General features: G+C 45.1%; 1 protein-coding gene and 1 pseudogene across 4 annotated transcripts; one reads left to right on the forward strand and one right to left on the reverse strand.

Annotated features, from left to right (window-relative positions):
- Positions 1-25,264: 25,264 nt before the first annotated feature.
- LOC309797592 (zinc finger protein-like) lies at positions 25,265-52,784 on the reverse strand. 3 transcript variants are annotated; one of them, XM_088845586.1, is made up of 5 exons: positions 52,621-52,757; positions 52,096-52,146; positions 51,195-51,329; positions 47,941-48,067; positions 25,265-25,404 (listed from the first exon to the last, which is right to left on the reverse strand). In XM_088845586.1, the coding sequence occupies exons 3-5, from the start codon at positions 51,207-51,209 to the stop codon at positions 25,319-25,321; spliced, it is 228 nt and encodes a 75-aa protein (XP_088701712.1). In that variant the 5' UTR covers positions 51,210-51,329; positions 52,096-52,146; positions 52,621-52,757; the 3' UTR covers positions 25,265-25,318. The 3 variants fall into 3 exon arrangements, 1 of the variants encoding a protein (XP_088701712.1); XR_016039669.1 differs by lacking the exons at positions 25,265-25,404; positions 47,941-48,067 and adding an exon at positions 49,888-49,996 and having other exon boundaries at positions 52,654-52,784; XR_016039670.1 differs by lacking the exons at positions 25,265-25,404; positions 47,941-48,067 and adding an exon at positions 49,888-49,996.
- LOC309797593 (protein FAM170A-like) lies at positions 26,862-38,737 on the forward strand (annotated as a pseudogene). The gene is made up of 4 exons: positions 26,862-26,931; positions 29,236-29,376; positions 35,943-36,539; positions 38,723-38,737. The product of its transcript is annotated as a protein FAM170A-like (transcript).
- Positions 52,785-72,089: the final 19,305 nt, after the last annotated feature.

The following is a 72,089-nucleotide window of genomic DNA, read 5'->3' on the forward strand; positions in this document are numbered from 1 at the left end:
TATTATTATTTCAGAATTGCTGGCATTTCTTGCCATCTTCGGATCTACACCCATTTGAGTCAGGGGGCCATTCTGGACGGAGGAGATAATAGAGCAGAAGTGAAGTGAGAGAAAAGGAGAGAAAAGATTTTCTCTTTTCTCTTCAAAGAGGAAAGGTCTTTGGAATGGGAACAACTCACAACCAAACTTTGGGGAAAGGATGTGATGGAAAACGAGACAAACATCCTACCCCTGTGATGAGAAGGATTCCCTGGGCTGGATGGAGTGAGGTCACAGGTGGCTGGACAAGGAAACCAACTAGGGAGAAACACACACAAGTGCAGAGCAAACACCCCGAGGCCACTCAGCCTGACTCCATGCAAACATGTGTCCAGCAGCCAGCCCTTCACCTGTGGCTCCCCAGCAAGACAGGTACCTCGGGGGTGCCAACTCATTCTGAGTCCATTATGCCTGGTCATTCATAAACCGCTGTCTAACTTGTGAGGAATAAACTCTCAATGTTTATGAGGAAATTGGGGAAAGAGATTGGAAGGTTACTTAAATGGAAAAAAAAAAAGAGTTCAGGAAGGCAGGATGGTAGAGGGAAAAGAAAAGGACCTTAAAAGATGGAAAGGATTTGCCAAAGAGGAGAAAGAAAAAGAAATGATTCCGAATGGGTTAACCTGCACCTAGGAAGCTAAGGAAGATTATTGATGTGTGAAGACTATGGAATAAAGTGAATAAAATTTATCAGAAGTTGCTGAGACTATGGTAAGAAGCATGATTATCAAATTATGAATTGGCTGCAATGGCATTCTAGGGGGACACTAGGAAGGGGAAACAAATGTTCATGAGATGACAGTGGCAGGTGGAAAGTTGTTTCAGGGGAAGATCAGTCTTGCAGAGTGTGTATCAGAGGAGGGCCAGTGTGAGCAAGCAAGGAAATACTAAGTGTATACGGTTCCTTCACTGAGTGCACCCAGCCCCGTGGTCAGCCTTGAGAACAAGCAGGACTTCAGGTACTGGAGCTACATTTCAGTCATCAAGACTTGAGAAGACACCCTTAACTCAGGTCTTCTCTTCAAACTCCATCTTTCCTTCTTGACCTTCATTTGGCCTCTTCCTTTACCCTCAAGCTGTGGACTAAGGCCACAAGAGCAAGATGGGTCACTAGTGTCCTCCATCCCCTAGCGACTGTGCTTCACATCAGTGGAGTACCGAAGGCAATAACCAAGTAACAGACACAAGAGTGTATGAAGACGAAGAGATTCTGATAAGGCTTTCTGTGACAGTGTGGGCCGAGTCGGCTGTATATGCCTGCTATCACCTGAAGGATGAGCAGCCTTAGGGGAGAAGTGCTCAGAAGGCAGAGCCTGGCTCTCTAGAGGCTCTGCGTCCTCACAGCCCACTCCAAGACCTCAGTTGCAGCTTCGGCCCCCAATCTCTCTCCCTCTGCCTACTCACAGTTTTTGAAGTCTTCTTTCCTCCACATTTCTCTTGAGAGGTGGGGGAGGAAGATGAGGTTCAGGCCAGCTCAGACTCCCCTGGGATCCCAGCAGGATGCCTATCATGAACCTCCCACCTTCTAGGAAGCTCCTAAGATCTCCACACTTGGGGGAGGTTTCATTTCATCTCTGCTTCAAATTGCTGGCTGGAGATGGCCTGTTGGAAGGTGGCTAAAAGCAAGTAGGAATCTTCGGGCAGCCTGGCCCTTCTCGACTGTCAGACATCTTCAGGGATATTCTAGGAAACGTTGTTTGTTCTAGAGAAGGGAGGGAAACAATCCAATTGTCCAATAATGCTTGAATGGAAAATAAATGATGCTATACGCATGTGATGAAATAATATCAAACAGTCAAAAATCAAAGACCTAGATCTATATGGACTGATGTGGATAAATCTTGAAAAGATAATATTGATTGAAAGAAAATAAGATAAAGAATCTTAGATTATGATAACAGGTATGTAAGTATTTAAATATTTAAATCAATTCAACATATTGCTTCTATATAGAGAGATGCAAGAAAATAAACTTTATCCAAAGAACACATTATTTACATTTAATATGTTCATTTATCTAGGAAACCCAAAAGAACCCACAGATAAACTAGCAGGAACTAATAAGACGGTTCAACAAGGCACACACATACAAGATCAATACATTTAAAAAATCAATCAGGCTCCTCTACACTGGCGATAATAAATTAGAAACTGTAAAAGAAAATAAGAAAAAAAGAAGATCTAAAAAGAGTCACAAGAGCCATATAAATTATTTAGAGCTAAGCATACGTAAAAGTAAATATAACTAACAAACTGAGTACGACCACTTAAACTCCGCCCAATCCAAGGATTAAAAAACGCCTGTTCTTACTTTATGAGAACAGGCCCTCTTCTTAAGTAGCAGATCAGTAAAATAAGTGAGAGTGAATCAAAGAAACACAGCATTTGAAAAGTCAGCTAGGCCAAGCCTCTCGATCGCACAGACAGAAGCTGAAGCCCAGACAGGTTGAGTTACTTGGTAAAGGGCCCAAGGTCCTGACTCAAGGACTAGCATTTTTCACTCATTCGTAAGATACAGTCAAATTCAGTACCTTGGAAAGAGATGGGAAAAAATGAAGAAATCAATTATATAGTTACTCATCTTTAAGTACAGAAATAGCCGTGACAAAATTACAGGTATTGAGGGAAAATAGAAGCGCAGAGTTTAAAATGTCAATAACCCACAGGGAAACTGGAGACCATTTAAAATATTAATATTAAATCTCTATATAAGACATTAAAAGATCTCCAGTCAAAATGTTCATTTTATAATAGATATGGTATGATACAATTTATAATAGATGTGGTATGAACCTTTCCCTTTCATGGGAAAGGTTCGGCTGGGAAACAGGAATTGTTCTTGAAAACGGGGCCTGTGCTATTGCAGAGACTGTGCTGTACCTAGGTCAACAGAATGCTCCGATGTCATCATTGAGGTCACAGAGTCCTGCTGTGCGCCTGGCAACCTTGGAAACTTAACAGCCCTGGTGAGCACTAGGCAGCACTGCTGGTTCAATAAGTGGTACCAGTTTTTCAGCCATTTAGGAGACTTGACTATTTTTACTTGTATTGAATCATTTCAACGGATTGCCCAAGAGCCAACAAGGGCCAACCTGTAGGGAAGAGGAGGAGTTGGACATCTCTTGAGGCATCTTCTAAGGGAGACTTCTAGTTGGTACGATGAAACGGCGACAAAAGAGGAAACATCTGGAAAATGAAGAGTCCCAGGAAACTGCCGAGAAGGGAGGAGGTATGTGGGGGGCAACTTGGCTGGGGCACATGGGTTTCTGCCAAACTGAAGCTTCTCTAGGAAGAGGGGGACTGAGAACGTGTCACCTGTGAAGCAGGGAGCGAGAGACCTTGTCTCACTGATGCTACCGTATCCATCCGAAGCGTCCCTGTGGTGTGAGACGGCACAGAACGGCCGGATGCCCCTTGGGACATGGGAGGTTAGCTCCGCTGCTCTGAGGACTCTCTTCTGGGGCTGCCGGGCCTGGAGCTTTGTCGGACTCACAGCAGGCTGCATCCTGCTTGCACAGACCTAGAGGTGCAGCTTTTCTCAGTCCCCGATTTCTCTCTTATTCTCTTGGATCTTTCGCTGGGGTCATGAGGTGGGGGATGTGAAGGATGCAAGGATGCTGAGAGAGACCCATGAGTTGCTCGGCCTCTTTTACCAAAGTGGAAAGAGAAGCCCCATGAGTTGAAGACCCTGTTGAAAAATATCTTGACAAGTGGAATGCAGTTCGAAAGACGATTGTTTGCCTAGGGGTGGTGTCATATTGAAAGCAAGGAGGTTTTATTCCTTCAACAGGAACAATTTCCCAAAGGAGACCAAGGGAAGGGAAGGGCTTTCCAGAGACTGAGACCGCGTGGGCAAGGGTGAGAAATGTCCTCAGGGTCCTGCGGGGAGCTCTGAGAGCCACGGGCCACGTGGTGCCTGCGTGCATTAAATGTAGGCGAGTAGCTTGCCCTGGGAGGGGGTGGTCACCCCAGAGATCCAGCTAGAGGTCTCTGCCCCAGATTAGAGCCCAGGAGCTCCTACCAGGCCCAGGGCCCTGGAGACTGTAGGATGGGCCCTGGGAATGGAGCTCTAGACAGCAGGCAGATTTCCAGGCAGTGGCTGGGACAGGCTGGGGAAGGCAATGACTGCCCCTGACCATTCAGAATATTTTGCTCTATGTTCCTGTGTGTGTGTGGGGGGGGGGGCGGAGGGGGTAGTGCAGAGAAGAGCAGAATGAATGGGGGTAGAGTTCTTATCAGATATAAACTCTGCGTGGTACAGTTCTTGTCACCCTGCCTGGACCTGGCTGACACTCGGTGTATGTAAGAGTGTATACAGAACACTTGTTAGGGGTGTTTTATGAGACAGTAACTCATACACCCATGTACACTCTGATACAGCAAAAATATCACACACCCCACATATAACTTCCGTATTTAAACCACACACAGCACATGGAGGTATATACACGCATCCCTCCTGTACTACGTTCTCATACAACCCACCTGTATCACAATCCTCTCCTCCAACACCAAACGCTGGAGATGAGATATGTATATAGACACACACACTATATATATAGGACACACACACACACACTATATATATATATCTCCTCAACTCTCGCACAAACACACCTAACTTCAGCCATCTCTAAATACCTCTAAAAGAACCAGTCACGTGTCATACACACCACACTTGTAACACATTCTTGAGTAATGCCAGACCCGCTTTGTACAAACCACAGTAAACCACAGTCTCACTAACCCATGTCACGGTTGCCAGAGAAAATATGGGCTATCCAGTTCAATTTGAATTCCAGATAAAGAACAAGTAATTTTTCAGTATCCGTATGTCCCAAATATTGTATGGGCCATACTTACACTAAAACTAAGTCAGGCCAAATACTGCATGGGAATACTTACACTAAAAAATTATTCTGGGTTTATCTGAAACTGAAATTTAACTGGGTGCCCTGTATTTTTCTTCGCTTAGTCTGGCAACCCTTATATACTTACCACCAGCTCAGGTATTATATATTTATTGTATTTTTGTGTAGTGTGTGTCTTCCTCTACTAGAATGTGCAGCGTTACCAGAGACTACAACAATGCAAGAGTGCCGGATACACAGGAGTAGCTGCTTACTGAATCTTGGTGAATGAATGAATGAACACACACCATAAATACAAGCCACACCATGTAATGAGGAAAAGTTACATGTCCCAGAATTCCTGACTTGTGAACAGAAACCATGCACACAAAGGCCACAGACACAGATAAGACACATCTCCACCGTGCTCCCCATGCCAACCCCACACTTACCACAGACTTAACTGATACACATCACTCACTCTTCCCACATACTCACGGTCACCACCGAGGCCTACATTACCAACAAGACAGTGACAGAGTAAGTACTGGTTTGAATTAAATACTGGAGTATCCACTGGGAACCACACTCTCAACTGTGTGTATTCACTGCACCTGACACGTGCCAGACACTCGGTAAGTATTTGTGGACAGAGGACTGATGAACCCACCCTGAGCCTTTCATTCCTCCCTCAGGAATCTCGAAGTCACAAGAGGATCCCCCTCAGCTTGGATCCACTGTGGTGGCCCAAGGCTGCAGCCCAGGGGCAGGGGAGGTCTCCTCTGCCTCTACATACTTCTCCTGTGCTTCTTCTCCGTGCAAGCTCATCTACGCTGGTAAGGGCGTGGGGCTCCTCAGGTGAGGGGGTGCTTGGCTGTGAGGCAGGAGGCACACAGATCCCAGTGAGGCTGAGAGGAAACCCAGGGTCATCAGAGGTGATGAGGGCTCTGTGGAGGAGCCTGGGCAGGATGGCTGAGATGTTACGAGGGCATGGATCCCAGCTGAGTCTGGGGCGGGGGTGTGTGAATCCTGGTACTACCATGGTGGCGAAGTCAAGGAGCAGGGGCCGGAAAGGTCTGGGCTTGAGGTGGAGGGAAGAGGGACCAGATTAAGCATCTTCAGAGGAAAATGTAGGCTTTGTCTTTGCCTTTGCTTCCAGAGAAGGACAGAGTTCTACATCATAGATCTCCAGCCTGAGAGCAGGACCATCCAGCTCAGGTCCACACAGCTCACACATACATCCGCCCTCCAGGCACAGCCCTTCTCAGTGCACACAGAAACCCCAAGCACCACAGCCCCATTCCACAAGTAATGCACCACCGATATTCCCAAAATCACACTCCTCGTCGTACACGCATCCACCCGCGTCGCTCACATACCACAGCCCTCACCACCATACTCCACACCCCTGTATACAGACACCGCTCCAGTATCCCCCCACACGCACATGAAAAGCCCACAGATGACACCAGATACACCGCTCCGTCCTACGGCCAACAGACACCAAGCTCACGACATAGCTACGTCATGCAAATGTCCCTCTCTCGTCTACCACACCTGCTCCCTCAGCTTCTGGCACGGCCCATGCATGTTATTATGTTTTTAATTTCCTTTTTCAGGAATCCGGAGATCACATCGAGACACTGCCCAGCCTAAAGCACCCCTAGCCCAGGTTCAGGAAAAAGGGGAGACTGCTCCCCCATCACACTGTGTCTCCTCCTCACCCTCTTCACCCTGTAAGCACTATCTGCACCCAGACAAAGAGGAAAGGGGCATGAAAATATACTACATGCAGGTACAAGTGAACAAGGGTGTAGCTGTCTCCTGGAAGACAAAGAAACCCTTGGAGTGGCCTGAAAAGCAGCTGACGATAGAAGAAGTGACCCTTCCTGAGGATGCGTGCACAGTAGGCACTTACCCCTCTGATGTGTTCACCGAAAGCCTCCTGTCTGACAGTGAGCCCACTGGGGAGGAGAAAGAGTATGAGGAAAGGGCAGAGCCAGGCAGCCCATCAGGGTCACCTGCAGTCCAGGAGACACCCAGGGCCAAGACACCGGCCTGGATGCTGACCATGGAGACCGGCTTCAGGTGCATGGCCTGCTGCCGGGTCTTCCACACCTCGGAGATCCTCCAGCAGCACGTGAAGGGCGGCGTCCTGGAGGGCTTCGGCTGCCGTTTCTTTCATCTCAACATCGCCCAGTGGATGGCCAATGTGGAATTCGAGAGCACCCCTGAGGAGGAGGGCAGTGTGGAACCCGAGACCACCTCTGAGGACGAGGAGGACGAGGAGGACGAGGAAGAGAAGCTAGAAGGCCCCAGCCCGAAGAGACCCCGCAGGCAGGGTCTTTTCTCTCTTTTGAGTTCCACACAGCAACTGAGATTCATGGGACAGAAGATCCTGGAGACGGTGTGGCCTTGGAAGAGGTAAGGCTTGAGGCTGGCACTCTTCTGAGCCTATGTCACGAGGGCCCAGAGGAGTCTAAGGGAAGGGGCCGCACACATGTGCTGGTTTACCTAATGGCTCTGCAGTTGCATCAACTTGGGACACACCCAGCACTTCCAAAGGAATTGAGCTCTGTTGACTTCAACAAGAATGTGGAGCCTTTTCCTAGGAGTTTTCTCAGGGTCTGCACGATGGACCTCAACTCTTAGAGGACGTACCACCAGCAGCTCCTTGTCGGCAGAGAGAGCCAGGAGTGGTCTGAAGAGAGGACAGGGGCCCTTGCAGGACCGGAACTTTGAGGTCTGAGAGCCTTGGGCCTGAGCTGAGATCTCACCCGGACCACTGGACCTAGCCTTCTGTGACAAAGGGGAATATGAAAGAGAGTCACGTGGAAATGAGGTTCCCCGAGATATGGAAGTGTTCCAGAACCTTCGTTGCGTGGTAGTTGATCTGGAGCCAAGCTCACTGTGGTGTGTGTGGCTCTGAGCATTAAGGCAACGCTGGAGGGTAACCCTGACCAGCAGAGTTTGGAGTGCTTCTTGTCTCTTCCTGTTCTACCTCAGTTGTTTTATCCCTTCCAGGGAGAAGAAAGGACCCTCGGGAGAGTAGCAGACAGAATGCCATGGTCTGAAGGAGGATGAAGGGACCGGCACTCAGTCTAACATCATATGACAATAGGAACGTCCTATGCAATAAAGGGCATTTTCCAAACCTTTCCTGGATGTTTTAGTTAATTACATTTTTCTATCTATGCATCTATCTATCAGTCATCTACATCTGTATCTTTCAAGGTTTGTGAACAAGCTTTCACATAAGCTCTAGAGACGTCCGCCAGCATTTTCCAGAAGGAGGCCTGGAAATTGCTGGGGACTTCTCACAAATAGGGAATGGCCACAACCCCTGCCACACAGACTATGCGCGTGGCCCTCCTGACTTACTCCCACTCTCTCTCTGAATTTCCCAAGGTCTGAGATGAGGGTGCTGGCTGGAGGCAATGATCGCGGGCAGGCTGAATCTTCTCCAGATTCTGATTCTCTTCCTGGGCCTATCGTCCTCAAGCACAGTCTCCATGTCCCTGGTCACACTGATCTCTCTCCTTCAGTCCTTCCCTCCCTCCCTCTCCTGCCTCCCAGTGCAAAGAATACTTTTTTACATTTGAGACGAGATTTATTGTTTGTGCACAGAATTCTCACCTGTTCTACTGTGGCCTCTCTTTTGAACATTCCAAAGCTGAGAATTCTCTTTTTTTCTCCCTCATTTCTGCTGAGTCTTTACCTTCCTACTGCAGTGAACTCACAGTGCCTAGCTGACTGGACGGGGAAAAAAATCCAGGCAGCAAAGAGAAATAATAAAAAAAGTATCAGTTAATTTTTCATAGTGTTATCCAACTATATATTTTTAAAATTTTGGATTAATATTAGGAATATACTCTTTATAAAAAACTGAATTATTGGGCTTCCCTGGTGGAGCAGTCGTTAAGAATATGCCTGCGAATGCAGGGGACATGGGTTCGAGCCCTGTTCTGGGAAGATCCCACGTGCCACGGAGTAACTAAGCCCGCGTGCCACAACTACTGAGCCTGTGCTCTAGAGCCCGTGTGTCACAACTACTGAGCCCACGTGCCACAACTACGGAAGCCTGCGTGCCTAGAGCCCGTGCTCCGCAACAAGAGAAGCCACTGCAATGAGAAGCCCGTGCACCACAGCCAAGAGGAGCCCCCGCTCACTGCAACTAGAGAACACCCGCTAGCAGCAACAAAGACCCAATGCAGCCCCAAATAAATTAATTAATTTTTAAAAATTGAATTATTTTCAAGGGGACAATGTATAAAAGTACAATAAAAGTCCCCCTTCATAACCCCCCAACCCCACTCTCAAGATGGAATAGATATGCTGTGATACAATTTATAGTCGTAGTACTATTACTCCTCCCACCGCAGCCAAAATCCTCTGAGCCCGGTGCAGCAGCTTCCTTTCACAATGCTAGGACCGGCCACAAAACAGATGATAATCCCTTTGGACATTTCAAGGAGCAGCACCAAGGGAACAGTACCTGGGAAATGCCACTGACAGCTCAGAATATCCATGGCATTTCTAGGGCCTCGGCACTGCTCTTGCTCTGGGAATGAAGGTCCAAAAAGCACGTCAGAGAATGTTCGTAATTGTAAACAAGCTCCACCTTTGAAACACAATCTAGATAGAACCAAATATACAAGCCTGCACAATGGATGAAGCCAACGTCTTCTCCATGATTGCCCTTCTGACAACTTTGTTGTCTCCTCAACCATAAAAGGTGAACTTCAAACTCACGACCTTGCCTTGTCACCAGAAACATCCAAGCTTGGATCACTCTTTCTAAGACCAGATATTTGCTCTGTGAACTATTAGAGACTTGTCACATACACAGAAGTAGAACAGGATTATTTCTATCTACCTGGGGACCTGGAGTCTTTCACATTGCTCCTGTTAAAACTCTCAGAACACCAAAACTTTACCTACAAAGGGTTCAAGCTATGACACTCCCAATTTTCACAAACCTCCTCATCTCTTGTGAGTCACATGCAGCCAATTCCAGGAATTGGAAACATCGTTGTGAGGATGAAACTGACTTTGGGGCTCCCCTTGGATATGGTCTTCCAGACTTACCAAAAGGCCATTAAGAGGACGGTTTACCCCACCTCAGGGAAACCCGAGGCAGTACTTGCAGTCAAGGGCTGGCCATGGCTTCTGAGCTACATCCAGAAAGAATTTCATACTGTACCTGGATCTGCTGAAGCCATTTCTGACTGTCCGAGAGCCAGCATGTACCGCTCCTCAACTGCCTCCATTGTGGATCATCAGTAGGGCTGTCAGATTTACTAAATAAAAATACAGGATACCCAGTTAAACTTGAACTTCACATGAATAGTAAGTCATCACTTTTAGTATAAGTAGATCCTATGTACTATTTGGGGCATACTTATCTTCAAAATATACTCGTTGTTTTTCTGACATTCATAGTTAACGGAACAGCCTATATTTTATCTGTCAACCCTACTCATCAGAAATGATGGAGTCTTATAGAGATCCAAGAGATGCCTCAGAGCATCCTCAGCTTTTATTTCTATGTCCTGGACAGTGAGCACGAGCTTCCCACTCACATTAATTGGCTATAATGGAGTATATTCTCCATTTTAGAGCCTTTTGTACTTGTCATTGTTATCATCTTCCTTATTTTAAAGAGAGGTTTATTTTTTTCCAAACTTAATAGCTCATCCAAAAGTATTTGGAAGTTCATTTGACAAGGGAAAAACAACATGATTCTGAAAAGTGAAGGAAACCACCTGGTGTTTAGTCAAGAAGTAGTAGGGAGATTGAAAAAGCCAAACTTAATAAGCAAATCTCTCCAAGGGTATTTTCCGAGCTTGATACCCTCCCACACTCTGAAAATATTATTACATCAAGAAGGTAGAACCCGCTAACCAAATGTAAGGCTCCCATATGATTCTATCAAACTGAGGATGCTTCTTTACTAAGCAGTGAGCACACTTGCTGCCCCAGGGACCTTGGCAGTTGCAATACAGAGCTCTTCCCTTTGGGATGGAAACAGCAAGTTTTCCTGTGGTCTACACGCTGGCCCCAAAAATACTACACTCCCAATACTTGTCAACTTTAAGTATTTTTCTACATATCTCCATTTTTCTGTTACTATTTGGACTACATCCTAGCCTGGACATTACATAAATTGCATTCAAGAAGCTATTTTTAAAAGTTGGTAGGAAATCTTAAACATATAGCTTACAGTCCCTGGCTTACTTTCATCCAGGTGCATAAGGGTTTTCAAAAGTAGTTAGTTACCCCATATCACAGCCCCACGCTTTTGTCAGAGATACAAAAATGTAACATGGTATTTAAGGTTTTAGTGGCCAAATCATCAAGCCTCCCAGACAGAGGCAATAGAGCAAAATGATTACAGAGGCATGGATTTTGATTTGCTCCAGTGTCTTGGGCAAGTCACTTGGCCTCTGTATTTATTTGTACTTATCTGCCCTTTTCTGTCCCTTGGGAGTTATAATTGTACCTGGTCCATGGGTATGTTGTACAAATTATCTGTAAAGTAGTTAGAAGAAACCGACACAGAGTAAGCACTCCACAGACATTGGCTATTAGCTACTGGAAATATTTCTCCATGAAACAGATTACTTTATCAGTGGATGACTCGGTGGGAGAGAGTGAATCACAGAATCACAGCATGTTGAAAGTGACCTAGTTCACACTCTTATGTGAAAAAAAGAAAAGTGTGCATGCGTAGAAAATGTCTGAAAGTTTACATAACGAGTAGTTCATCATGTTAACTTTGAGGATTAGAATAAATCAGGAAAGGAGGAAAGAAAAACTTGAGTGTCATTCAATTTCTACATCATTTGTGTTTCTATACTGAGACTCTGAATACACGGGAAGTGCAATTTTTTTTAACGTGGCGGGATAAAGGTTTTCAAGTTCTCCTGATACATCCGTATTATTATTTCAGAATTGCTGGCATTTCTTGCCATCTTCGGATCTACACCCATTTGAGTCAGGGGGCCATTCTGGACGGAGGAGATAATAGAGCAGAAGTGAAGTGAGAGAAAAGGAGAGAAAAGATTTTCTCTTTTCTCTTCAAAGAGGAAAGGTCTTTGGAATGGGAACAACTCACAACCAAACTTTGGGGAAAGGATGTGATGGAAAACGAGACAAACATCCTACCCCTGTGATGAGAAGGATTCCCTGGGCTGGATGGAGTGAGGTCACAGGTGGCTGGACAAGGAAACCAACTAGGGAGAAACACACACAAGTGCAGAGCAAACACCCCGAGGCCACTCAGCCTGACTCCATGCAAACATGTGTCCAGCAGCCAGCCCTTCACCTGTGGCTCCCCAGCAAGACAGGTACCTCGGGGGTGCCAACTCATTCTGAGTCCATTATGCCTGGTCATTCATAAACCGCTGTCTAACTTGTGAGGAATAAACTCTCAATGTTTATGAGGAAATTGGGGAAAGAGATTGGAAGGTTACTTAAATGGAAAAAAAAAAAAGAGTTCAGGAAGGCAGGATGGTAGAGGGAAAAGAAAAGGACCTTAAAAGATGGAAAGGATTTGCCAAAGAGGAGAAAGAAAAAGAAATGATTCCGAATGGGTTAACCTGCACCTAGGAAGCTAAGGAAGATTATTGATGTGTGAAGACTATGGAATAAAGCGAATAAAATTTATCAGAAGTTGCTGAGACTATGGTAAGAAGCATGATTATCAAATTATGAATTGGCTGCAATGGCATTCTAGGGGGACACTAGCAAGGGGAAACAAATGTTCATGAGATGACAGTGGCAGGTGGAAAGTTGTTTCAGGGGAAGATCAGTCTTGCAGAGTGTGTATCAGAGGAGGGCCAGTGTGAGCAAGCAAGGAAATACTAAGTGTATACGGTTCCTTCACTGAGTGCACCCAGCCCCGTGGTCAGCCTTGAGAACAAGCAGGACTTCAGGTACTGGAGCTACATTTCAGTCATCAAGACTTGAGAAGACACCCTTAACTCAGGTCTTCTCTTCAAACTCCCTCTTTCCTTCTTGACCTTCATTTGGCCTCTTCCTTTACCCTCAAGCTGTGGACTAAGGCCACAAGAGCAAGATGGGTCACTAGTGTCCTCCATCCCCTAGCGACTGTGCTTCACATCAGTGGAGTACCGAAGGCAATAACCAAGTAACAGACACAAGAGTGTATGAAGACGAAGAGATTCTGATAAGGCTTTCTGTGACAGTGTGGGCCGAGTCGGCTGTATATGCCTGCTATCACCTGAAGGATGAGCAGCCTTAGGGGAGAAGTGCTCAGAAGGCAGAGCCTGGCTCTCTAGAGGCTCTGCATCCTCACAGCCCACTCCAAGACCTCAGTTGCAGCTTCGGCCCCCAATCTCTCTCCCTCTGCCTACTCACAGTTTTTGAAGTCTTCTTTCCTCCACATTTCTCTTGAGAGGTGGGGGAGGAAGATGAGGTTCAGGCCAGCTCAGACTCCCCTGGGATCCCAGCAGGATGCCTATCATGAACCTCCCACCTTCTAGGAAGCTCCTAAGATCTCCACACTTGGGGGAGGTTTCATTTCATCTGTGCTTCAAATTGCTGGCTGGAGATGGCCTGTTGGAAGGTGGCTAAAAGCAAGTAGGAATCTTCGGGCAGCCTGGCCCTTCTCGACTGTCAGACATCTTCAGGGATATTCTAGGAAACGTTGTTTGTTCTAGAGAAGGGAGGGAAACAATCCAATTGTCCAATAATGCTTGAATGGAAAATAAATGATGCTATACGCATGTGATGAAATAATATCAAACAGTCAAAAATCAAAGACCTAGATCTATATGGACTGATGTGGATAAATCTTGAAAAGATAATATTGATTGAAAGAAAATAAGATAAAGAATCTTAGATTATGATAACAGGTATGTAAGTATTTAAATATTTAAATCAATTCAACATATTGCTTCTATATAGAGAGATGCAAGAAAATAAACTTTATCCAAAGAACACATTATTTACATTTAATATGTTCATTTATCTAGGAAACCCAAAAGAACCCACAGATAAACTAGCAGGAACTAATAAGACGGTTCAACAAGGCACACACATACAAGATCAATACATTTTAAAAATCAATCAGGCTCCTCTACACTGGCGATAATAAATTAGAAACTGTAAAAGAAAATAAGAAAAAAAGAAGATCAAAAAAGAGTCACAAGAGCCATATAAATTATTTAGAGCTAAGCATACGTAAAAGTAAATATAACTAACAAACTGAGTACGACCACTTAAACTCCGCCCAACCCAAGGATTAAAAAACGCCTGTTCTTACTTTATGAGAACAGGCCCTCTTCTTAAGTAGCAGATCAGTAAAATAAGTGAGAGTGAATCAAAGAAACACAGCATTTGAAAAGTCAGCTAGGCCAAGCCTCTCGATCGCACAGACAGAAGCTGAAGCCCAGACAGGTTGAGTTACTTGGTAAAGGGCCCAAGGTCCTGACTCAAGGACTAGCATTTTTCACTCATTCGTAAGATACAGTCAAATTCAGTACCTTGGAAAGAGATGGGAAAAAATGAAGAAATCAATTATATAGTTACTCATCTTTAAGTACAGAAATAGCCGTGACAAAATTACAGGTATTGAGGGAAAATAGAAGCGCAGAGTTTAAAATGTCAATAACCCACAGGGAAACTGGAGACCATTTAAAATATTAATATTAAATCTCTATATAAGACATTAAAAGATCTCCAGTCAAAATGTTCATTTTATAATAGATATGGTATGATACAATTTATAATAGATGTGGTACGAACCTTTCCCTTTCATGGGAAAGGTTCGGCTGGGAAACAGGAATTGTTCTTGAAAACGGGGCCTGTGCTATTGCAGAGACTGTGCTGTACCTAGGTCAACAGAATGCTCCGATGTCATCATTGAGGTCACAGAGTCCTGCTGTGCACCTGGCAACCTTGGAAACTTAACAGCCCTGGTGAGCACTAGGCAGCACTGCTGGTTCAATAAGTGGTACCAGTTTTTCAGCCATTTAGGAGACTTGACTATTTTTATTTGTATTGAATCATTTCAACGGATTGCCCAAGAGCCAACAAGGGCCAACCTGTAGGGAAGAGGAGGAGTTGGACATCTCTTGAGGCATCTTCTAAGGGAGACTTCTAGTTGGTACGATGAAACGGCGACAAAAGAGGAAACATCTGGAAAATGAAGAGTCCCAGGAAACTGCCGAGAAGGGAGGAGGTATGTGGGGGGCAACTTGGCTGGGGCACATGGGTTTCTGCCAAACTGGACCTTCTCTACGAAGAGGGGGACTGAGAACGTGTCACCTGTGAAGCAGGGAGCGAGAGACCTTGTCTCACTGATGCTGCCGTATCCATCCGGAGCGTCCCTGTGGTGTGAGACGGCACAGAACGGCCGGATGGCCCCTGGGAGATGGGAGGTCAGCTCCGCTGCTCTGAGGATTCTCTCCTGGGGCTGCCGGGCCTGGAGCTTTGTCGGACTCACAGCAGGCTGCATCCTGCTTGCACAGACCTAGAGGTGCAGCTTTTCTCAGTCCCCGATTTCTCTCTTATGCTCTTGGATCTTTCGCTGGGGTCATGAGGTGGGGGATGTGAAGGATGCAAGGATGCTGAGAGAGACCCATGAGTTGCTCGGCCTCTTTTACCAAAGTGGAAAGAGAAGCCCCATGAGTTGAAGACCCTGTTGAAAAATATCTTGACAAGTGGAATGCAGTTCGAAAGACGATTGTTTGCCTAGGGATGGTGTCATATTGAAAGCAAGGAGGTTTTATTCCTTCAACAGGAACAATTTCCCAAAGGAGACCAAGGGAAGGGAAGGGCTTTCCAGAGACTGAGACCGCGTGGGCAAGGGTGAGAAATGTCCTCAGGGTCCTGTGGGGAGCTCTGAGAGCCACGGGCCACGTGGTGCCTGCGTGCATTAAATGTAGGCGAGTAGCTTGCCCTGGGAGGGGGTGGTCACCCCAGAGATCCAGCTAGAGGTCTCTGCCCCAGATTAGAGCCCAGTAGCTCCTACCAGGCCCAGGGCCCTGGAGACTGTAGGATGGGCCCTGGGAATGGAGGTCTAGAGAGCAGGCAGATTTTCAGGCAGTGGCTGGGACAGGCTGGGAAAGGCAATGACGTCCCCTGACCATTCAGAATATTTTGCTCTATGTTCCTGTGTGTGTGTGGGGGGGGGGGCGGAGGGGGTAGTGCAGAGAAGAGCAGAATGAATGGGGGTAGAGTTCTTATCAGATATAAACTCTGCGTGGTACAGTTCTTGTCACCCTGCCTGGACCTGGCTGACACTCGGTGTATGTAAGAGTGTATACAGAACTCTTGTTAGGGGTGTTTTATGAGACAGTAACTCATACACCCATGTACACTCTGATACAGCAAAAATATCACACACCCCACATATAACTTCCGTATTTAAACCACACACAGCACATGGAGGTATATACACGCATCCCTCCTGTACTACGTTCTCATACAACCCACCTGTATCACAATCCTCTCCTCCAACACCAAACGCTGGAGATGAGATATGTATATAGACACACACACTATATATATAGGAAACACACACACACACACTATATATATATATCTCCTCAAATCTCGCACAAACACACCTAACTTCAGCCATCTCTAAATACCTCTAAAAGAACCAGTCACGTGTCATACACACCACACTTGTAACACATTCTTGAGTAATGCCAGACCCGCTTTGTACAAACCACAGTAAACCACAGTCTCACTAACCCATGTCACGGTTGCCAAAGAAAATATGGGCTATCCAGTTCAATTTGAATTCCAGATAAACAACAAGTAATTTTTCAGTATCAGTATGTCCCAAATATTGTATGGGCCATACTTACACTAAAACTAAGTCAGGCCAAATACTGCATGGGAATACTTACACTAAAAAATTATTCTGGGTTTATCTGAAACTGAAATTTAACTGGGTGCCCTGTATTTTTCTTCGCTTAGTCTGGCAACCCTTATATACTTACCACCAGCTCAGGTATTATATATTTATTGTATTTTTGTGTAGTGTGTGTCTTCCTCTACTAGAATGTGCAGCGTTACCAGAGACTACAACAATGCAAGAGTGCCGGATACACAGGAGTAGCTGCTTACTGAATCTTGGTGAATGAATGAATGAACACACACCATAAATACAAGCCACACCATGTAATGAGGAAAAGTTACATGTCCCAGAATTCCTGACTTGTGAACAGAAACCATGCACACAAAGGCCACAGACACAGATAAGACACATCTCCACCGTGCTCCCCATGCCAACCCCACACTTACCACAGACTTAACTGATACACATCACTCACTCTGCCCACATACTCACGGTCACCACCGAGGCCTACATTACCAACAAGACAGTGACAGAGTAAGTACTGATTTGAATTAAATACTGGAGTATCCACTGGGAACCACACTCTCAACTGTGTGTATTCACTGCACCTGACATGTGCCAGACACTCGGTAAGTATTTGTGGACAGAGGACTGATGAACCCACCCTGAGCCTTTCATTCCTCCCTCAGGAATCTCGAAGTCACAAGAGGATCCCCCTCAGCTTGGATCCACTGTGGTGGCCCAAGGCTGCAGCCCAGGGGCAGGGGAGGTCTCCTCTGCCTCTACATACTTCTCCTGTGCTTCTTCTCCGCGCAAGCTCATCTACGCTGGTAAGGGCGCGGGGCTCCTCAGGTGAGGGGGTGCTTGGCTGTGAGGCAGGAGGCACACAGATCCCAGTGAGGCTGAGAGGAAACCCAGGGTCATCAGAGGTGATGAGGGCTCTGTGGAGGAGCCTGGGCAGGATGGCTGAGCTGTTACGAGGGCGTGGATTCCAGCTGAGTCTGGGGCGGGGGTGTGTGAATCCTGGTACTACCATGGTGGCGAAGTCAAGGAGCAGGGGCCGGAAAGGTCTGGGCTTGAGGTGGAGGGAAGAGGGACCAGATTAAGCATCTTCAGAGGAAAATGTAGGCTTTGTCTTTGCCTTTGCTTCCAGAGAAGGACAGAGTTCTACATCATAGATCTCCAGCCTGAGAGCAGGACCATCCAGCTCAGGTCCACACAGCTCACACATACATCCGCCCTCCAGGCACAGCCCTTCTCAGTGCACACAGAAACCCCAAGCACCACAGCCCCATTCCACAAGTAATGCACCACCGATATTCCCAAAATCACACTCCTCGTCGTACACGCATCCACCCGCGTCGCTCACATACCACAGCCCTCACCACCATACTCCACACCCCTGTATACAGACACCGCTCCAGTATCCCCCCACACGCACATGAAAAGCCCACAGATGACACCAGATACACCGCTCCGTCCTACGGCCAACAGACACCAAGCTCACGACATAGCTACGTCATGCAAATGTCCCTCTCTCGTCTACCACACCTGCTCCCTCAGCTTCTGGCACGGCCCATGCATGTTATTATGTTTTTAATTTCCTTTTTCAGGAATCCGGAGATCACATCGAGACACTGCCCAGCCTAAAGCACCCCTAGCCCAGGTTCAGGAAAAAGGGGAGACTGCTCCCCCATCACACTGTGTCTCCTCCTCACCCTCTTCGCCCTGTAAGCACTATCTGCACCCAGACAAAGAGGAAAGGGGCATGAAAATATACTACATGCAGGTACAAGTGAACAAGGGTGTAGCTGTCTCCTGGAAGACAAAGAAACCCTTGGAGTGGCCTGAAAAGCAGCTGACGATAGAAGAAGTGACCCTTCCTGAGGATGCGTGCACAGTAGGCACTTACCCCTCTGATGTGTTCACCGAAAGCCTCCTGTCTGACAGTGAGCCCACTGGGGAGGAGAAAGAGTATGAGGAAAGGGCAGAGCCAGGCAGCCCATCAGGGTCACCTGCAGTCCAGGAGACACCCAGGGCCAAGACACCGGCCTGGATGGTGACCATGGAGACCGGCTTCAGGTGCATGGCCTGCTGCCGGGTCTTCCACACCTCGGAGATCCTCCAGCAGCACGTGAAGGGCGGCGTCCTGGAGGGCTTCGGCTGCCGTTTCTTTCATCTCAACATCGCCCAGTGGATGGCCAATGTGGAATTCGAGAGCACCTCTGAGGAGGAGGGCAGTGTGGAACCCGAGACCACCTCTGAGGACGAGGAGGACGAGGAGGACGAGGAAGAGAAGCTAGAAGGCCCCAGCCCGAAGAGACCCCGCAGGCAGGGTCTTTTCTCTCTTTTGAGTTCCACACAGCAACTGAGATTCATGGGACAGAAGATCCTGGAGACGGTGTGGCCTTGGAAGAGGTAAGGCTTGAGGCTGGCACTCTTCTGAGCCTATGTCACGAGGGCCCAGAGGAGTCTAAGGGAAGGGGCCGCACACATGTGCTGGTTTACCTAATGGCTCTGCAGTTGCATCAACTTGGGACACACCCAGCACTTCCAAAGGAATTGAGCTCTGTTGACTTCAACAAGAATGTGGAGCCTTTTCCTAGGAGTTTTCTCAGGGTCTGCACGATGGACCTCAACTCTTAGAGGACGTACCACCAGCAGCTCCTTGTCGGCAGAGAGAGCCAGGAGTGGTCTGAAGAGAGGACAGGGGCCCTTGCAGGACCGGAACTTTGAGGTCTGAGAGCCTTGGGCCTGAGCTGAGATCTCACCCGGACCACTGGACCTAGCCTTCTGTGACAAAGGGGAATATGAAAGAGAGTCACGTGGAAATGAGGTTCCCCGAGATATGGAAGTGTTCCAGAACCTTCGTTGCGTGGTAGTTGATCTGGAGCCAAGCTCACTGTGGTGTGTGTGGCTCTGAGCATTAAGGCAACGCTGGAGGGTAACCCTGACCAGCAGAGTTTGGAGTGCTTCTTGTCTCTTCCTGTTCTACCTCAGTTGTTTTATCCCTTCCAGGGAGAAGAAAGGACCCTCGGGAGAGTAGCAGACAGAATGCCATGGTCTGAAGGAGGATGAAGGGACCGGCACTCAGTCTAACATCATATGACAATAGGAACGTCCTATGCAATAAAGGGCATTTTCCAAACCTTTCCTGGATGTTTTAGTTAATTACATTTTTCTATCTATGCATCTATCTATCAGTCATCTACATCTGTATCTTTCAAGGTTTGTGAACAAGCTTTCACATAAGCACTAGAGACGTCCGCCAGCATTTTCCAGAAGGAGGCCAGGAAATTGCTGGGGACTTCTCACAAATAGGGAATGGCCACAACCCCTGCCACACAGACTATGCGCGTGGCCCTCCTGACTTACTCCCACTCTCTCTCTGAATTTCCCAAGGTCTGAGATGAGGGTGCTGGCTGGAGGCAATGATCGCGGGCAGGCTGAATCTTCTCCAGATTCTGATTCTCTTCCTGGGCCTATCGTCCTCAAGCACAGTCTCCATGTCCCTGGTCACACTGATCTCTCTCCTTCAGTCCTTCCCTCCCTCCCTCTCCTGCCTCCCAGTGCAAAGAATACTTTTTTACATTTGAGACGAGATTTATTGTTTGTGCACAGAATTCTCACCTGTTCTACTGTGGCCTCTCTTTTGAACATTCCAAAGCTGAGAATTCTCTTTTTTTCTCCCTCATTTCTGCTGAGTCTTTACCTTCCTAATGCAGTGAACTCAGAGTGCCTAGCTGACTGGATGGGGAAAAAAATCCAGGGAGCAAAGAGAAATAATAAAAAAAGTATCAGTTAATTTTTCATAGTGTTATCCAACTATATATTTTTAAAATTTTGGATTAATATTAGGAATATACTCTTTATAAAAAACTGAATTATTGGGCTTCCCTGGTGGAGCAGTCGTTAAGAATATGCCTGCGAATGCAGGGGACATGGGTTCGAGCCCTGTTCTGGGAAGATCCCACGTGCCACGGAGTAACTAAGCCCGCGCGCCACAACTACTGAGCCTGTGCTCTAGAGCCCGTGTGTCACAACTACTGAGCCCACGTGCCACAACTACGGAAGCCTGCGTGCCTAGAGCCCGTACTCCGCAACAAGAGAAGCCACTGCAATGAGAAGCCCGTGCACCACAGCCAAGAGGAGCCCCCGCTCACTGCAACTAGAGAACACCCGCTAGCAGCAACAAAGACCCAATGCAGCCCCAAATAAATTAATTAATTTTTAAAAATTGAATTATTTTCAAGGGGACAATGTATAAAAGTACAATAAAAGTCCCCCTTCATAACCCCCCAACCCCACTCTCAAGATGGAATAGATATGCTGTGATACAATTTATAGTCGTAGTACTATTACTCCTCCCACCGCAGCCAAAATCCTCTGAGCCCGGTGCAGCAGCTTCCTTTCACAATGCTAGGACCGGCCACAAAACAGATGATAATCCCTTTGGACATTTCAAGGAGCAGCACCAAGGGAACAGTACCTGGGAAATGCCACTGACAGCTCAGAATATCCATGGCATTTCTAGGGCCTCGGCACTGCTCTTGCTCTGGGAATGAAGGTCCAAAAAGCACGTCAGAGAATGTTCGTAATTGTAAACAAGCTCCACCTTTGAAACACAATCTAGATAGAACCAAATATACAAGCCTGCACAATGGATGAAGCCAACGTCTTCTCCATGATTGCCCTTCTGACAACTTTGTTGTCTCCTCAACCATAAAAGGTGAACTTCAAACTCACGACCTTGCCTTGTCACCAGAAACATCCAAGCTTGGATCACTCTTTCTAAGACCAGATATTTGCTCTGTGAACTATTAGAGACTTGTCACATACACAGAAGTAGAACAGGATTATTTCTATCTACCTGGGGACCTGGAGTCTTTCACATTGCTCCTGTTAAAACTCTCAGAACACCAAAACTGTACCTACAAAGGGTTCAAGCTATGACACTCCCAATTTTCACAAACCTCCTCATCTCTTGTGAGTCACATGCAGCCAATTCCAGGAATTGGAAACATGGTTGTGAGGATGAAACTGACTTTGGGGCTCCCCTTGGATATGGTCTTCCAGACTTACCAAAAGGCCATTAAGAGGAAGGTTTACCCCACCTCAGGGAAACCCGAGGCAGTACTTGCAGTCAAGGGCTGGCCATGGCTTCTGAGCTACATCCAGAAAGAATTTCATACTGTACCTGGATCTGCTGAAGCCATTTCTGACTGTCCGAGAGCCAGCATGTACCGCTCCTCAACTGCCTCCATTGTGGATCATCAGTAGGGCTGTCAGATTTACTAAATAAAAATACAGGATACCCAGTTAAACTTGAACTTCACATGAATAGTAAGTCATCACTTTTAGTATAAGTAGATCCTATGTACTATTTGGGGCATACTTATCTTCAAAATATACTCGTTGTTTTTCTGACATTCATAGTTAACGGAACAGCCTATATTTTCTCTGTCAACCCTACTCATCAGAAATGATGGAGTCTTATAGAGATCCAAGAGATGCCACAGAGCATCCTCAGCTTTTATTTCTATGTCCTGGACAGTGAGCACGAGCTTCCCACTCACATTAATTGGCTATAATGGAGTATATTCTCCATTTTAGAGCCTTTTGTACTTGTCATTGTTATCATCTTCCTTATTTTAAAGAGAGGTTTATTTTTTTCCAAACTTAATAGCTCATCCAAAAGTATTTGGAAGTTCATTCGACAAGCGAAAAACAACATGATTCTGAAAAGTGAAGGAAACCGCCTGGTGTTTAGTCAAGAAGTAGTAGGGAGATTGAAAAAGCCAAACTTAATAAGCAAATCTCTCCAAGGGTATTTTCCGAGCTTGATACCCTCCCACACCCTGAAAATATTATTACATCAAGAAGGTAGAACCTGCTAACCAAATGTAAGGCTCCCATATGATTCTATCAAACTGAGGATGCTTCTTTACTAAGCAGTGAGCACACTTGCTGCCCCAGGGACCTTGGCAGTTGCAATACAGAGCTCTTCCCTTTGGGATGGAAACAGCAAGTTTTCCTGTGGTCTACACGCTGGCCCCAAAAATACTACACTCCCAATACTTGTCAACTTTAAGTATTTTTCTACATATCTCCATTTTTCTGTTACTATTTGGACTACATCCTAGCCTGGACATTACATAAATTGCATTCAAGAAGCTATTTTTAAAAGTTGGTAGGAAATCTTAAACATATAGCTTACAGTCCCTGGCTTACTTTCATCCAGGTGCATAAGGGTTTTCAAAAGTAGTCAGGTTAGGTACCCCGTATCACAGCCCCACGCTTTTGTCAGAGATACAAAAATGTAACATGGTATTTAAGGTTTTAGTGGCCAAATCATCAAGCCTCCCAGACAGAGGCAACAGAGCAAAATGATTACAGAGGCATGGATTTTGATTTGCTCCAGTGTCTTGGGCAAGTCACTTGGCCTCTGTATTTATTTGTACTTATCTGCCCTTTTCTGTCCCTTGGGAGTTATAATTGTACCTGGTCCATGGGTATGTTGTACAAATTATCTGTAAAGTAGTTAGAAGAAACCGACACAGAGTAAGCACTCCACAGACATTGGCTATTAGCTACTGGAAATATTTCTCCATGAAACAGATTACTTTATCAGTGGATGACTCGGTGGGAGAGAGTGAATCACAGAATCACAGCATGTTGAAAGTGACCTAGTTCACACTCTTATGTGAAAAAAAGAAAAGTGTGCATGCGTAGAAAATGTCTGAAAGTTTACATAACGAGTAGTTCATCATGTTAACTTTGAGGATTAGAATAAATCAGGAAAGGAGGAAAGAAAAACTTGAGTGTCATTCAATTTCTACATCATTTGTGTTTCTATACTGAGACTCTGAATACACGGGAAGTGCAATTTTTTTTAACGTGGCGGGATAAAGGTTTTCAAGTTCTCCTGATACATCCGTATTATTATTTCAGAATTGCTGGCATTTCTTGCCATCTTCGGATCTACACCCATTTGAGTCAGGGGGCCATTCTGGACGGAGGAGATAATAGAGCAGAAGTGAAGTGAGAGAAAAGGAGAGAAAAGATTTTCTCTTTTCTCCTCAAAGAGGAAAGGTCTTTGGAATGGGAACAACTCACAACCAAACTTTGGGGAAAGGATGTGATGGAAAACGAGACAAACATCCTACCCCTGTGATGAGAAGGATTCCCTGGGCTGGATGGAGTGAGGTCACAGGTGGCTGGACAAGGAAACCAACTAGGGAGAAACACACACAAGTGCAGAGCAAACACCCCGAGGCCACTCAGCCTGACTCCATGCAAACATGTGTCCAGCAGCCAGCCCTTCACCTGTGGCTCCCCAGCAAGACAGGTACCTCGGGGGTGCCGACTCATTCTGAGTCCATTATGCCTGGTCATTCATAAACCGCTGTCTAACTTGTGAGGAATAAACTCTCAATGTTTATGAGGAAATTGGGGAAAGAGATTGGAAGGTTACTTAAATGGAAAAAAAAAAAAGAGTTCAGGAAGGCAGGATGGTAGAGGGAAAAGAAAAGGACCTTAAAAGATGGAAAGGATTTGCCAAAGAGGAGAAAGAAAAAGAAATGATTCCGAATGGGTTAACCTGCACCTAGGAAGCTAAGGAAGATTATTGATGTGTGAAGACTATGGAATAAAGTGAATAAAATTTATCAGAAGTTGCTGAGACTATGGTAAGAAGCATGATTATCAAATTATGAATTGGCTGCAATGGCATTCTAGGGGGACACTAGGAAGGGGAAACAAATGTTCATGAGATGACAGTGGCAGGTGGAAAGTTGTTTCAGGGGAAGATCAGTCTTGCAGAGTGTGTATCAGAGGAGGGCCAGTGTGAGCAAGCAAGGAAATACTAAGTGTATACGGTTCCTTCACTGAGTGCACCCAGCCCCGTGGTCAGCCTTGAGAACAAGCAGGACTTCAGGTACTGGAGCTACATTTCAGTCATCAAGACTTGAGAAGACACCCTTAACTCAGGTCTTCTCTTCAAACTCCCTCTTTCCTTCTTGACCTTCATTTGGCCTCTTCCTTTACCCTCAAGCTGTGGACTAAGGCCACAAGAGCAAGATGGGTCACTAGTGTCCTCCATCCCCTAGCGACTGTGCTTCACATCAGTGGAGTACCGAAGGCAATAACCAAGTAACAGACACAAGAGTGTATGAAGACGAAGAGATTCTGATAAGGCTTTCTGTGACAGTGTGGGCCGAGTCGGCTGTATATGCCTGCTATCACCTGAAGGATGAGCAGCCTTAGGGGAGAAGTGCTCAGAAGGCAGAGCCTGGCTCTCTAGAGGCTCTGCATCCTCACAGCCCACTCCAAGACCTCAGTTGCAGCTTCGGCCCCCAATCTCTCTCCCTCTGCCTACTCACAGTTTTTGAAGTCTTCTTTCCTCCACATTTCTCTTGAGAGGTGGGGGAGGAAGATGAGGTTCAGGCCAGCTCAGACTCCCCTGGGATCCCAGCAGGATGCCTATCATGAACCTCCCACCTTCTAGGAAGCTCCTAAGATCTCCACACTTGGGGGAGGTTTCATTTCATCTGTGCTTCAAATTGCTGGCTGGAGATGGCCTGTTGGAAGGTGGCTAAAAGCAAGTAGGAATCTTCGGGCAGCCTGGCCCTTCTCGACTGTCAGACATCTTCAGGGATATTCTAGGAAACGTTGTTTGTTCTAGAGAAGGGAGGGAAACAATCCAATTGTCCAATAATGCTTGAATGGAAAATAAATGATGCTATACGCATGTGATGAAATAATATCAAACAGTCAAAAATCAAAGACCTAGATCTATATGGACTGATGTGGATAAATCTTGAAAAGATAATATTGATTGAAAGAAAATAAGATAAAGAATCTTAGATTATGATAACAGGTATGTAAGTATTTAAATATTTAAATCAATTCAACATATTGCTTCTATATAGAGAGATGCAAGAAAATAAACTTTATCCAAAAAACACATTATTTACATTTAATATGTTCATTTATCTAGGAAACCCAAAAGAACCCACAGATAAACTAGCAGGAACTAATAAGACGGTTCAACAAGGCACACACATACAAGATCAATACATTTTAAAAATCAATCAGGCTCCTCTACACTGGCGATAATAAATTAGAAACTGTAAAAGAAAATAAGAAAAAAAGAAGATCTAAAAAGAGTCACAAGAGCCATATAAATTATTTAGAGCTAAGCATACGTAAAAGTAAATATAACTAACAAACTGAGTACGACCACTTAAACTCCGCCCAACCCAAGGATTAAAAAACGCCTGTTCTTACTTTATGAGAACAGGCCCTCTTCTTAAGTAGCAGATCAGTAAAATAAGTGAGAGTGAATCAAAGAAACACAGCATTTGAAAAGTCAGCTAGGCCAAGCCTCTCGATCGCACAGACAGAAGCTGAAGCCCAGACAGGTTGAGTTACTTGGTAAAGGGCCCAAGGTCCTGACTCAAGGACTAGCATTTTTCACTCATTCGTAAGATACAGTCAAATTCAGTACCTTGGAAAGAGATGGGAAAAAATGAAGAAATCAATTATATAGTTACTCATCTTTAAGTACAGAAATAGCCGTGACAAAATTACAGGTATTGAGGGAAAATAGAAGCGCAGAGTTTAAAATGTCAATAACCCACAGGGAAACTGGAGACCATTTAAAATATTAACATTAAATCTCTATATAAGACATTAAAAGATCTCCAGTCAAAATGTTCATTTTATAATAGATATGGTATGATACAATTTATAATAGATGTGGTACGAACCTTTCCCTTTCATGGGAAAGGTTCGGCTGGGAAACAGGAATTGTTCTTGAAAACGGGGCCTGTGCTATTGCAGAGACTGTGCTGTACCTAGGTCAACAGAATGCTCCGATGTCATCATTGAGGTCACAGAGTCCTGCTGTGCGCCTGGCAACCTTGGAAACTTAACAGCCCTGGTGAGCACTAGGCAGCACTGCTGGTTCAATAAGTGGTACCAGTTTTTCAGCCATTTAGGAGACTTGACTATTTTTATTTGTATTGAATCATTTCAACGGATTGCCCAAGAGCCAACAAGGGCCAACCTGTAGGGAAGAGGAGGAGTTGGACATCTCTTGAGGCATCTTCTAAGGGAGACTTCTAGTTGGTACGATGAAACGGCGACAAAAGAGGAAACATCTGGAAAATGAAGAGTCCCAGGAAACTGCCGAGAAGGGAGGAGGTATGTGGGGGGCAACTTGGCTGGGGCACATGGGTTTCTGCCAAACTGGACCTTCTCTACGAAGAGGGGGACTGAGAACGTGTCACCTGTGAAGCAGGGAGCGAGAGACCTTGTCTCACTGATGCTGCCGTATCCATCCGGAGCGTCCCTGTGGTGTGAGACGGCACAGAACGGCCGGATGGCCCCTGGGAGATGGGAGGTCAGCTCCGCTGCTCTGAGGATTCTCTCCTGGGGCTGCCGGGCCTGGAGCTTTGTCGGACTCATAGCAGGCTGCATCCTGCTTGCACAGACCTGGAGGTGCAGCTTTTCTCAGTCCCCGATTTCTCTCTTATTCTCTTGGATCGTTCCCTGGGGTCATGAGGTGGGGGATGTGAAGGATGCAAGGATGCTGAGAGAGACCCATGAGTTGCTTGGCCTCTTTTACCAAAGTGGAAAGAGAAGCCCCATGAGTTGAAGGCCCTGTTGAAAAGTATCTTGACAAGTGGAATGCAGTTCGAAAGAAGATTGTTTGTCTAGGGATGGTGTCATATTGAAAGCAAGGAGGATTTATTCCTTCAACAGGAAGATTTGCCCAAAGGAGACCAAGGGAAGGGAAAGGTTTTCCAGAGACTAAGACCACGTGGGCGGGGGTGAGAAATGTCCTCAGGGTCCTGTGGGGAGCTCTGAGAGCCACGGGCCACGTGGTGCCTGCGTGCATTAAATGTAGGCGAGTAGCTTGCCCTGGGCGGGGTTGGTCACCCCAGAGATCCAGCTAGACGTCTCTGCCCCAGATTAGAGCCCAGTAGCTCCTACCAGGCGCAGGGCCCTGGAGACTGTAGGATGGGCCCTGGGAATGGAGGTCTAGACAGCAGGCAGATTTTCAGGCAGTGGCTGGGACAGGCTGGGAAAGGCAATGACGGCCCCTGACCATTCAGAATATTTTTCTGTATGTTCCTGTGTGTGTGTGTGTGACTGTGTCTGTGTGTGTGTGTTTGTGTCGTAGTGCAGAGAAGAGCAGAATGAATGGGGGTAGAGTTCTTATCAGATATAAACTCTGCGTGGTACAGTTCTTGTCACCCTGCCTGGACCTGGCTGACACTCGGTGTATGTAAGAGTGTATACAGAACTCTTGTTAGGGGTGTTTTATGAGACAGTAACTCATACACCCATGTACACTCTGATACAGCAAAAATATCACACACCCCACATATAACTTCCGTATTTAAACCACACACAGCACATGGAGGTATATACACGCATCCCTCCTGTACTACGTTCTCATACAACCCACCTGTATCACAATCCTCTCCTCCAACACCAAACGCTGGAGATGAGATATGTATATAGACACACACACACTATATATATATATCTCCTCAAATCTCGCACAAACACACCTAACTTCAGCCATCTCTAAATACCTCTAAAAGAACCAGTCACGTGTCATACACACCACACTTGTAACACATTCTTGAGTAATGCCAGACCCGCTTTGTACAAACCACAGTAAACCACAGTCTCACTAACCCATGTCACGGTTGCCAGAGAAAATATGGGCTATCCAGTTCAATTTGAATTCCAGATAAACAACAAGTAATTTTTCAGTATCAGTATGTCCCAAATATTGTATGGGCCATACTTACACTAAAACTAAGTCAGGCCAAATACTGCATGGGAATACTTACACTAAAAAATTATTCTGGGTTTATCTGAAACTGAAATTTAACTGGGTGCCCTGTATTTTTCTTCGCTTAGTCTGGCAACCCTTATATACTTACCACCAGCTCAGGTATTATATATTTATTGAATTTTTGTTTAGTGTGTGTCTTCCTCTACTAGAATGTGCAGCCTTACCAGAGACTACAACAATGCAAGAGTGCCAGATACACAGGAGTAGCTGCTTACTGAATCTTGGTGAATGAATGAATGAACACACACCATAAATACAAGCCACACCATGTAATGAGGAAAAGTTACATGTCCCAGAATTCCTGACTTGTGAACAGAAACCATGCACACAAAGGCCACAGTCACAGATAAGACACATCTCCACCGTGCTCCCCATGCCAACCCCACACTTACCACAGACTTAACTGATACACATCACTCACTCTGCCCACATACTCACGGTCACCACCGAGGCCTACATTACCAACAAGACAGTGACAGAGTAAGTACTGATTTGAATTAAATACTGGAGTATCCACTGGGAACCACACTCTCAACTGTGTGTATTCACTGCACCTGACATGTGCCAGACACTCGGTAAGTATTTGTGGACAGAGGACTGATGAACCCACCCTGAGCCTTTCATTCCTCCCTCAGGAATCTCGAAGTCACAAGAGGATCCCCCTCAGCTTGGATCCACTGTGGTGGCCCAAGGCTGCAGCCCAGGGGCAGGGGAGGTCTCCTCTGCCTCTACATACTTCTCCTGTGCTTCTTCTCCGCGCAAGCTCATCTACGCTGGTAAGGGCGCGGGGCTCCTCAGGTGAGGGGGTGCTTGGCTGTGAGGCAGGAGGCACACAGATCCCAGTGAGGCTGAGAGGAAACCCAGGGTCATCAGAGGTGATGAGGGCTCTGTGGAGGAGCCTGGGCAGGATGGCTGAGCTGTTACGAGGGCGTGGATCCCAGCTGAGTCTGGGGCGGGGGTGTGTGAATCCTGGTACTACCATGGTGGCGAAGTCAAGGAGCAGGGGCCGGAAAGGTCTGGGCTTGAGGTGGAGGGAAGAGGGACCAGATTAAGCATCTTCAGAGGAAAATGTAGGCTTTGTCTTTGCCTTTGCTTCCAGAGAAGGACAGTGTTCTACATCACAGATCTCCAGCCTGAGAGCAGGACCATCCAGCTCAGGTCCACAGAGCTCACACATACATCCGCCCTCCAGGCACAGCCCTTCTCAGTGCACACAGAAACCCCAAGCTCCACAGCCCCATTCCACAAGTAATGCACCACCGATATTCCCCAAATCACACTCCTCGTCGTACACGCATCCACCCGCGTCGCTCACATACCACAGCCCTCACCACCATACTCCACACCCCTGTATACAGACACCGCTCCAGTATCCCCCCCCACGCACATGAAAAGCCCACAGATGACACCAGATACACCGCTCCGTCCTACGGCCAACAGACACCAAGCTCACGACATAGCTACGTCATGCAAATGTCCCTCTCTCGTCTACCACACCTGCTCCCTCAGCTTCTGGCACGGCCCATGCATGTTATTATGTTTTTAATTTCCTTTTTCAGGAATCCGGAGATCACATCGAGACACTGCCCAGCCTAAAGCACCCCTAGCCCAGGTTCAGGAAAAAGGGGAGACTGCTCCCCCATCACACTGTGTCTCCTCCTCACCCTCTTCACCCTGTAAGCACTATCTGCACCCAGACAAAGAGGAAAGGGGCATGAAAATATACTACATGCAGGTACAAGTGAACAAGGGTGTAGCTGTCTCCTGGAAGACAAAGAAACCCTTGGAGTGGCCTGAAAAGCAGCTGACGATAGAAGAAGTGACCCTTCCTGAGGATGCGTGCACAGTAGGCACTTACCCCTCTGACGTGTTCACCGAAAGCCTCCTGTCTGACAGTGAGCCCACTGGGGAGGAGAAAGAGTATGAGGAAAGGGCAGAGCCAGGCAGCCCATCAGGGTCACCTGCAGTCCAGGAGACACCCAGGGCCAAGACACCGGCCTGGATGGTGACCATGGAGACCGGCTTCAGGTGCATGGCCTGCTGCCGGGTCTTCCACACCTCGGAGATCCTCCAGCAGCACGTGAAGGGCGGCGTCCTGGAGGGCTTCGGCTGCCGTTTCTTTCATCTCAACATCGCCCAGTGGATGGCCAATGTGGAATTCGAGAGCACCCCTGAGGAGGAGGGCAGTGTGGAACCCGAGACCACCTCTGAGGACGAGGAGGACGAGGAGGACGAGGAAGAGAAGCTTGAAGGCCCCAGCCCGAAGAGACCCCGCAGGCAGGGTCTTTTCTCTCTTTTGAGTTCCACACAGCAACTGAGATTCATGGGACAGAAGATCCTGGAGACGGTGTGGCCTTGGAAGAGGTAAGGCTCGAGGCTGGCAGTCTTCTGAGCCTATGTCACGAGGGCCCAGAGGAGTCTAAGGGAAGGGGCCGCACACATGTGCTGGTTTACCTAATGGCTCTGCAGTTGCATCAAGTTGGGACACACCCAGCACTTCCAAAGGAATTGAGCTCTCTTGACGTAAACAAGAAGGTGGAGCCTTTTCCTAGGAGTTTTCTCAGGGTCTGCACGATGGACCTCAACTCTTAGAGGACGTACCAGCAGCAACTCCTTGTCGGCAGAGAGAGCCAGGAGTGGTCTCAAGAGAGGACAGGGGCCCTTGCAGGACCAGAACTTTGAGGTCTGAGAGCCTTGGGCCTGAGCTGAGATATCACCCGGACCACTGGACCTAGCCTTCTGTGACAAAGGGGAATATGAAAGAGAGTCACGTGGAAATGAGGTTCCCAGAGACATGGAAGTGTTCCAGAACCTTCGTTGCGTGTTAGCTGATCTGGAGCCAAGCTCACTGTGGTGTGTGTGGCTCTGAGCATTAAGGCAATGCTGGAGGGTAACCCTGACCAGCAGAGCTTGGAGTGCTTCTTGTCTCTTCCTGTTATACCTCATTTTTTTTATCCCTTCCAGGGAGAAGAAAGGACCCTCGGGAGAGTAGCAGACAGAATGCCATGGTCTGAAGGAGGATGAAGGGACCGGCACTCAGTCTAACATCATATGACAATAGGAACGTCCTATGCAATAAAGGGCATTTTCCAAACCTTTCCTGGATGTTTTAGTTAATTACATTTTTCTATCTATGCATCTATCTATCAGTCATCTATATCTGTATCTTTCAAGGTTTGTGAACAAGCTTTCACATAAGCACCAGAGACGTCCTCCAGCATTTTCCAGAAGGAGGCCTGGAAATTGTTGGGTACTTCTCACAAATAGGGAATGGCCACAACCCCTGCCACACAGACTATGCGCGTGGCCCTCCTGACTTACTCCCACTCTCTCTCTGAATTTCCCAAGGTCTGAGATGAGGGTGCTGGCTGGAGGCAATGATCGCGGGCAGGCTGAATTTTCTCCACATTCTGATTCTCTTCCTGGGCCTATCGTCCTCAAGCACAGTCTCCATGTCCCTGGTCACACTGATCTCTCTCCTTCAGTCCTTCCCTCCCTCCCTCTCCTGCCTCCCAGTGCAAAGAATACTTTTTTACATTTGAGACGAGATTTATTGTTTGTGCACAGAATTCTCACCTGTTCTACTGTGGCCTCTGTTTTGAACATTCCAAAGCTGACAATTTTCTTTTTTTCTCCCTCATTTCCGCTGAGTCTTTACCTTCCTACTGCAGTGAACTCACAGTGCCTAGCTGACTGGAGGGGGAAAAAAATCCAGGGAGCAAAGAGAAATAATAAAAAAAGTATCAGTTAATATTTCATAGTGTTATCCAACTATATATTTTTAAAATTTTGGATTAATATTAGGAATATACTCTTTATAAAAAACTGAATTATTGGGCTTCCCTGGTGGAGCAGTCGTTAAGAATATGCCTGCGAATGCAGGGGACATGGGTTCGAGCCCTGTTCTGGGAAGATCCCACGTGCCATGGAGTAACTAAGCCCGCGCGCCACAACTACTGAGCCTGCGCTCTAGAGCCCGTGTGTCACAACTACTGAGCCCACGTGCCACAACTACGCAAGCCTGCGTGCCTAGAGCCCATGCTCCGCAACAAGAGAAGCCACTGCAATGAGAAGCCCGTGCACCACAGCCAAGAGGAGCCCCCGCTCACTGCAACTAGAGAACGCCCTCTAGCAGCAACAAAGACCCAATGAAGCCCCAAATAAATTAATTAATTTTTAAAAATTGAATTATTTTCAAGGGGACAATGTATAAAAGTACAATAAAAGTCCCCCTTCATAACCCCACAACCCCACTCTCAAGATGGAATAGATATGCTGTGATACAATTTATAGTCGTAGTACTACTACTCCTCCCACCGCAGCCAAAATCCTCTGAGCCCGGTGCAGCAGCTTCCTTTCACAATGCTAGGACCCGCCACAAAACAGATGATAATCCCTTTGGACATTTCAAGGAGCAGCACCAAGGGAACAGTACCTGGGAAATGCCACTGACAACTCAGAATATCCATGGCATTTCTAGGGCCTCGGCACTGCTCTTGCTCTGGGAATGAAGGTCCAAAAAGCACGTCAGAGAATGTTCGTAATTGTAAACAAGCTCCACCTTTGAAACACAATCCAGATAGAACCAAATATACAAGCCTGCACAATGGATGAAGCCAACGTCTTCTCCATGATTGCCCTTCTGACAACTTTGTTGTCTCCTCAACCATAAAAGGTGAACTTCAAACTCACGACCTTGCCTTGTCACCAGAAACATCCAAGCTTGGATCACTCTTTCTAAGACCAGATATTTGCTCTGTGAACTATTAGAGACTTGTCACATACACAGAAGTAGAACAGGATTATTTCTATCTACCTGGGGACCTGGAGTCTTTCACATTGCTCCTGTTAAAACTCTCAGAACACCAAAACTTTACCTACAAAGGGTTCAAGCTATGACACTCCCAATTTTCACAAACCTCCTCATCTCTTGTGAGTCCCATGCAGCCAATTCCAGGAATTGGAAACATCGTTGTGAGGATGAAACTGACTTTGGGGCTCCCCTTGGATATGGTCTTCCAGACTTACCAAAAGGCCATTAAGAGGACGGTTTACCCCACCTCAGGGAAACCCGAGGCAGTACTTGCAGTCAAGGGCTGGCCATGGCTTCTGAGCTACATCCAGAAAGAATTTCATACTGTACCTGGATCTGCTGAAGCCATTTCTGACTGTCCGAGAGCCAGCATGTACCGCTCCTCAACTGCCTCCATTGTGGATCATCAGTAGGGCTGTCAGATTTACTAAATAAAAATACAGGATACCCAGTTAAACTTGAACTTCACATGAATAGTAAGTCATCACTTTTAGTATAAGTAGATCCTATGTACTATTTGGGGCATACTTATCTTCAAAATATACTCGTTGTTTTTCTGACATTCATATTTAACGGAACAGCCTATATTTTATCTGTCAACCCTACTCATCAGAAATGATGGAGTCTTATAGAGATCCAAGAGATGCCTCAGAGCATCCTCAGCTTTTATTTCTATGTCCTGGACAGTGAGCACGAGCTTCCCACTCACATTAATTGGCTATAATGGAGTATATTCTCCATTTTAGAGCCTTTTGTACTTGTCATTGTTATCATCTTCCTTATTTTAAAGAGAGGTTTATTTTTTTCCAAACTTAATAGCTCATCCAAAAGTATTTGGAAGTTCATTCGACAAGGGAAAAACAACATGATTCTGAAAAGTGAAGGAAACCGCCTGGTGTTTAGTCAAGAAGTAGTAGGGAGATCGAAAAAGCCAAACTTAATAAGCAAATCTGTCCAAGGGTATTTTCCGAGCTTGATACCCTCCCACACCCTGAAAATATTATTACATCAAGAAGGTAGAACCTGCTAACCAAATGTAAGACTACCATATGATTCTATCAAACTGAGGATGCTTCTTTACTAAGCAGTGAGCACACTTGCTGCCCCAGGGACCTTGGCAGTTGCAATACAGAGCTCTTCCCTTTGGGATGGAAACAGCAAGTTTTCCTGTGGTCTACACGCTGGCCCCCAAAATACTACACTCCCAATACTTGTCAACTTTAAGTATTTTTCTACATATCTCCATTTTTCTGTTACTATTTGGACTACATCCTAGCCTTGACACTACATAAATTGCATTCAAGAAGCTATTTTTAAAGTTGGTAGGAAATCTTAAATATATAGCTTACAGTCCCTGGCCTACTTTCATCCAGGTGCATAAGGGTTTTCAAAAGTAGTCAGGTTAGTTACCCCGTATCACAGCCCCACGCTTTTGTCAGAGATACAAAAATGTAACATGGTATTTAAGGTTTTAGTGGCCAAATCATCAAGCCTCCCAGACAGAGGCAATAGAGCAAAATGATTACAGAGGCATGGATTTTGATTTGCTCCAGTGTCTTGGGCAAGTCACTTGGCCTCTGTATTTATTTGTACTTATCTGCCCTTTTCTGTCCGTTGGGAGTTATAATTGTACCTGGTCCATGGGTATGTTGTACAAATTATCTGTAAAGTAGTTAGAAGAACCCGAAACAGAGTAAGCACTCCACAGACATTGGCTTTTAGCTATTGGAAATATTTCTCCTTAAAACAGTTGACTTTATCCGTGGATGACTCGGTGGGAGACAGGGAATCACAGAATCACAGCATGTTGAAAGTGACCTAGTTCAGACACTTATGTGAAAAGAAGAAAGGTGTGCACGGGTAGAAAATGTCTGAAACTTTACACAACAAAAAGTTCATCATTTAACCTGGAGGATTAGAATAAATCAGGAAAGGAGGAAAGAAAAACTTGAGTGTAATTCAATTTCTCTATCATTTGTGTTTCTACACTGAGACTCTGAATACACTGGAAGTGCAATTTTTATTAATGTGGCGGGATAAAGGTTTTCAAGTTTTCCTGATCCATCCGTATTATTATCTCAGAATTGCTGGCATCCAGCTCAGGTCCACACAGCTCACACACACATGCGCCCTCCAGGCACAGCCCTTCTCAGTGCACACATGAACCCCAAGCACGTGATCCACAGTACTCTCCTCCTGCACCACCGCCCCATTCCACAAGGAATGCACCACCAATATTCCCAAACTCACACTCCTCGTCATACACGCATCCATCCGCATCCCTCACATACCACAGTCCTCACCACTGTACTCCACACCCGTGTATACAGACACCGCTCCAGTATCCCCCAACACGCAGAAAAAGCCCACAGATGACACCAGATAAACCACTGCCTCCTACGGCCAACAGACACCAAGCTCACGACATAGCTACGTCATGCAAATGTCCCTCTCTCGTCTACCACACCTGCTCCCTCAGCTTCTGGCATGGCCCATGCATGTTATTATGTTTTTAATTTCCTTTTTCAGGAATCCGGAGATCACATCGAGACACTGCCCAGCCTACCTACCGCACCCCTAGCCCAGGTTCAGGAAAAAGGGGAGACCGCTCCCCCATCACACTGTGTCTCCTCCTCACCCTCTTCACCCTGTAAGAACAATCTGCACACAGACAAAGAGGAAAGGGGCATGAAAATATACTACATGCAGGTACAAGTGAACAAGGGTGTCGCTGTCTCCTGGAAGACAATCAAACCCTTGGAGTTGCCTGAAAAGCAGCTGACGATAGAAGAAGTGACCCTTCCTGAGGATGCGTGCACAGTAGGCACTTACCCCTCTGATGTGTCCACCGAAAACCTCCTGTCTGACAGTGAGCCCACTGGGGAGGAGAAAGAGTATGAGGAAAGGGCAGAGCCAGGCAGCCCATCAGGGTCACCTGCCGTCGAGGAGAGACCCAGGGCCAAGACACCGGCCTGGATGGTGACCATGGAGACCGGCTTCAGGTGCATGGCCGGCTGCCGGGTCTTCCCCACCTTGGAGGTCCTCCAGCAGCACGTGAAGGGCGGCATCCTGGAGGGCTTCAGCTGCCGTATCTTTCATCTCAACATGGCCCAGTGGATGAGCAATGTGGAATCCGAAATCACCCCGAGGAGGAGGACAAGGAGGACGAGCAGGACGAGGAGGAGGAGGAAGAGAAGCAAGAAGGCCCCAGCCCAAAGAGACCCCATAGGCACGCTCTTTCCTCTCTTTTGATTTCCACACAGCAACTGAGATTCATGGGACAGAAGATCCTGGAGACGGTGTGGTCTTGGAAGAGGTAAGGCTTCAGGCTGGCAGTCTTCTGAGCCTATGTCACGAGGGCCCAGAGGAGTCTAAGGGAAGGAGCCGCACACATGTGCTGGTTGACCTAATGGCTCTGAAGTTGCATCAACTTGGGACACACCCAGGACTTCCAAAGGCATTGACCTCTGTTGACGTAAACAAGAAGGTGGAGCCTTTTCCTAGGAGTTTTCTCAGGGTCTGCACGATGGACCTCAACTCTTAGAGGACGTACTGCCAGCAGCTCCTTCTCGGCAGAGAGAGCCAGGAGTGGTCTCAAGAGAGGACAGGGGCCCTTGCAGGACCAGAACTTTGAGGTCTGAGAGCCTTGGGCCTGAGCTGAGATCTCACCCGGACCACTGGACCTAGCCTTCTGTGACAAAGGGGAATATGAAAGAGAGTCACGTGGAAATGAGGTCCCCTGAGATATGGAAATGTTCCAGAACCTTCGTTGCGTGGTAGTTGATCTGGAGCCAAGCTCACTGTGGTGTGTGTGGCTCTGAGCATTAAGGCAACGCTGGAGGGTAACCCTGACCAGCAGAGCTTGGAGTGCTTCTTGTCTCTTCCTGTTCTACCTCAGTTGTTTTATCCCTTCCAGGGAGAAGAAAGCACCCTCGGGATAGTTGCTAGTAAACCAGGGTATATCCTCCCTCAAGGGGACCCGGCCTGCCCTTCATTCAAGATGCTCTGGAAATGGGAACTGACTCATGTTATCGAATTGGCTGAGGGAGCACAACTCCCATGTTGATTCCGGTCAGACATGTTCATCAGACCTAGAGCTTTTCTCCTGATTCAAATCAAGTAGGGTATTAGTAGACTTCCCATTTATTTCAGCCCTAGAGATAGCACATGAGCAAATATAAAAAATCTCTGTGTATCAAAGCATTCTAATGAGCCCTTTCATTTTGCTGTTCGTTGTGAAAAACACGCTCACTTTATCTCTGCCAATGAAGTGTTTCCACTTGACCCATGATGCCCCACGATCCCATTAGCCTCACCGAATTTAGGGAGCCCATTATGATGACATAATTTCCCTCTCATTCCTGGCCTGCAGAGAAGAGCAGCTACAGAGCATTCCAAGACTGCTAACGCTCCCCTCACCAATACGTTTCTTAAACCTCTGGCAAAGGAAGTGTCCTCTGAGCCCTCCCAGGGCACATAGGGGGTTTGGGTGAGCAGATCTTATGTGATAAATCCACTCCAGTGGTCTGGCATTCCTATGCCTTTGTAAACCTTCTACAGTGGTGGTTCTCAGCTGGGGACACTTTTGGTCCCCCCTCCCAGGAAATATGTGGCAGTGTCTTGAGACTTTTTTTTTTTTTTTTTTGTGGTACGCGGGCCTCTCACTGTTGTGGAGCACAAGCTCCGGACGCACAGGCTCAGTGGCCGTGGCTCACGGGCCTAGCTGCTCCACGGCATGTGGGATCTTCCCGGGCCCTGGCACGGACCCATGTCCCCTGCATCGGCAGGCGGACTCTCAACCACTGCGCCACCAGGGATGCCCCTTGAGACTTTTTTCTTTAAGGAGTTGTATTATGAATGAGCCCCACGTGGCTGGTGCACACGGATGTATCAAGGCACTTTTTTTTTTTTTTTTTGGTACACGGGCCTCTCACTGTTGTGGTCTCTCCCGTTGCGGAGCACAGGCTCCGGACGCGCAGGCTCAGCAGCCATGGCTCACGGGCCCAGCTGCCCCGCGGCATGTGGGATCTTCCCGGACCGGGGCACAAAGCCGTGTCCCCTGCATCGGCAGGCGGACTCTCCATCACTGCGCCACCAGGGAAGCCTTCAAGGCACTTTTTATTGTTACAACTAGGGTGGCAGGGAAGAGTATGTGCCACTGGCCCATCTTACATTGCACAGGACAGCTCCCAACAACAAAGAGCTATCCAGTTCAAAATGTCAGTCATGCCAACGTCAAGAAATTTTGCTACAACATACTTAGAAAGTCCTGGCATTTTGACTTTAGCATACGCTAACTTTGGGGACAGGTGTCAGTCATTTGAGCAAACTGTTGAAGGCATTCCCAGGTAGCCAAGCTAACACGCTGAGTCTGGAATGGGTGTTGAATGCACTCGTATCAACAAATCCAGCCTAACCCAATATTACATTACTCCCACCTGCTTCAATACCTACAAAATCCACACACATTATTTCTCAGGTTTCTATTGATATAAATTATAAAATTCCTTATTTTAGCAGATAGTGTCTCCTCATGGTCATCCTTTATACCCGGTGGGTACCCACCCCTTCCCTGCTCCCGTCCCCATTTCAAGGACTCTAGTCTGATTACTAGGTCTGGAAAAACGAGAGGTAGTGGAGGCAAGTCTTGAGGATCCACAGACCCCTGCAAGGAAACTATCTCAGAGTAGAGGCAGACTTCCTTCTAATAGCACAGCAGGCTCAACTAAGAGGTCACAGGTCAGAGGTCACAGGCCTCAGCTTTGTTGGAATCTGCCCATGTATTTCCACCTCAAATTTCCAGGATTCTACTCCTTCCCACTGATGCCCTAGGACATAAGAGAATCTACAAGGTTGTGAATCAATGTGTTGTCATTCAGCCACTGACTGAATCTGACTTTGGAGCCCCTTAAAAAAATAAATAAATAAAAAGGAAGGAAAGAAAGATAGAAATGCTGATTATAACAAGTCCCCCAAAGTGTTGCTATGTAGCCAAGCTCAAAGCTAAGACAGAAAATCCCCAACGGTATAAACAGATTTCGAGCTCAAGCTATCAACTGGGAGTTGAAACTGAAGGCCCTACAAAGGCCAATGGAACTGGATACAAAGCTAAAGATTTAGTCTTTAGCATAGGTGGGAGTCAAGGTTAGAGGAAGCCATGCACTGAGAGTGAGTTGTGAACTACTCAACACTAAGAATGGAAGAGCAGCTCTTTCATTGAATGTGAAGAAAGAAACAGGTAGTCCCTAGTTGCTACCACTGTCTTTGAACCAAACTAAAGAACAAGGTCAACCAGAAGGGCAGATATGAGAATCAAAAAGGAATCCTCTCTGGAATCCTCACTGAACCAAGTCTAAGTTCTGCTCTACTTGTGGTCTTTCACTTACAGAGACAAACCTTTTGGGCTTACCACAGGGATCAACAGACTTTTTCTCTCAAGGGCCAGAAAGTAAATATTTTAGGTTTTGTGGGCCATCAGTGCTCGTCACAACCACTGAACACTGTCAGCACAATGGGAAACACTCAAAGATGGTAAATAAATGGATGGGCCAATAAAGAGCTTTTATGTTCCAATAAAGCCTTAAAGGCAATGAGCCAGGTTGGACTCACAGGAGGTAGTTTTCCAGCCCTTGACGTAACTCACTAAACTACAAATTACCTTGAGAGTTGGTGGTTTGATATCTACCAAACCAAACCAAACAAGAAAGCCCTAGGATTTCTGACATCTAATGCAATGCAATTTGAGGTAGCATGGACTTTACATACACATGTGAAGGTGTGGTCTAGGAAACCAATCTTGGAAACCTGCCTCTCACATTAAATACATCTTTTGCTGAGTAAAGCCCTTTAACCAAGTAAGTGTTAAACATCAGTGAAATGACTAAGAAGTAGGAAATGGTATGCAAGCCTCCTCCTTAACAACTTGTTCCCATCATTCTAGGTTTCTTCCCTATGCACATTTTTCCTTAGGGAATCGTTGATAAATTTTACCTCTAAAACTTACCTATTTCCACTCTCTATCTTCAGGATTTGCCCAATCACTGTTACTTTGTAAACAATTTAAAAAAGTTTTTTGGGGGGTAAATTCCTTTTTTCCCACAGCTAATGGTTCTCTGTGTCATAGTGTCTGGAACGACCCAGCTACTTCTCCAGTCAGACCAAGCACTTGAAAGGACAAGCCGGTACCCCGAGCTATCCATCCATTCACCCAGTAAGGAAGCCTGATGAGGAGAACTAGGATGTGTAAATTTCTACTGTTGGAATTAAAACAGAATATTCTGGGCTGCATGGATTTATCCTAAACTTCAAATGCATTAATTATAAATATACCGTTACACTGACTACTATTCTGTATCTTTGAATAACCATATACATTTTTTCTTTTTATAACTGATTTCTAGAGGTCTATTCCTTAATTTGGGCCATATATATGTATACCTCATGATGATAGGATTTCTTACTGTGAGGGATTAATATGTTCTTAGTAATTTTTAATATTATATTTTACATTATTTTACTACCTATGTTACTATAAAAGTAACAGTATTTTACTGGAAAATTGATGCTCAATGAAAAATTTAAAATATGGAAGTTACATGTGGAAAAAATCCCTGAAAATCTTGCCACTGTTTACATAAGGGTGAATATCCCTTTACAGATGATAGGATGCATTAACACACGCACATACATGTTTGATTAAGGTATGTGATGTACCTACCTAAAATACATTAAACTGTTACATGCTTCTGTCATTAAGTTTAAGCCATCATTTTACCAGACCTGTTATTACATAACTATCTTAAAATATAAAGACATTCCTATTGAATATTTCACTTTTACAAAATTTAGTAACATTGACATGCTACTCACCTTTTCTATTTGAATTTCCTAATTATAAGGTCCTATTCTGTGATTTCTATATCAAAGGGACGCACGTTCTATGTTTTGATATGTACTCAGCAACTTCACTTTGAAAATCAATTTTTCAATCCACCGCTAGGAAAAAGTGTGCAAGTCAGTCGTTGAATAAATATGTTTGATGAAATTACCAAATTTCAACAAGTAATTTTTTTCTTTTTATCTCAGGCCAGAGAGGAGTAAGGAGATAGAGAACTTGACAAAAGTAATCTACTTCAAACAGCCTCTTTTCTCTACTTAAGAAGTCTTGATGAAAGTAATGCTAAAACCCTTGGGAAACAATCACATCAAAACCTAGACGGAAATGTGGTGAATAAGAAACCAACGATCAGTTCATTTACTAAGAAATGTTTGTCCTCTGTCACTGTCATTAGTAACTCTTTCTGACACTTAAACCTCTGCCTTGACATTCTTGAAAAAAGGGTCAACAGTATGCTTTCTGTATTGCAAGATGAACAATCCATTTTCAGTAAGTCTATACTGTCACAAAAGATAACTAAATTTGTACTGTATAAGATTCACAGAATATTAGATAGACAAAGTCCAAGATAAGATCCAACTTGAAGCGAGGCTGGGGGGAGATAAATGGAGCTCATCGTAACAGGACGATGCCACATTAATATTACAAATTGCAATACTGAGTGCTTTTCTAACACTTCAAATTTTTGTCTCCCTGAATTACTTTTAAGGCCAGATTTAGGTTAACTGCTCTGAATACAAATTTTTATGAAATTTTGGAGGGGATTGCAACATAATTTTCAAAAAGTTTTTCCTCATTCATTAACTGAACAAATATCGAGCACCTACAAAGTAGCTGACAATGTTCAGACTGTAGATTCAGAACAAACGTCGCTGCATTCGTGGAATTTACGTTGTAATGGGCATACATTTTGGCATGTTCATCATACTTTTGTACAAGGCCTGCTAAAACTCACACTAAGGCTTCTCCCCTAATATTTAATAGACGTCAAGGTTCAAACTTACTACACCATTTACCAGAGTTCTCTGCCGTGTGGCCTCCTGACTACTGGGACATGTTGAGCTATGGCTGAAACACCGACTTTAATGAAACAAATGATTTCTTTTTCTTTTGAACTTGATGACTGGAAGAATTCACATGACACCTGAGTTGTTTCTGTTTTTGTTTTAATCATTTTATGGAACTTTTCTCGTGTGTGGGCTCTCTGATGGTCTTACCACTCCTATCACTTTTATAGGATTTATCAGCAGCATGGATTCTGTGATGAACTGTTAGACTGGAGCACCAACTGAAGCTCTTACCACAGGTCTCACACTTGTAAGGCTTCTCCCCTGTGTGCACTCTTTGATGAGACTGTAGCTGTGAAGGCCGACTGAAGACCTTACTGCATCTGTCACATCTGTACGGCTTCTCTCCAGTGTGGACGCTTTGATGAAGCTGAAGACTTGAGGCCTGAATGAAGTGCTTCCCACACTCCCCACACTTATATGGCTTCTCTCCTGTGTGGACCCTCTGATGCATGTCGAGGTTCAGGCTCCACTTGAAGCCCTTCCCACACTCCTCACATTTGTATGGCTTTTCTCCAGTGTGGACTTTTTGATGGGCTTGAAGGTGTGAACTCCGACCAAAGCTCTTCCCACACTCTTCACATTTGAATGGTTTTTCTCTGCTGTGGACTCTCTCATGGGCCAGAAGATTTGAGGCCTGCCTGAAGACTTTCCCACACTCCTCACAATTATACGGTTTCTCTCCGGTGTGGATTCTGCAATGAATTTTAAGATCTGCTCTACGACTGAATCCCTTCCCACACTCTTCACATTTGTATGGCTTCTCACCGGTATGGATCAGCTGGTGGATCTGAAGTCGTGAACTCTGATTGAAGCCCTGCCCACACTCCTCACACTTGTAAGGTTTCTCTACACTGGGGGCCTTCTGATGGATTTGAAGATATGAACTCTGATGGAAGCCCTTCCCACATACCTCACATTTATAGGGCTTCTCCCCTGTGTGGACAACCAGATGAACTTGATAATGGGAGTTCCTCCTGAAGCTCTTCCCACACTCATTACATTTGTATGGTTTCTCTCCTGTATGGACTCTTTGATGTGCCTGAAGGTTTGAACTCAGAGTAAAGCCTTTACCACACACATTACGTATGTATGATTTCTCTCCAGTGTGGACTCCCTGATGGGCCTGAAGACTTGAAGGCCGACTAAAGCCTTTCCCACATTCCTCACATTTGTAGGGTTTTTCTCCTGTGTGGACCCTCTGATGAATGTATAGATTTGAGCTACAAATGAAGCCCTTCCCACACTCCTCACATTTGTACGGTTTCTCTCCCGTATGGACTCTCTGATGGGACTGAAGGTGTGAATTCCGACTGAAGCTCTTATCACATGTGTCACATTTGAATGGTTTCTCCCCAGTGTGGACTCTCTGATGGTCCTGAAGGTGAGAGGCCTGACTGAAGGCCCTCCCACACTCCTCACAATTATAAGGTTTCTCTCCCGTGTGGACTTTACAATGAATAGTTAAGTGCTGACCTACGGCTGAAGCCTTTCCCACATTCCCCACATTTGAATGGTTGCTCTACAGTGTGGACTTTCTGAGGAGTCTGCAGCTGTGAGCTCTGACTGAACTCCTTGCCACACTCATCACACTCACTCTGTTTTCCTCCCACGTGAACTCTCTGATGAATATGAAGAACCGAGCTGTAACGGAAGCCTTTTCCACACTCACTGCACGTATGAGACTTCTCTTTTGAGTGCAATTGCTGGTGAAGATCAAAGGTGGAGAGATCGGTGAAGGTTTCTTTACATTCATTACACTGGTAAGGTTTTTGTCCTGTGTGAATCATAGTATTCTGATCCAGTGTTGAAACCCTCGTGCTATCTTTTCTATAATCACTGTAGCCGTAAGATTTTTGACCCTTGTGTACTCCATGAGCATCAAGGTGATGTGAAATCCAACTGATGGTGTCAACATCCTCTTTACACTGACACAGTTTATTTTTCATGGAAATTTGCTGGTGTCTATTCTGATAATTCTGTGACTCAGCCAATGAAGTTTTCCTCCAAGAATCCTGGGCTCTCAAAGTTGCAAACCTTGCATTTCCAGTACTACTGGGATCACCTGCTTTATCATTTAATATACGGTTCTCATCTTCAGAAATTTGAATAGAGTCCTGCCCCAATCTGGCAGGGGGAATCACCTTGTTTGTGGAACTGACACCTAGTTATCATGGAGTCTTGGCATCTGGTTAAGTCATGTGCAATTTGTTGCCAGATTTGCCAGCAGGAAAGCTCTTCACGTGATCCTCTGTCTTGAACGGCCCTCAACTCACTTTGATTGTTTTCTTCTAGAAGGACAGAGAATTCAGAGATGTGGACACGTGAAAGCTTTGTTCAAAGATTCAAGGTTTTACACTTAAGACACAGTATGAGACTTTAATGAGCCTCAGGATGGTTCAGCTTATCTTTCGCACGACAAATGAAGTTCTCTGGTTTATATACTAACAGAAACCAAGAGATGGTCTGTTAAACTCCCAAATACTTAGCATTAATGAAACCCATTTAAAACCAAATGACTACTCTGACATACTATTTAAATCATCTTTCAAAAATTACATGTCATTCCTACCATAACACAGTATCAATAAAGACAAGCATTTTGCTGTGCTCACAGCTTTAACAGTGCCTAGCAGTTAGTCAGGGCTCAAGAAATGCATGCACAGGTGAACTCAGTTTGATTTCTAGGATTCTCTACAATTCTGAATCCCAGGTTAAGTTTGAACCAAGTCAGAGAAGCGAAACAGCTTTTACAAGTCAGGTATCAGATACAGGAAAAGGACTGGAAAGTACAGTTTTGCTTAAGTTGAAAGGCTGCACCCGAGGCGGCAGCACACCAAGGGGGTTAGTGCTGAGGAGGATATGAAAGGGGCTAAAAACCGGGACTGCCCCGGTGGCACAGTGGTTAATAATCTGCCTGCCAGTGCAGGGGACACAGGTTCGAGCCCTGGTCCGGGAAGATCCCACATGCCACAGAGCAACTAAGCCCGTGAGCCACAACTACTGAGCCCACGTGCCACAACTACTGAAGCCCGCGTTCCTAGAGACCGTGCTCTGAAACAAGAGAAGCCACTGCAATGAGAAGCCTGCGCACCACAACGAAGAGCTGCTCCCACTCACCACAACTAGAGAAAAGCCCATATGCAGCAACGAAGACCCAATGCAACCAACAATTAATTAATTTTAAAAAAGGGTCTAAGAATCAGTGGGGTTAAAAAAAAGCATGAAGACCTATGCACTGGATCCTTCTCAGGCATTTGTGCTGCCTAATATGTTCCTCCACTCCCCCTGCCAAGCAGGAGTCAAAATTTAGAGGCTAGGGAAGAATGCTGTCTCTTTAAAAACAGCATGGAAAATTTCTGGACACAGATACATTGGTCTTTAACAAGAATGAGTTCCAAAGTGAAGAATGGGCTTTATGAGTGAGCTGGGAATAAATTCCATAGCCTGTGATAAGTATTGAGAAGAAACAGACTAGAAACTATTAAAGAATGATCAAAGCACTCAAGGTGACATTATCTAAAATGCCTTCTACAAGATACATACAAATGCACACACACACACACACAATGTTTGTAGAGCTAACAAAGATCGATTTCTTATTAGTGAGGTGGGCTTTGGAGGAGGCAAATGGGACGCAGCGGGGCAAATCTTTTAAGGGAAAGGCTAACTCACCAGCTGGCTGTTTTCTGAGACCTGTTCTCCCCTGGTATAAGGGATAAGGAAATAGAAATTTCTTTCCTTCTATGGGAGGGTTACCTAAGAAGTAGACATAAGAATCCTCATTCAAAACAGTATTTCCTCCCCCAAATGAATTTGCTCTGCTACTGAGAGCTCAAGGAAAGTCACAGGGAAAGCATTTTACTCAGTTTGGTTATAATTACAGGTTCTATACATATTTTTTGTGCAAGTTGATGAGGGCCAACTTGTACAGAAAGGCAAACACACACATACACACATCATGGGCACCTGAGAAGTTAGAATTAGGCTAGGAATTCATTTGAAGACAAAAAAACATTTAGCAATATCCCTTATTCACTCGGATTTGTTCACCGCCTACTAGCTATTTTCATGGAAGGCTAATTTCTCTATCCATTAACTCATTCGTTTATTCAAGAAATATTTAAGAGTTCCTGTCATGTACCAAGACTATGCTAAGCACTGAGGCTAGTGAGCAATAAACATATAACAGACCGAATTCCTCCTGCACTCCTGGATTACCCTCCAGTGGAAGAAAGAGAGGTGAGAAACAGGTGAACAAAATGTACATGAGTGAAACGCTTAGAGACAAAACAAGGCAGGGCAGAGAGAGTAAGAAAGAGAGGACTGTATTTTCCATAGGGTGGTCAGAGGACAGCCACCTCCTCATCTTTAAGGGGACTGACTGAAAGAAGTAGAGGCCTAAAAGATTACAGGTGAAAGAGTATTCCAGGCAGAGAGAAGGACCAGGAAAAGGCTCTGTGGCAGAAGCATCCTTTGCAGGTCTGGAAAAGATAGGGTAAGAGGGAGGAGAGGTGGTGTATTCAGGGAGGTGGTGGAGAACCAACAGCAGCCCACAGAAGGCTCTAGAAGCCACTTTAAGTGGTTTTTATTCTAAGTAAAAGAAGCCACAAGAGAATTTTGAAACAAGAACATAACCTGACTTAAAGTTACAAAAGATCACTTTGCCACCTAAAGAACAAACTGTGGGAGGAGAAGGGTGGCAACAGGTGACCAGTACAAAGACTATGCAATAATCCTGGAAAGAGATTTCCAACTGGGACCAGGTGATGGACAGCACAGGGCTGGTGAGAAGCAAAACAGATAGAGAGCTAACCACAGGAACTCACGGCTGCTTGGTTCTCACCTAAATTTCTATCTGGGTTGCTGAATTCATCAACCAAAGCCTCTCTTCTCTTGCTATATGTTTTGTATCTCGTTTGAAGAATGAGAACATGCAAAGTCACAAGTTAACATGAACGGGCTAGAGCGAAAGTTTACTAGAAATTTGAGTTCCAACTGCATATTCAAGGTATTGAAAGCTGCGTTTTTCAAACTTTGTATCACGACCCACTGAAGAAACAGCATTTATTTCACAACCTAGATACACAGGTAGAAAAGTATACATTACTAAAACGAAGCTTGAATGACCTATATCTAACCAATGTCTCTTTTCATGAAATCTGTTCCCACTGGCTCTCACACCACTCATGCCATCGCCCAGAGTTTCTGCTGCAATGTGTTGTACTCTTCCTAAGAAACTCTGATATTTTCTATACTATTTTATTTCATTAAAAAATCACACGTAGGGCTCAATAAATTGGCTTTATGATCCACTAATGGCGGGGAGGGAAATCTGAAGAAGAATACACAAGGTACAGCAAGATACTGTCGATTTACAGTTCTTTTACAAAATAATTGAAAAGGACCTGAAACACACTGTTTGGAAAGACCAGAGACATCCTCTCGTGTCCCACAGGAATTGCAAAAGTCTGGTCCCCAAACTCAGGGAACCACCTCAAGAGGCCCAAAGCCTTGAAACACCAAGGTCACAAAGACACTCGCAGAGAAAGGCTGTCCTCACCCACTGAGACCAGGTTCCGGAAGTTTTCCACCATCACATCCTGGTACAGCTTCCTCTGGGCCGAGTCCAGCAGCCCCAGCTCCTCCTCTGTGAAGGCCACGGCCACGTCCTTGAAGGTCACCGCCTCCTACGACAAACAACACCACCTCAATCTTATACCCAGTGGCCAGTGGAAGAGGGGCAGCCCCGAGGAGACGAGGAGGATGGGAAGTTGCTCCGGCTCCTGTGAGGTGTGCAGACTGCCCAGCACCCCCTCCTTCCATCCTGCCAATGCCACACACTGACTTTCCTCAGCCTCACCGGACGTGCAGCTATGAAAGAGAAAGCTTTGTGTATTTACCTGGGGCTCTCAGACAACTCATAAGTAAACTCCCTAGAATTCTAACCACTGGATCCTGAACTAAAAAGCTTTCACTGTTTAATTATTATTGCCAAGTGCCCCAGAAACAGTTACCAATTTAGTCCTGGCAGTATTTGATGGCACCTGCTTTCTCACTGAGGTGGGAACCAGCTGAGAAGGAGTGTTATATGTGGAAACTAACCAAAAGGCCATGCCAGGTCTCTGAATGAAAACTCTCTCTTTCCCCGTTTCTGTCTTTCGCTTGAATGCAATACTCTGACTCCAGACCCTTGGTTTTCTGGGTGAGTCGGAGTTGGTTCCTCCTTTTTTCACAACCCCGATTCTTTATATTTAAAACAAAGATGAAACCAAGCACCTCTTTATACAATTGTTCTGAGCTGTCTATGCAGTGACAAGTGCTTTAAGTACCACTGGACTTTTTAAGCTAAGGTCATGTATTACTCTGATTAGAAAAAAATATAAGATGGAAAAAGAAACAAACCAGTAAATAAAATACACAAAGGGTCTGACTCAAGCATGGGGAAGACTGAATCGAACTCTGGTCGTGAGAAAACTTCTAACAATACATGATTTTTTCTGCGTGAAGCAGCAGTTTGATCCTGCTGTGCTCTGCCGTATTTGGATATTCTACCAAAAAACATCCAAGGCACCACATGTAAAACATACCTCTTAAATTCTGAATACCTAAACCTACTATGTTAAGGGCAAAAAGGGGCAATATTCTTCAGAACAGATATTTTGAGAAAAAGGTTAAATCAGCAACACTGTCACTGTAGTGCTCCTAAAACAGGAGAAGTCTTTAAACTAAATGTCTGTGAATAAAGAATAGTTTAAAAAATAGGTGCAGGGCTCCCCTGGTGGCGCAGTGGTTGAGAGTCCGCCTGCCGATGCAGGGGACACGGGTTCGTGCCCCGGTCCGGGAAGATCCCACATGCCGCGGAGCAGCTGGGCCCGTGAGCCACGGCCGCTGAGCCTGCGCGTCCGGAGCCTGTGCCCCGCAACGGGAGAGGCCACAACAGTGAGAGGCCCGCATACCAGAATAAAAAAAAAAAATAGGTGCATAAGTTTGCAGGAACATGATAAAGCAATTAAAAGTGAATGTTAGCTAGTATTAAATGAAAAAAACAATTTAAAACTGTATCTATGTTATAAATACAAATACACATCCATGAATACATATGATGAAGAGATTACAGAAATATAAAAGCAGCTAATTTGTAAGCAGGTAAGCAGTAGACTGGAAGATGTCCTTCATTTCCCTTAATTTTTCTTTTACTTGTAAAATAAAAAAATGATGAAATAAAACAAAAATTAAAACCGAAACCAATTAAATTTAACAGGAATTTTAAAAAAAGCACACATGGCACACTCAGGTCCTCATATGCTTAGACTCTCCTTGAAAGAGAAAACCCATATGGAACTATACCCAATATTTCGTAATAACCTATAAGGGAAAAGAATCTGAAAATATATGTATATATATGTATAACTGAATCACTTTGCTGTACACCTGAAATTAATACATTGTAAATCAACTATACTCCAATCAAAAAAAAAAAAAAAGAAAAAGAAAAAAAAGAGGAAAACCTGTGTCCAACCTGAGTACAAAAATGGCGTTTTTAACAGCAAGAAAGGCAAGCTCTACTCATCTGGAATGTGCTCATTTTCTCTCTCCTTCTGGGGCAGTGCAGAGTCCTAGCAAGACAGACAGGGAAAGAAGTAGTCAAACTGGAAACTGGTTTTAAAGAAAAAGAAGTCACTAACCCACGTGGTGCTCATTGTGAATTACCAAGGCTCCCAGTCCTCGGGGTGGCTACAGCTGATTATGCTTGATGAGCAGAGCCCCACGCAGATACCAGATGCCCCCGTGAACCCCCTCAGTGGCTGTGTGAGGAATGACCTGCCCATCCATACACAGTGGCCCCCTCACAGTGTGCCTGCAGCTTCCACAGGGGTCATTCTTATTCTGGGTATGGTGTAAACAGAGACCATGTAAGTCAGAGTAGGTTTTGGAGTCAATATGCATGGGCTCTGATCAGGCTACGCCATTCACTAGCAGTGTCACCCTGGGCAAATTATTCACATCTCTTCGCCTCAGTTCTGTCCTCTGCCAGTAGGGGAGAACACGGGCATCCACCTCGTGAGATCGTCATAAGGTAGGAAGCTCTGAGAACACCACTGTCAGGGTTTCTTATTTCTTAGCAACTGCGGTAAAGCAGATGATATTTTAGTTAGAAATTATCCTTAGAGATGTGATTTCTACCAACAGAAGACTGTCACACGTGGAGGTCATACGTTGTTGCCCTGTTATGTGAGAGTCTTTATAGACTTCTGAAAATCTCTGCTTGTCTTCCTAAAGATTTTGTGACTGCAACAATAATATTTAAATTGACATGGACAACTTTTTACAAAAGGTATAAAAATACGTTAAGTTTCTTTTTAAACAGGAAGTACCCTTTTGACAATTATGCACAGAGGTAAAGAGAACTAATAAAAGCCAGGATTCTGCAACAACAGTAAAAAATAGTTTGACAGTCCATACCTAATTCAAATGAAAAAAAGACAGGAATCTGAATTGTAATTATATCATTATAAATATAGGAAAGTTTAAGAAATAAATGGGAGACTTCCCTGGTGGTGCAGTGGATAAGACTCCACATTCCCAATGCAGGGGGCCCGGGTTCGATCTAGTACAAAAGATGGCAATGATTCCACTCCCCAAAGCTTGGGAGAGAGATATCTTCACAACTTCTAACGACCTCCATTTTGACTCTACACTTGCTAGCTGTCTTCTGCTCAATTCAGGATTCTGAAAGGGGCCCTGACAGTTGACAATAATTAGTGGGGGAATAAAATCATTGGACTAAGTAGGCCTTTGGTGAATCCAGCTCACTTTTATCTGTGACATCCAGCAGGGTCAATTTCCTCGGCCTCAGTTTCCAGAAAAGACCCTCTCTTGAGCTTCTCGAATTTTCACGTGCATGTGAATTACTGCGGGATCTTGTTGGAACGCAGCCTCCTGGACCCCCTACGCAGAAATTATAAATCAGAAGGTCTCGAATGGGGCTCAAGGCTGGGCATTTCTATCCAAGTGATGCCAATGCCGCTGGTTTGTGGAACACAATTTGAGTAGCACTGCAGTGTAACTTCAGTCCCACAAAAAACAGCCTCCACTACACAGAAACATACACAAAGAGTAACCAGACAAAAAGGCACTAAAACATTAACAACTGTTATCTTTACATCCTAAAGTTACAGATAATTAAAATTTTTCTTTATGTATATATCTGCATTCTTCCATAATGATTATGCTACTTCTATGATATACATATTATTTGAAATAAAATAAATGACCCAGTTGAGAAAACTATCTTAAAAAACTCATAAAATAGCCTAAACCTTGCTCTCAAGGTCCCCACAATTAAGTCCCAACCTCCTTTCATGATATGATTCTAGCCAGTACCCTATGCTCAAAGAGAATATACCAAAGGGATTAGCAAACTCAGCTGCTGGACTCAAACTGCCTGGGTCCCAACCCCAGCTCTGCCTCCTACCATCTGGGTGAGGATGGGCCAACAGGGTTGTGTTCCCTGCCCCCAGCTCCTCAGCCTTAAAGTAGAGAAAACAGCAGTACCAATTCACAGAGCCACCGCCTGATGGAAATGTGTTCATTTGCATAAAGCTTTTAGAATGGAAATTAGTGACCAAGGCTCAGTTATCATCGTTACCCATGTCTCATACGTTCTACAATTTATAGGAATACCTTAAGTAGAAGAATGCCAAGTCCTACTCACGTGGGGCTCTGTGGCCTCTTCCTCCGTGCAGTGCTTTTTGAGAAGCCAGGGCTGGGGAAGGAAAGGAGACTGTGAAATACCAGGGCTGTGTTTCCATCCCCACTAATTCATACCGCACCCCCTTCCGCCCCCGTACCAGCTACAAGTCCTCTCCTCCCAAAACAGGCCAGGAGTCCAGGACAATTCAGCTTCCTGGGCTCACAGAATCCCGCTGCGAAATGGGTGCCTCCCGAATTAGCGTAGTATTAATACCAACAATGTATCAGGCAGTTGTAGACCTTTTACTTGTGCTATCTCGTTTCTTCTCACAACACTGTATTAACAAGGCATTCCTTTTTCCCCCCTTTTACCGAACAGCAACGGAGGCACAGAGGAGTTAAGCAGCTCACCCAGTGTGACGCCGTATGAAGCGGTAGGGCTAGCTCATAGGTGGGGGACGGGGTCAGGTTAGGGGTGTAGAAAACCGGGGAGACCCTCAAACCCCAGGAGGCACGACCTGAGCCCACCCCATCCCGGGTACGTTACCAAACGCAAAGAAGCTCCGCCCGCGGGACGTACATCACCACTCCAGGCCCTCAAACCTCCGCTTTTAGCCGCTCCTCCTCTTTCTCCCCAAATGAAAGGTCTGCAAAGGGGAAGCTTGAATGGGTCGTGAAGAGCGGACCTGAAACACCGTCATCAGGCAAAACATGGCTGCTGCGTGTCCTCCTGGGGCGGAAGTGCCTGCGACTAACCCGGAACTCCTGGACCATATTTCCCAGAATTCCGCGGGTAAACCTTTACAGCGAGGCGTTACTGTAGCTGCAGTATATGGGACTACACGAGTTTACGAGCTCTGGACTACATGTCCCAGAATGCAAGGCTGGGTGCGGGGGTGTCTACCGGCAGGAGCTCTGGACTACATGTTTTCACTCTGGTTTTCACTTTCCGGAATCCCTGAGAAGGTCTCAGACCGTCTTGCCGTTCTACTGTGTAGGCCTCAGAAGAGTGTAGATTCTGTTCATTGAAAGGCGTACAAACTCAGTAGAATTTTGGACGTCTTCAAGAGGCTAAGCGACATAAAAGCATTACCAGCCACGAAGGCTTCCTGGTAAACCCCAAAGAGTTGCACCATTGGAATAAGGGGAGAAGGAAACTGGGCTTTCTTTGGCAGGGACTGAAGCCAAACGCCAAAACACCTCATTCCCTGAAATTGTGTAAAGGTGAACGTCTTTTGTTAGCATCTTACAACCCGTGCAGAAGCAAGGGAAAATCCTTTCTAGAGACAGACATCAACATCCTAGGTCTCAAGTTATTTCTGTAATTATAAAATCTGTGGCATTGCTATTTGACCAAGTGAACTTTAAGGGGAAGGAAAAAGCATTACTTGACATACAGAGGGACACTTCACAGTCATAAAAGTTTCAAATTCTCAGAAACTAATAACTTCAGCTGATACTTTATAAAGCAAACATTGACAGAACCATGAAGAGAAACATTCAAATTCATAATTGGATCTGGAGATTGGAACACATACATAGAGGGAAATGTTGAGCCTTAAAAGCATATATTAAATTAGAAAGGGGGGCTTCCCTGGTGGCGCAGTGGTTGAGAGTCCGCCTGCCGATGCAGGGGACACGGGTTCGTGCCCTGGTCCGGGAAGATCCCACATACCACGGAGCGGCTGGGCCCGTGAGCCATGGCCGCTGAGCCTGGGCGTCCGGAGCCTGTGCTCCGCAACGGGAGAGGCCACAACAGTGAGAGGCCCGCGTACAGCAAGGAAAACAAAAACAAAACAAAACAAAACAAAGTAGAAAGGAAGTTGAAAATTGATTCAGAAAACATCCATTTCAGGAAATTAATAAATGAATAATAAAACTGAAGAAGGCAGATGGAAAAATATAAGATCAGATGAATGAAATACAAAATAAAGTAGATCCCACACACACCCACAAAACAGAAATTAAAGAAACAAACAAAACAAACAAAAAAAGATCATCCATAGTATAAACAAAGATTTTTTCAAAAATGTGTTCCAAATTCTTTCAGGAAAATATCCTCCAAGAACTATTCCTGACTTAAGCCAACATAGCACACAGGATTTCTTTCCACTACAAGTAAAGTGAAATCTTGGATATAGCATGATGAAATACGGTAACATGATTAAGTTTTATTTATTCACCTCCTGTTCCCTATGGCACCCTCCACTCCCTTCTCTACCCCGTAAGCTACCATTCTAATTTGTTTGATGTGTTTTCTTTTGGGTGTGTTCTTGTGCAAAATGTGCACTTGTGTATATTTTCAATTCATATAAATAAGATTGTGTCATAAAATTCATTCTGGTGTTTATTTCCTTCATTCAGGAGTATATTTTTAAGATTCACCCATCCAGGCTTCCCTGGTGGCACAGTGGTTGAGAGTCTGCCTGCCGATGCAGGGGACGCGGGTTCATGCCCCAGTCTGGGAAAATCCCACATGCCGTGGAGCGGCTGGGCCCGTGAGCCATGGCTGCTGAGCCTGCACGTCCGGAGCCTGTGCTCCGCAGCGGGAGAGGCCACAACAGCGAGAGGCCCACGTACCGCAGAAAAACAAACAAACAAAAAAAACATTCACCCATCTATCTAATTTGTTTCATAGAGTTCCATTTTCTGCACCCACATTTTACCTGTACTCTTCCAACTGCCATGCCAATGATAATAAAATAAACATCTTCTTACATTTGTTTATAGACGTATCTGAGAATTTCTTTGGAATACATACCCGAGGGAAATTATTTCATAGCAAATATGTATACTTTAATAATATAGCCAGATTGACTTCCTGAACGGCTACACCAGTCCAGATTACCAAAGAGTTGCACGTCAGGTTTTTGTGCAACCACTTACCTTCATTTGGACGACTCATCACCATTTTGCTAGTGTATTAAATGTATAGTAGTATCTTGTTTTAGTTAAATTTCTCTGATTTCTAATAAGTTTGATCTTTTTTTCAAATGCTTGGTAGCTTCATCTATAAGTGTCTACTTAAAACTTTTGCCCCATTTTCTAATGTGGATGCTATCTTTTTCTTCCTCATTTCTATTACATATTCTGATTATTAATACCTTTTCAGTTTTACCAATTACAAGTATCCTTTCCTAATTGGGCACGTGTTTCTAAAATTTTTCTATTGTGCTCTTCATGGAATAGAAATCTTTAATTATAAGATAATAAACCAATAATTTCTTAATATCTGTGCTTCTGAAACTCCTCAGGTGAAAAAATATATTTCTACCTTTTAAAAATTAACTTTCTAGGCTTATCTTTCACATGTAGGTCCTTTAAATATTTTGGAGTCTATTTATGTACATTTTCTAACATGGGATCCACTTTTATTTTCCTCCAAGAGAAATTCTTAAAAATAGTGATATTCATGGCTTGAAGATTCAATATTACAAAGATATCAGTAATCCTCAAAATGATCTATAGGCTCAATCAAACCCCAATAAAAACATCAGCATTTTTTCCCTTGGAAATTGATGAGATGTTTACAAATATTATGTGGGAAAGCAAAGAGCTACAAGAAGAGCTGGGGGCTTCCCTGGTGGCGCAGTGGTTGAGAATCTGCCTGCTAATGCAGGGGACACGGGTTTGAGCCCTGGTCTGGGAAGATCCCACATGCCACGGAGCAACTAGGCCCGTGAGCCACGTACTGAGCCTGCGCGTCTGGAGCCTGTGCTCCCCAACAAGAGGCCGTGATAGTGAGGCCCACGCACCACGATGAAGAGTGGCCCCCGCTTGCCACAACTAAAGAAAGCCCTCGCACAGAAACGAAGACCCAACACAGCAAAAATAAGTAAATAAACTCCTACCCCCAACATCTAAAAAAAACATAAAAATAAAAAATAAAAGAAGAGCTGGGACAATCTGAAAGAAGAATGAAAAGAAAGATATTAGTCACATTAAATCTTACTATAAATCTACAATATAAGATAGTCTGGTGTTTGCTCAAGGATAGACAAGATAATAGACATCAAAATCCATGTTGAAACAGACATTATAACAACGTGTAAAAAGAAAACACTGCAGGGAGTTCCCTGGTGGTCTAGTGGTAAGGATTTGGCGCTTTCACTGTGGTGACCCTGGTTCAATCCCTGGTCAGGGAACTGAGATCCTGCAAGCCACGCAGCACGGCCAAAAGAAAAAAGAAAGAAAAGAAAACACTGCAGCAGAGAGGGGAAAGAACTCTTGTTAATACAGTTGATCCTTGAACTAGGGTTCAAGGGGGTTAGGGGTGCCAACCCTCTGCTAAGTTGAAAATCCAAGTATAACTTATAGCCAGTCCTCTGTACGTACATGGTTCCTCCATAATCGGCAATTCTGCATCTGAGGATTGAACCAACCTTGGATCGTGTAGTAGTGCAGTATTTACTATTAAAAAAAAATCCTCGTATAAGTGCACTTGTGTAGTTTAAACCCATGTTGTCCAAGGGTCAACTATTGGTTCTCAGTCAGCTGGATATCCATATGGGAAAAATATTAATCATTACTGCATAGGATATAAAAATATAAATTCCAGAAGATCTGCAGACTTAAATTTGAAAAGTAAACAATGATGCTTTAGGACAGAAACGTAAGATAACAGCCTTTTTGCCTTGGAGTAGGAAGAATTTCTTAAGACCAAAAAAATCACCAACTGTGAAAGAAAAAATTGAAAAATTGGACTATTTCAAAGTTAAGAAACACCGTAAACCCAAACGCAGCACTCTTGGGCCAAAAGTGAGAGAGATTTTAAAAACATCTATGGAATAAAAGACTCAGATGCATCCCTCATGCCCATGCATTCTTCAAGGGTCAACTGTATCTACCAAAGTTGAACATATACCCTATAACCCTTTGGTTCCACCCATAGAAATATCCCTCAAACAGGTGCACAAGGCACATTCTAGATTGCTCACATCACCACTAACTGTGATAGCCAAGAATGGGGAAGTACCCAATACCCACCAATAATGGGATTAATAAATAGATTTTGATATGTTTACATACTGCAATAATATCCACCAATGAAAATGAATCAACGGTATCCACTCCCATCAATATGGATAAATGTCATGGATATTCTGTGGAGCAAATGAAGCCAACACAAAATAGCACCTATTACCTGACTCCATTTATATCAAGTACAAAATAGGCTAAGTGAATCTACACCATTACAAATTAGTGGCTACCATATGGAAAGGAAGGTTACTAGAAAGAGCCAAAAAGGGATGCTTCTAGGGTTTGGGGTTTGTCCTGGTCCTCCAAGAACTAGACGGCAAAGTGCTGAGAAAGACTTTAATGAACAAATATTTCATTAGGGGAAACATCGGAGAGAAAATGGCAGGGAGCTCTGGAAGGCTGGCAGAACTATCAGCGCATAGTGCAAGTCTGACCCTGAGTGAAGATTTGGAAGAAAGATTTGGTAAATCATCCGAGACTGCCTTGTCATCTACGTAAAATCCTTCAAGGCTGTCAGAGTCCTTGAAAAAAGGTCACTGGACAGAGGAATCCTGGTCTCCAAGAAATGGCCTGCCTTAGGATCCCTGCTGTGCTGGCTAGGAGCAATCAGGGGCAAGGCCGGCCTCCAGGCAAACGTGGTGATGGAGTTAAGAGCAGCAGCTGGGACCTTTGGCCAGTTATGCTCCCTGTGGTCATAACTGTGAAACAGGAGACTCTCAACGTGGATGCTTCCTTGTGATAAGATCTGGTTGTTTATTTCTGTCAGAAATAATACTGAAGCAACGTTGCGTCCTTCTCAGTATATCATACCCCAGAGATCTAAAACGTTCGTTTGTTCTGTTATTGATAATGTTCACCTCTTGGCTAAGGTAGTGTTCACCAAATTTATACTTACAGTATTTCTTGTTGTGATCAATACTTTGTGGAGAGATATTTTGGGTTTTGTAGCATCCTGCTCCTTGTAAACTTTCAACCAGTAGTTTTATAATTCATTGATTACTCTCGCCAGAACCTATCATTACTATGATGGTTGTAAATAATGATTTTTACATTACGTCATTCCTTCTATATATTTATGGTTTGGCATTCTATTATGAGAGCCCTTCCTTCCCTCCCTTCCTCTTTTTTTATTCATATTCTGTATGATAATTATTTATTTTATGGTCAAATTGCTCAGATTTACCCAGTGTGAGTCTCTTCAAGCTGGATCTTTTTACACGTCCCACCACTCTTTCCTACTTTCTGGCACAGTAAATTTTCTCCAGGATCATTCTACACTTTTCTTGCTCCAGCCCTGAAATAGAAACGTGGATATACATGCTTATATACATCACATACACATGTGTGTGTTTGTATATCCTCGCACTTCCATATCTACTTCTGTAAATACCTAGCACGTGCACTCACTCCCTCTCTCTCTCTACAGATGGGTGGACGGATGGATGGATGGGTAGACAGATCTGTATAAATAACTTATGGTCAGACTTCCATATCCGTGGTTCCTCTGTATCTGCAATTCTGCAACCATGGGTTCAACCAACCACAGATCATGTAGTACTGTAGTAATTACTATTTAAAAAAAAACCTGCATATAAGTGGACCTGCCCAGTTCAAACCCATACTGTTCAAGGGTCAACTGTAACTTGCTAAATAAAGCCCTTTAACCAACTATATTAAAAATACCACCATTGGTCTGCGTATGGAATGCCATCCAAACCTGCTTTGTCCTTACTGGTTCCACATCCAGAGGGTCCTCTGCTATTATGCTCAGTTCTCTCCTCATGTGCATCTTTTCAACAAGAGAAACTTTTTTTTTTAAACCTCCACAATGTAGGTATATCCACTTTTGTTTCTAGCTCCAGGATTTTCCCTCTCCCTATTATGGATCTGTAGTTAAAGCACAGCATAAATAATAAAGCTTCAACTGTTGAAACTCATGAATTTTTCTGTGTATGCAAAATAATCTGAGAACTGTTTTGTTTTTGAAATTGGCTTCCAGAGTTCATACCATAATTTTGATCTTATATGCCTTATGACAATATAGAACAATCATATGAGGTCTTAACTGCAAGGGATAATTATTTAATACTTTTTCAAATTCTATTAAAATAATTTCCTGCTTTGGCAATACCCACTATTCAATGAAAAAAATATAACATGAAGTTATAAAATGGAAAAAGATCACAAAATGCTCCTTGCCTAGGAAAACCACTCTGGAAGAGTATCCCTTTACACACGATCTTATGCATGTACACATACATGTGTGCACATGCACACATACACAAACACTAACAAAGATTTATGGTTGATTATACTATGAAGGCTACAATCTGTGACCTCTCAAAGCCCATATTGTGTATCTCCTGCGATTATGATATGTCATAAATTTTTAAAATAAATTTTTTATTTAATTAATTTATTTTTGGCTGCATTGGGTCTTCGTTGCTGCGTGCGGGCTTTCTCTAGTTGCAGTGAGTGTGGGCTACTCTTCGTTGCAGTGCGCGGGCTTCTCATTGCAGTGGCTTCTCTTGTTGCGGAGCACAGGCTCTAAGCACGTAGGCTTCAGTTGTTGTGGCACACAGCCTCAGTAGTTGTGGCACACGGGCTTAGTTGCTCCACAGCATGTGGGATCTTCTTGGACCAGGGCTCGAACCCGTGTCCCCTGCATTGGCAGGCGAATTCTTAGCCACTGTACCACCAGGGAAGTCCCTGTCATCATTTTACCGGCTTCAGATTAATATAGGAATCTATCAAAACTCAAATTCTTACAGCTGTACACTAATTTCCATTAAAAAATTTAGTGACATCATTGATGTGGTGTTCATCTTTTTGGTATTTTAATCTCATAATCCATAACTTCCAATTCTATGATTTCTAAATCAAAGAGATCTAATATATTCTGATACATATACTCCTTTCCTGAAACCATGCTTTACTGCAACCAATAGGGAAAAGCACATAAATGTCAGTCTTGTCTCAATAGTACACTGGATAATTTTATCAAATTCCTACAAGATTTCTGGGTATTTGCCTCATGGATGTGGGGGAAGAATATGGCATAGCCCCTACCTGAGAAGTTTAGAAGAAATGCTACAATAATTAGAAGGCAAACATTTCAAAGTCTGGATGAAAATGCAGAGAATTAGAAATCAGTAAGTTCAAGGTCAACTAAATTTTTTTTTTCTAGGGACAAACAATTTTTCTGACACTTTCAAAGTGTTACAGTAAACCCTGCCTTAATATTGACAGACAAAAAATCAATTGTATACTATGCAGTTACTGTTGTTGCAAAGTTAATCATGTTTTTTCACTCTGTACCTTCAGAAAAAAAAATCACAAGGTAGTTCAATTTCTACTGAACACAGTCCTTGGAAAACTAGACGGGGTCTCAAATAACCACCCAACTTGATAACAGAGGCTGCGGGAGGCAAGGAGGCAGTTGCGATAGGCTAATAGCATATTAATATTGAAGATTGGGGGGCTTCCCTTCCCTGGTGGCGTAGTGGTTAAGAATCTGCCTGCCAATGCAGGGGACACGGGTTTGAGCCCTGGTCCAGGAAGATCCCACATGCTGCACAGCAGCTCAGCCGCATGCCACAACTACTGAAGCCTGCACACCTAGAGCCCGTGCTCCACAAAGAGAAGCCACTGCAATGAGAAGCCCACACACTGCAATGAAAAGTAGCCCCCACTCACTGCAACTAGAGAAAGCCTGCATGCAGCAATAAAGACCCAAGGCAGCCAAAAATAAATTAAAAAAATATATATATTGCAGATTGTTTTTCTGCAGTGGTTTTCAGTATTTCAACAAAAGTTCATGTCCTGAATTAATTTTATTTTGCAGGTTTCCCCATCTGGATACAACTTTCATATATTATACATTTCCCCCTTTTGGTTTATTTAAAACACAAGTACTGAGCACACCTAAAAGCCCTAGTCAATGATAAGGTTGTGTAGATTCAGCAGCCAAGTCCCTGCCCTCATGGAGTGCACATTCTCATGGACATCAATTTTGACTAGCTCATCCTTACACTTTTGTTAAAGCCCAGACCAAACTCTTTTCCTTTCTAAGTGCTATCTCCTAAGTGACATCTGATAAATGTCAAAGTTCTGAATGCAGCCCTTACTGCACCACTCAGAAGGGATCTCTGCTGTGTGCTCTGCTGAACACTAGGATCTGTTTAGCTACTGCTTCAACACCAACTAATTTAAAATACTTTCTCTCCTATGAGACCTGACGCTTGCAAGAATTCACGTTGCACGTGAGTTTTTTGAAAACAACATTTTGTAGAACTTCTATCCTCTGACAGTTCCTTGCTGTTCTTACCACTCTCGCTGCTTTCATAAAATGTATACCCAGAATGCATTTTGTGATGACTTATAAGATTGGAGCGCCAACTGAAGCTTTTACCACACGTCTCACACTGGTAAGGTTTCTCCCCTGTATGAACTCGCCTGTGATACTGAAGCTGTGAACACCGACTAAAGACTTTACCACACACATCACATCTGTAAGGCTTCTCTCCAGTGTGGATGCTCTGATGAAGCTGAAGACTTGAGGCCTGACTGAAGTGCTTATCTCGCTCCCCACACTTATATGGTTTCTCTCCTGTGGGGACCTTCCGATGCATGTCGAGGTTCAGGCTCCACATGAAGCCCTTCCCAGTATCTTGGGCAAGTCACTTGGCCTCTGTATTTATTTGTACTTCTCTACACTTATCTGTCACTTGGGGGTTATAATTGTACCTGGTCCATGGGTACGTTGTACAAAAGATCTGTAAAGTAGTTACAAGAAACTGACACAGAGTAAGCACTCCACAGACATTGGCTATTAGCTACTGGAAATATTTCTCCATGAAACAGATGACTTTATCAGTGGATGACTCGGTGGGAGACAGTGAATCACAGAATCACAGCATGTTGAAAGTGACCTAGTTCACACTCTTATGTGAAAAAAAGAAAAGTGTGCATGGGTAGAAAATGTCTGAAAGTTTACATAACAAATAGTTCATCATCTTAACTTTGAGGATTAGAATAAATCAGGAAAGGAGGAAAGAAAAACTTGAGTGTAATTCCATTTCTTTATCATTTGTGTTTCTACACTGAGACTCTGAATACACTGGAAGAGCAATTTTTTTTACTGTGGCGGGATAAAGGTTTTCAAGTTCTCCTGATACATCCATATTATTATTTCAGAATTGCTGGCATTTCTTGCCATCTTCGGATTTACCCCCATTTGAGTCAGTGGGCCATTCTGGACGGAGGAGATAATAGAGCAAAAGTGAAGTGAGAGGAAAGGAGAGAAAAGATTTTCTCTTTTCTCTTCAAAGAGGAAAGGTCTTTGGAATGGGAACAACTCACAACCAAACTTTGGGGAAAGGATGTGATGGAAAACGAGACAAACATCCTACCCCTGTGATGAGAAGGATTCCCTGGGCTGGATGGAGGGAGGTCACAGGTGGCTGGCGAGGAAACCAACTAGGGAGAAACACACACAAGTGCAGAGTAAACACCCTGAGGCCACTCAGCCTGACTCCATGCAAACATATGTCCAGCAGACAGCCCTTCACCTGTGGCTCCCCAGCAAGACAGGTACCTCGGGGGTGCCAACTCATTCTGAGTCCATTATGCCTGGCCATTCATAAACCGCTGTCTAACGTGTGAGGAATAAACTCTCAATGTGTATGAGGAAATTGGGGAAGGAGATTGAAAGGTTACTTAAACGAAAAAAAAGAAGTTCAGGAAGGCAGGATGGTAGAGAGACAAGAAAAAGACCTTAAAAGATAGAAAGGATTTGCCAAAGAAGAGAAAGAAAAAGAAATGATTCCGAATGGGTTAACCTGCAGCTAGGAAGTTAAGGAAGATTATTGATGGGTGAAGACTATGGAATAAAGCGAAAAAAATTTATCCGAAATTGCTGAGACTATGGTAAGCAGCATGATTATCAAATTATGAATTGGCTGCAATGGCATTCTAGGGGGACACTAGGAAGGGGAAGCAAATGTTCCTGAGATGACAGTAGCAGGTGGAAAGTTGTTTCAGGGGAAGATCAGTCTTGCAGAGGGTGTATCAGAGGAGGGCAAGTGTGAGCAAGCAAGGAAATACTAAGTGTATACGGTTCCTTCACTGAGTGCACCGAGCCCCGTGGTCAGCCTTGAGAACAAGCAGGACTTCAGGTACTGGAGCTACATTTCAGTCATCAAGACTTGAGAAGACACCCTTAACTCAGGTCTTCTCTTCAAACTCCATCTTTCCTTCTTGACCTTCATTTGGCCTCTTCCCTTACCCTCAAGCTGTGGACTGAGGCCACAGAGCAAGATGGATCACTAGTGTCCTCCATCCCCGAGAGACTGTGGTTCACATCAGTGGAGCACCAAACGCAGTAACCAAATAACAGACACAAGAGTGTATGAAGAAGATGAGATTCTGATAAGGCTTTCTGTGACAGTGTGGGCCAAGTCGGCTCTATATGGCTGGTATCACCTGAATTATGAGCAGCCTTAGGGGAGAAGTTCTCAGAAGGCAGAGCCTGGCTCTCTAGAGGCTCTGTGTCCTCACAGCCCACTCCAAGACTTCAGTTACAGCTTCAGCCTCCAATCTCTCTCCCTCTGCCTACTCAGAGTTTTTGAAGTCTTCTTTCCTCCACATTTCCCTTGAGACGTGGAGGAGGAAGATGAGCTTCAGGCCAGCTCAGACTCCCCTGGGATCCCAGCAGGATGCCTATCATTAATCTCCCACCTTCTAGGAAGCTCCTAACATCTACACATTTGGGGGAGTTTTCTTTTCAGCTGTGCTTCAAATTGCTGGCTGGAGATGGCATGTTGGAAGGTGGCTAAAGGCAAGGAGCAATCCTTCCGGCAGCCCGGCCCTTCTCGACTGTCAGACATCTTCAGGGATATTCTAGGAAATGTTGTTTGTTCTAGAGAAGGGAGGGAAACAATACAATTGTCCAATAATGCTTGAATGGAAAATAAATTATGCTATATGCATGTGATCAAATAATATCAAACAGTCAAAAATCAAAGACCTAGATCTGTACGGATTCACGTTTATAAATCTTTAAAGCATAATATTGATTGAAAGAAAATAAGATAAAGAACGCTAGATTGTGATAACAGGTATGTAAGTATTTAAATATTTAAATCAATTCAACATATTGCTTCTATATATAGAGATGCAAGAAAATAAACTTTATCCAAAGAACACATTATTTACATTTAATATGCTCATTTATCTAGGAGACCCAAAAGAACCCACAGATAAACTAGCAGGAACTAATAAGACGGTTCAATAAGGCACAAACATACAAGATCAATAAATTTTAAAAGTCAATCAGGCTCCTCTACACTGGCGATAACAAATTAGAAACTCTAAAAGAAAATAAGAAAAAAAGAAGATCTAAAAATAGTCACAAGAGCCATATAAATTATTTAGAGCTAAGCATACGTAGAAGGCGATATAACTAACAAAGTGCGTACGAACAGATAAACACCGCCCAACCCAAGGTTAGAAAAGACTGTTGTTACTTTATGAGAACAGACCCTCTTCTTAAGGAGCAGATTAGTAAGTGAGAGTGAATCAAAGAAACACAGCATTTGAAAAGTCAGCTAGTCCAAGCCTCTTGATCGCACATACAGAAGCTGAAGCCCAGATAGGTTGAGTTACTTGCTAAAGGGCCCAATGTCCTGACTCAAGGACTAGCATTTTTCACTCAGTCGCAAGACACAATCAAATGCAGTACCTTGGAAAGAGATGGGGAAAAAATGAAGAAATCAATTATATAGTTCCTCATCTTTAAGTACAGAAATAGCCATGACAAAATTACACGTATTGAGGGAAAATTGAAGTGCAGAGTTTAAAATGTCAATAATCCACAGGGAAACTGGAGACCATTTAAAATATTCATATTAAAGCTCTCTAGAAAAGACATTAAAAGATCTCCAATCAAAATGTAAATTTTATATTAGACATGGTGTGATACAATTTATAATAGACATGGTATGAATCTTTCCCTTTCACGGGAAAGGTTCGGCTGGGAAAAAGGAATTGTTCTTGAAAATGGGGCGTGTGCTATTGCAGACACTGTGCTCAACCTAGGTCCACCGAATGCTCTGATGTCAGCACTGAGGTCACAGAATTCCACTGTGCGCCTGGCAACCTTGCAAACATAACAGCCCTGGTGAGCACTAGGCAGTACTGCTGGTTCACTAAGTGGTACAAGTTTTTCAGCCATTTAGGAGACTTGACTATTTTTGTTTGTATTGAATCATTTCAACGGATTGCCCAAGAGCCAAGAAGGGCCAACCTGAAGGGAAGAGGAGGAGTTGGACATCTCTTGAGGCATCTTCTAAGGGAGACTTCTAGTTGGTACGATGGAACGGCGACAAAAGAGGAAACATCTGGAAAATGAAAAGTCCCAGGAAACTGCCGAGAACGGAGGAGGTATGTGGGGGGAAACTTTTCTGGGGCACATGGGTTGCTGCCAAACTGAACCTTCTCTAGGAAGCGGGGGAATGAGAACGTGTCCCCTGTGAAGCAGGGAGCGAGAGACCTTGTCTCACTGATGCTGCCGTATCCATCCGGAGGGCCCCTGTGGTGTGAGACGGCACAGAACGGCCAGATGCCCCCTGGGAGATGGGAGGTCAGCTCCGCTGGTCTGAGGACTCTCTCCTGGGGCAGCCGGGCCTGGAGCTTTGTCGGACTCACAGCAGGCTGCATCCTGCTTGCACAGACCTAGAGGTGCAGCTTTTCTCAGTCCCCGATTTCTCTCTTATGCTTTTGGATCGTTCCCTGGGGTCATGAGGTGGGGGATGTGAAGGATGCAAGGATGCTGAGAGAGACCCATGAGTTGCTTGGCCTCTTTTACCAAAGTGGAAAGAGAAGCCCCATGAGTTGAAGGCCCTGTTGGAAAATATCTTGACAAGAGGAATGTACTTTGAAAGAAGATTGTTTGTCTAGGGATGGTGTCATATTGAAAGCAAGGAGGTTTTATTCCTTCAACAGGAAGAATTTCCCAAAGGAGATCAAGGGAAGGGAAGGGTTTTCGAGAGACTGAGACCACGTGAGCGGGGGTGAGAAATGTCCTCAGGGTCCTGCGGGGAGCTCTGAGAGCCACGGGCCACGTGGTGCCTGCGTGCATTAAATGTAGGCGAGTAGCTTGCCCTGGGAGTGGGGTGGTCACCCCAGAGCTCCAGCTAGACGTCTCTGTCCCAGATTAGAGCCCAGTAGCTCCTACCAGGCCCAGGGCCCTGGAGACTGTAGGATGGGCCCTGGGAATGGAGCTCTAGACAGCAGGCAGATTTCCAGGCAGTGGCTGGGACAGGCTGGGGAAGGCAATGTCTGCCCCTGACCATTCAGTATATTTTGCTCTATGTTCCTGTGTGTGTGTGGGTGTGTGAGTGTGTGTGTGTGTGTGTGTGTGTGTGGTAGTGCAGAGAAGAGCGAGATGAATGGCGGTAGAGTGCTTACCAGATATAAACTCTGCGTGGTAAAATTCTTCTCAACCTGCCTGAAACTGGCTGACACTCGGTGTACGTAAGAGTGTATACAGAATTCTTGTTAGGGGTGATTTATGAGACAGTAACTCATACACCAAAGTACACTCTGATACAGCAAAAGTATCACACACCCCACATATAACTTCCTTATTAAACCACACACAGCACATGGAGGTATATACACGCATCCATCCTATACTACGTTCTCATACAACCCACCTGTAGCACAATCCTCTCCTCCAACAGCAAACGCTGGTGATGAGATATGTATATAGACACACACACAATATATATAGGAAACAAACACACACACACCCTATATATACATGTATCTCCTCAACTCTTGCACAAACACAGCTAACTTCAGCCATCTCTAAATACCTCTGTAAGAACCAGTCACGTGTCATACACACCACACTTATAACACATTCTTGAGTAATGCCAGACCCGCTTTGTACAAACCACAGTAAACCACAGTCTCAGTAACCCATGTCAGGATTGCCAGAGAAAATATGGGCTATCCAGTTCAATTTGAATTCCAGATAAACAACAAGTAATTTTTCAGTATCCGTATGTCCCACATATTGTATGGGCCATACTTACACTAAAACTAAGTCAGGCCAAATACTGCATGGGAATACTTACACTAAAAAATTATTCTGGGTTTATCTGAAACTGAAATTTAACTGAGTGCCTTGTATTCTTGTTCGCTAAGTCTGGCAACCCTTATATACTTACCACCAGCTGATGTATTATATAGTTATTGTAGTTTTGTTTAGTGTGTGTCTTCCCCTACTAGAATGTGCAGCGTTACCAAAGACTACAACAATGGAAGAGTGCCGGATACACAGGAGTAGCTGCTTACTGAATCTTGGTGAATGAATGAATGAACACGCACCATAACTACAAGCCACACCATGTAATGAGGAAAAGTTACATGTCCCAGAATTCCTGACTTGTGAACAGAAACCATGCACACAAAGGCCACAGACACAGATAGACACGTCTGCACTGTGCTCCCCATGCCAACCCCACACTTACCACAGACTTAACTGATACACATCACTCACTCTTCCCACACACTCACAGTCACCACCGAGGCCTACATTACCAACTAGACAGTGAGAGAATAAGTACTGATTGGAATTAAATCCTGGAGGATCCACTGGGAACCACACTCTCAACTGTGTGTATTCACTGCACCTGACATGTGTCACACACTCAGTAAATATTTGTGGACAGAGGACTGATGAACCCACCCTGAGCCTTTCATTCCTCCCTCAGGAATCTCGAAGTCACAAGAGGATCCCCCTCGGCTTGGATCCACTGTGGTGGCCCAAGGCTGCAGCCCAGGGGCAGGGGAGGTCTCCTCTGCCTCTAAATACTTCTTCCGTACTTCTACTCTGCGCAAGCTCAGCTACGCTGGTAAGGGCGCGGGGCTCCTCAGGTGAGGGGGTGCTTGGCTGTGAGGCAGGAGGCACACAGATCCCAGGGAGGCTGAGAGGAAATCCAGGGTCATCAGAGGTGATGAGGGCTCTGTGGAGGAGCCTGGGCAGGATGGCTGAGCTGTCCCGAGGGCGTGGATGCCAGCTGAGTCTGGGGGTGTGTGTGTGAATACTGCTACTACCATGGTGGGGAAGTCAAGGAGCAGGGGCCGGAAAGTTCTGGGCTTGAGGTGGAGGGAAGAGGGACCAGATTAAGCATCTTCAGAGGAAAATGTAGGCTTTGTCTTTGCCTTTGCTTCCAGAGAAGGACAGAGTTCTGCATCATACACCTCCAGCCTGAGAGCAGGACCATCCAGCTCAGGGGCACACAGCTCACACATACACGCGCCCTCCAGGCACAGCCCTTCTCAGTGCACATCAACCCCAAGCACGTGCTCCACAGTACTCTCCTGCACCACAGACCCATTCCACAAGGAATGCACCACCGATATTCCCAAACTCACACTCCTCGTCGTACACGCATCCAGCCGCATCCCTCACATACTACAGCCCTCACCACCATACTCCACACCCCTGTATACAGACACCGCTCCAGTATCCCCCCCCACGCACATGAAAAGCCCACAGATGACACCAGATACACCACTCCGTCCTACGGCCAACAGACACCAAGCTCACGACATAGCTATGTCGTGCCAATGTCCCTCTCTCGTCTACCACACCTGCTCCCTCAGCTTCCGGCAGGGCCCATGCATGTTATTATGATTTTAATTTCCTTTTTCAGGAATCTGGAGATTTCATCGAGACACTGCCCAGCCTAGACCACCCCTAGCTCAGGATCAGGAAGAAGGAGAGACCGCTTCCCCATCACACTGTGTCTCCTCCTCACCCTCTTCACCCTGTAAGAACTATCTGCACCCAGACAAAGAGGAAAGGGGCATGAAAATATACTACATGCAGGTACAAGTGAACAAGGGTGTCGCTGTCTCCTGGAAGACAAAGAAACCCTTGGAGTTGCCTGAAAAGCAGCTGAGGATAGAAGAAGTGACCCTTCCTGAGGATGTGTGCGCAGTAGCCACTGACCCCTCTTCTGATGTGTCCACCGAAAGCCTCCTGTCTGACAGTGAGCCCACTGGGGAGGAGAAAGAGTATGAGGAAAGGGCAGAGCCAGGCAGCCCATCAGGGCCCCCTGCCATCGAGGAGAGACCCAGCGCCAAGACAGCGGACTGGATGCTGACCATGGAGACCGGCTTCAGGTGCATGGCCTTCTGCCGGGTCTTCCCCACCTTGGAGATCCTCCAGCAGCACGTGAAGTTCGGCGTCCTGCAGGGCTTGAGCTGCCGTGTCTTTCATCTCAACATGGCCCAGTGGATGGGCAATGTGGAATCCGAGAGCACCCCTGAGGAGGAGGACGAGGAGGAGGAGGAGGAGAACGAGGAGGAGGAGGAGGAGGAGGAGGAGGAGGAAGAGGAAGAGAAGCAAGAAGAAAAGGAGAATGAGGGAGAGCAGCCCACGGGGGAAGGCCCCAGCCCAAAGAGACCCCGCAGGCAGGGTCTTTTCTCTCCTTTGAGTTCCAAACAGCAACTGAGATTCATGGGACAGAAGATCCTGGAAGACGGTGTGGCCGTCCCTTGGAAGAGGTAAGGCTTGAGGCTGGCAGTCTTCTGAGCCTATGTCACGAGGGCCCAGAGGAGTCTAAGGGAAGGGGCCGCACACATGTGCTGGTTTACCTAATGGCTCTGCAGTTGCATCAAATGGGACACACCCAGCACTAACAAAGGCATTGACCTCTGTTGACGTAAACAAGAAGGTGGAGCCTTTTCCTAGGAGTTTTCTCAGGGTCTGCACGATGGACCTCAACTCTTAGAGGATGTACTGCCAGCAGCTCCTTCTCGGCAGAGAGAGCCAGGAGTGGTCTCAAGAGAGGACAGGGGCCCTTGCAGGACCAGAACTTTGAGGTCTGTGAGGCTTGGGCCTGAGCCGAGATCTCACCCTGACCACTGTACCTAGCCTTCTGTGACAAAGGGGAATATGAAAGAGAGTCACGTGGAAATGAGGTCCCCCGAGATATGGAAATGTTCCAGAACCTTCGTTGCGTGGTAGTTGATCTGGAGCCAAGCTCACTGTGGTGAGTGTGGCTCTGAGCATTAAGGCAATGCTGGAGGGTAACCCTGACCAGCAGAGCTTGGAGTGCTTCTTGTCTCTTCCTGTTCTACCTCATTTGCTTTATCCCTTCCAGGGAGAAGAAAGGACCCTCGGGAGAGTAGCAGACAGAATGCCGTGGTCTGAAGGAGGATGAAGGGACCGGCACTCAGTCTAACATCATATGACAATAGAAGCGTCCTATGCAATAAAGGGCATTTTCCAAACCTTTCCTGGAGCTTTTATTTAATGACATTTTTCTATCTATGCATCTATCTGTCATCTACATCTGTATCTTTCAAGGTTTGTGAACAAGCTTTCACATAAGCACTAGAGACGTCCGCCAGCATTTTCCAGAAGAGGCCTGCAAATTGCTGGGGACTCCTCACAAATAGGGAACGGCCACAACCCCTGCCACACAGACTCTGCGCGTGGCCCTCCTGACGTACTCCCACTCTCTCTCTGAATTTCCCAACGTCTGAGATGAGGGTGCTGGCTGGAGGCAATGATCACGTGCAGGCTGAATCTTCTCCAGATTCTGATTCTCTTCCTGGGCATATCGTCCTCAAGCACAGTTTCCATGTCCCTGGCCACACTGATCTCTCTCCTTCAGTCCTTCCCTCCCTCCCTCTCCTGCCTCCTGGTACAGAGAATACTTTTTTGCATTTGAGACGACATTTATTTTTTGTTCACAGAATTCTCACCTGTTTTACTGTGGCCTCCGTTGTGAACATTCCAAAGCTGAGAATTTTCTTTTTTTCTCCCTCATTTCTGCTGAGTCTTTACCTTCCTAATGCAGTGAGCTCACAGTGCCTAGCTGACTGGATGAGGAAAAAAATTCCAGGGAGCAAAGAGAAATAATAAAAGAATATATCAGTTAATTTTTCATAGTGTTATCCAACTACATATTTTTAAAATTGTGGAATAATATTAGGAATCTTCTCTTTATAAAAAACTGAATTATTGGGCTTCTCTGGTGGAGCAGTAGTTAAGAATATGCCTGCGAATGCAGGGGACATGGGTTCGAGCCCTGGTCTGGGAAGATCCCACGTGCCACAGAGTAACTAAACCCGCGCGCCACAACTACTGAGCCTGCGCTCTAGAGCCCGTGTGCCACATCAACCGAGCCCACGTGCCACGACTACGGAAGCCTGCGTGCCTAGAGCCCATGCTCCGCAACAAGAGAAGCCACTGCAATGAGAAGCCCGTGCACCACAGCCAAGAGGAGCCCCGGCTCACTGCAACTAGAGAACGCCCGCTAGCAGCAACAAAGACCCAATGCAGCCCAAAATAAATTAATTAATTTTAAAAAATTGAATTAGTTTCAAGGGTACAATGTATAAAAGTACAATAAAAGCCCCCCTTCATAACCCCCCAACCCCACTCTCAAGACGGAATAGATATGCTGTGATACAATTTATAGTCGTAGTACTACTACTCCTCCCACCACATCCGAAATCCTCTGAGCCCGGTGCAGCAGCTTCCTTCCACAATGCTAGGACCCGCCACAAGACAGATGATAATCCCTTTGGACATTTCAAGGAGCGGCACCAAGGGAACAGTACTGGGGAAATGCCACTGACAGCTCAGAATATCCATGGCATTTCTATAGCCTCGGCACTGCTCTCGCTCTGGGAATGAAGGTCCAAAAAGCACATCGGAGAATGTTCATAGTTGTAAACAAGCTCCACCTTTGAAACACAATCTACATAGAACCACATATACAAGCCTGCACGATGGATGAAGCCAAGGTCTCCTCCATTATTTCCCTTCTGACCACCTTATTGTCTCCTCAACCATAAAAGGTGAACTTGAAACTCAGGACCTTGCCTTGTCACCAGAAACATCCAAGCTTGGATCACTCTTTCTAAGACCAGATACTTGCTCTCTGAACTATTAGAGACTTGTCACATACACACAGGTAGAACAGGATTATTTCTATCTACCTGGGG

This window comes from Mesoplodon mirus, assembly GCF_964341445.2.
Source record: "Mesoplodon mirus genome assembly, contig: HAP1_SCAFFOLD_762, whole genome shotgun sequence".
NCBI classification, from domain to species: Eukaryota; Metazoa; Chordata; class Mammalia; order Artiodactyla; family Ziphiidae; genus Mesoplodon; species Mesoplodon mirus.

Excerpts from the sequence above, each read along its gene's own strand:
- LOC309797592 (XM_088845586.1), bottom strand. Across the intron at positions 25,405-47,940 it reads CCGGAACCTGGTCTCAGTGG|AACAAACAACGTTTCCTAGA; the intron begins GTGAGGACAGCC and ends TCCCTTCTCTAG.